Raw genomic sequence first — 55,520 nt, 5'->3', positions numbered from 1 at the left:
TTTACAAATTTACTTTCATTTTATTGTTTAACTGCCCTCAATAGTTTGATTTTTTTTATTTAGGTTCAAGTTTTTTTTTTTTTTTTGGCAAACTGAAACTGATTTTCCCAGTTCTCTCTCAATTTTTTTTAATTGAATTCTTTTTCTCTCTCTCAATTTCTTTTTATTTTATTTCTTATTTTTTTCAATTAGGATTGAGTAGTGTTCTTTTCCATCCAGTTCTCTCTCGCTCTCTCAATTACTCTTATTTATTTATTATGGATGAATCAATTCTTTATCTTAAAGTCATTATTTTTTATTTGGGTTCTACAGTGTTCTTTTTTTTTTTTTTAGCGTGGTAGCTCTAATTGGAGGGGGCTCGAATGGCCTGAATGGCCGGTCGTCTACCCGGACGATTGGGTGAAAGATTGTCTACCGCGGTTGTCACCTTTGTTGACCACGGCTGTCCTCTTTGTCAATCTTCTTTTATTTATTTATTCATTATATTTTTTATTATGATATGTCAATTGTGATTGATCAATTCTCCCTCTCTCGAACTCTTTGTTTATTTGCATTTGGTATGTATAATAACTAAATTTTTTCCCCACTTTTCTCTCAATAAGAAGTTATATTATAAGATAAGGAGATTTCAAAATATTTTAAAATTAACAACAAAAAATAGATAGGATAGTTATAAGATTATGCATGAGTAATAGATAATTTTCAATTTGTTTGTTATATTAGAAAATGTTCAATTTATTTGTTTATTTTTATTTATTTATTGATTAATAATTTATTTGTAGATAACAAGAAGATTCCAAAAAATATTAAAATTGAAAAAAAGAGAAGATAAGACACGTTGAAAAATTATGTATGAATATAGTTTTAAATTTGATTAAGCAAATAAAAAATAAATTTATAAATAATAACGAGGAAACCAAAAGTTATTAAAATTAAAATTAGATATTTAATTTTTTCATGATCTTTTTCCCCAGTTCTCTCTCAATTTCTTTTTATTTTTTTAATTTTTTAATTTCATTTATTATGATATATAATAAGAAGTTATATTATAAGATAAGGAGATTCTAAAATATTTTAAAATTAACAACATAAAAGAGATAAGATAGCTATAAGATTATGTATGAGTAGCAGATAATTTTCAATTTGTTTGTTATATCAGATAAGGTTCAATTTATTTGTTTATTTTTTATATTTATTGATTAACAAGATTCAAAAAAATAAGATACCTTGAAAAATTATATACGAATATAGTTTTAAATTTGATTGAGTAAATAAAAAATAAATTTATAAATAATAAGGAGGACGCCAAAAGTTATTAAAATTAAAAATAGATATTTAACATTTTTTTATGATCTATTTGGATTGTTCTTAAAATAAATAAAAAAAATAAATTAAAATAGACTTCAAGAAAAATTATTATTTTAATATTATAATTCTTCTTTTGGGAGTTACTACCCACCGCTAGTACTATTATTCAGTGAAGGCTAGACTTAGTGTCCAAACCTTCTCCTCATATCACGTGGTAACTTTTATCTTAAAATAAAAAATTATTTTACAAAGACAAAAATAAGGTTTGAACTCAAGATCTTAGGTTGTGTTTGCTATGCAGTTCTAACAGCAGTGCTGCATACCCTCAGTAGGGGTCGCACCCCCAGTGAGGTGTCGCGCCCCCACTGGTTGAAACTTAAAAAAAAAAGAAAAAAAGAAAACAGTTTTTTTTTTTGCCAAAATGGAGTGCCACCTCACTGGGGGTCGACCCCCAGTGGGTGTATGAGGCATTTTTGGCAGTTCTAATCATGATTCTCCACTCATATTTGAGTGTAATGTTTGGATATTACTTTGAAAAATTAATTCCACACCCACTTTTACAAACCCATTTTAGGTGGAGTTTTGAATTTTGAAATTTGGCCTACTCAGTCCTCCTAGTTGTCCGGCCGGTTGATCGGAACAGTATTTTTTTTTTCTCTCAAAAATTGGCGCTTGTTATTTTTTATATTTTAAATAAAAGATATTTTCAGAATTTTTAAAATTTTTTTATGAGCTTTGAATAGAATTTTGGGTTGTGTGCTAGGTTATGAGTTGTAAGTTTTTGAATCAAATATCATATGTCACGTCAAAAATTTCAAACTCAATTCAAAACTCTTTTCAAAACTCATAACCAAACAAATTTTTCACGCTCAAATCATAATGCAATACTCACAAACTCAACATATAACTCTATTCTCAAATCATAATTTTAAAATTCTATCAAATGCTATCTTCGGTGTTTTTTAAGAGCATTCTTACCACTTAATATATATATATATATATATTATGATATTATTTTTTTATTATTTATTATTATTTTTATTTATTTAAATTGCAGGCATAGTGGGTTTCGGCAGACATAATTGGCCATCAGCCCATGTCAACGAAAAACTATGCGTGATCTTGGGGGCATTACCACGTAGTGCCCAACTTGATATAATTGATTGAAATTGTTAAAATTTATGTTTTGTTGCCATCGGTCCATGTCAAAAAAAAAAAAAAAAAAAAAAACAAAAAAAATTATGCAGTGATTTTGGAGCATTGCCACATAGTGCCTAACTTGCTATAATTGATTGAAATTGTTAAATTATATATTTTTTATTAGGGTAAATTATAAACACATCTCTTAAAACTTATTTAAATTATAAAATATTTTCTATGATTCTAGAAATTATATTATCCCCTATAAAGTTTCTAATTTCATAACAAATAGGTTATTTTATTAATAAATCATCAAGTTAATTAATAATTTTTAATAATGTTAAAATTTTATTTTAATTAATAATTCAAATAATTTTATTACTGTATAGGTGAACAGCTAAAAATTTTACTTTTTCAATTAATTCTGTTAAATAAAAAATTATGACAAAGAGGCATTTGTAATTTTCTAAACTATATAGACAATTCGTATTTGAAACAAACTTCAGGAGATATATTTATAATTTATCATTTTTATTAAGTTGTTAAAGAGACAACTTAACAAGTGTCAAGTGTTTAATAGTGCCGTGCAATATTCCTAAATTACCAAATAAACTTTCCGTAAGATTTTATTTGAGAAGAGGGTTGGGTTAAAATAGTTTAATAAAAGATAAAATAAATTAAAATAATCAATAAAATAAAATGTCACATCTAAATCATAATCATGTCACTTTTTTTTTTCCACAACTATCAAATCAACTAGAAAAAGAAAACCAATCAACTTGTCCAACATAACTTTTTTTATTAAGCTAAAATAATTAAAAAATTAAATAGTCAATTAAAATAATCAACTTATCAAACAATGCCAATGTAAAGTGGTCTTGTGCACATCACCACACCCAATCATTGCCTCCAAAAGTTTTAACCCTAAACCATCTCCCCCTTCATATTCTCCCATCTATTATCCTCGATCTCTCTCACTCACATTGTCTTCGTCGGTGGCTCCCCTACGCCTCAGGCAACGATCCATCTTAAGGCAAGTCTGATCTCTCTTCTCTCCCATACTGCAAACCCCCTCACTTGCCATAAACCCCACTACTTATTTATAACTTGGACTGGTTGTTTATACACAGATACACACAGAAACAGCACAAAGAGAGACAGTGAGAGATATATTAGATCTTCATTTTGAAGGGCTTTGCAGGGAGACATGGCCCCTCAGTCATCAGGTAAATTCAAGGGCACATGACATACCTTCTTTCTTCTGTTCCTCTTTGTCTAGCATGATGTTTGATTACCATTTTTAAATGCTAGTTGGTTTTTATTTTCCAATTAGTTTCTAAATCTTGTAATGTGGTTTAATATTTTCATTTTTTAAAAATGCTTGTGCGATTTGTTATTAAATAGGTTCTACGGACTGGAATTTTTATGGCATGAGTTGAGTCGGAAAAAATAAATAAAGGTATGCTTTGCTCCTCCTTGTGCTGTGTTAATGTTTATTTTACATATTCAATTAAGGGTTGATTATGCCTTCCATCTCACTTTGATAGGCATACAACAAATAAGAGTTGTAGATACCAAATGTTTTGGTCTCTAAAAATGAAAATTTTATTCTAAAAGACACTTAAGGACCAATTTCTATCGTCATGAGGATAGTGGTTGAAAGGTCGTCCAAAAAAGTCCAAAATAAGGCTTTTAGCGTCAAAATTTTGAAAATGTCATTAATAAATAGACTTTTATGGACAAAATAATTTGGTCTCAAAACAGTTTATTTTTTGAGACAAAAAAATTAGTCCCAAAAGGATAATAATTTATCACTAATGTCTAATTTTTGTTACTAAAAATATAATAACGATACTTTTCGCAACAAAAATATTTGATCCCTAAAAAATAATTTTGTCCTTAAATTTTAGTTTCTAAAACCTTAATTTTTTGTAGTAGAAGTGTATCGGGCTACTCGTCTTGGAATTGAGCAACATCAGTTAACACAAGACAATAATCAACTGAATCTAGAATTGAGTTGGAAGTTAATACAAATTTATCAGAATAAGTTTCAGCCAATTGTTTACAATGGTGATGATGATGATGTGGACCCCGTAATGACTCAAACGATTTGATTCAAATTTCACTTTAGTCACAATAATTTCAATTTGAACAATTTGATTTATACACTTTTAAGTGTATTTTAATTTGGTCATTCTGTCCAAATTGGAGGTTGAAGTTAACACTAGTCAATTTTTTTTTTTTTGAAATTTGCATGTAGACAATAGAGATTAAAGTGAATTTTGGTCAAATTATAGGGGTGAAAAGTGTAATCAACCCTTCAATTAAGGGATTGTTTGGGATGATCTAAATAAGTGCACTTTTTGACTTTTTATGAAATATGGGTTGGGTTTGGGTTGGGTTTGAAGTGATGTGTTAGAGGTGATGTGACTTAAATAAGATGATGTGACTTAAATAGGATAGTGACTTTTTGATTTTTTGTCTTTTTCAAGGCATGCCAAACTTGGCCTAAGGGTTGGTTTGGCATAAACTAAATAATACAAAAAGTTAAAAAGTCACTATCCTATTTAAGTCACATCATCTTATTTAAATCACATCACCTTTCTAACACATCACATCAAACCCAACTCAAACCCAACCCATGTAAGCCAATAAGTCAAAAAGTGCACTTTTTTAGAACATTCCAAACCAACCCTAAATACTTACTTTTCAAAGTTGTGAAACTTAGGACATGTTTGGTTACTTTTATGTTTGTAGTTTTCTATTTATATTTATAAAAAATTTGAAAACTATAAATAAAGCTAGTTTGGTATTTATTTTTGATTTTAAAAACTTGTAAACACTTCATAAAATCTACTAAATTTTTCTAACCATAAAAAAAATTGGTTTCACTTACTACCAAATCAACACTTGTTAATTTTTTAAGGTGTACACGTAGACAAAATTGAAATTTGCATGTAGATAATAGAGGCTAAAGTGAAATTTTGGTCAAATTATAGCGGTGAAAAGTGTAATCAAACCCTTCAATTAAATACTACTTTTCAAAGTTGTGAAACTTAGGACATGTTTGGTAACTTTTATGTTTGCAGTTTTCTGTTTATATTAATAAAAAATTTGATTTGGTATTTATTTTTGATTTCAAAAACTTGTAAACACTTCATAAAATCTACTAAAATTTTCTAGCCATAAAAAAAATTGGTTTAAGTTATTTAGAAAAAAAAGGTTTTATTTTATTCAATTCCCCCCTCCCCGATTTAGCTTGCATTTATGACTTAAATTTAATTAATTCACTTACTACCAAATCAATATTATTTGGTGTGCCAATTGGGGATCATGACTCTAAATGCGCCTCAAGAATTGGTGTCGAGGTTTGAAAGCACCTGCAAGACCTTAGCATTTGAAGGTGGAAATATGTCGCAGAAAATGTTAAGGCACCTATGTTTTTAATTTAAAAAATACAATTAATCTTTCCTTACAATATTATCTTTTGTAGGATCATTTTGACATGCAAGGTGAATCCACAGATGTTAGAAAGGCAGTGGCAACAAAGTTTGGACGGAGCCTGAGCTGCCCACAGGCTACGAATTTTTTTTTTGAAGCTTAAGAGTGCTCAGGGAGAGTCTAGACTCACTCCCAGACCCCAAGAAGGTTTTTAGGAGAAAGGAAGATCAGAAGGAAAAAAGTGGAAGGTTTTTAGGAGAAAGGAAGATCAGAAGGAAAAAAGTGGAAGGTTTTTAGGAGAAAGGAAGATCAGAAGGAAAAAAGTGAGAGTTAAGAATGTGAATCAGAAGGAAACAGGGAGTGAATCGAAGATTGGGAACAAGAAAAAGAGTCGAAACAACATAGCTAAGAAAATCCAACAACCCGTGTGTGTTTCGGAGAATTCGAGTCTTGCTTCGGTTCATCATCACAGTTTGAGTTCTCATCATGAGTCTACGTCAGGTTTGTTTTTGGAATGACCATATACTTTTTTTTATACTCTATTTGGTAATTTCTGTGTTTTAATTTGTTTGGTTTTTGTTTTTCATGTTTCGAAAACAGAAACTGTTGCATTCCAATATTTACCAAAAAATATTGTCCTCTTATAGCCAAGTACGACTACCTACTTTATTTAATCTATAAAATACAATTAATCTTTGCTTACAATATTATCTTTTGTAGGATCAATTTGACATGCAAGGTGAATCTACAAATGTTAGAAAGGTAGTGGCAACAAAGTTCGGACGGAGCCTGAGCGGCCTACAAGCTACGGAATTTCTTTTTGAAGCTTAAGAGTGCTAAGGGGAGTCTAGACTCACTTCCAGACCCAGGAAGGCTTTTAGGAGAAAGGAAGATCAGAAGGAAAAAAGTGGAGTTAAGAATGTGAATCAGAAGGAAACAGGGAGTGAATCGAAGATTGGGAACAAGAAAAACAGTCAAAACAATATAGCTAAGAAAGTCCAACAACCCATGTGTGTTTCGGAGAATTCAAGTCCTATTTCGGTTCTTGATCTTCATCATCATAGTTTGAGTCCTCATCATGAGTCTACGTCAGGTTTGTTTTTGGAATGACCATGTATTTTTTTTATACTCCGTTTGGTAGTGTTTGTGTTTTAATTTGTTTGGTTTTTGTTTTTCACGTTTTCGAAAATAGAAATTGTTGCGTTCCAATTTTTACCAGAAAATATTGTCCTGTTATAGCCAAGTCCGACTAACTTCATGCAATTGTCTGTGTTATGTTAAGCATTTGAACTTTCAAACCTCTTCTTTTCAGTTTGTTGATTGCAGCTTCCACCTTTTGCATTATTCTTGGGTCTGATTCACTTCCATGATATCCCTCTTTCAAGATTGGCTCAGTTTCATTGTAGCATTTTCACCCTTATTCTTGCCCCATTCTTCACCCCTGCAATATTCAATTCATTAACCAAATTTTATTTTTTTTAAAAAAAAAATCATACTATGATCCTACTTTTAAATTAAACTCGTTATACCATACCTTTCGTGAATAGCCGACATGCTAACAAAATAAATTTTCGTCTTGGAACAATTGACATTGATCTCTAACCAATTTGACCATGTCTTTAGAGTCATCTCCAAAGTATGTACCATTTCGACTTCTTTGTAGGTTTTGCTTGGGCTTTCAAATGATCCCCATCTAAGCATATTCAAATAATTATTATCAATGTGATTGTTTCAAACAAAAAACTTGACTTGTTTGATCAAAATGCTATTAGTTTGTTTACAAAAATGTACTTACAAAACCTTAAATTTTGGCCTTCTCCACCACATGTAAGAATCAAAGATGAGGATATCTGCATCGGTCCAGTGCCTAGCATGCTTTTCGATTGCCTGCACTCTTAAAATTTGCTCCGATGAAAAATGATGGTGCACTGGACGATCTGAGGTTGATTCCACCAGATATGGAGCCCAATAATGGTCAATTGATGCTTTGCATTCCTTCAATATTGTATTAAACCAACAATTTAGGACACTTTTGAAATCAAACAGTAATTCCTTGATTTTTAGAAATTAATGATAGGTGAGAATTGATATTGTATTGAAGTTTAATATTTATTAAGGGCCCCTTTGGGGTCACGGATTTTAGAGTCGGAGCGATTGATGATTCTAGCAAGCAGACCATTGAAGTCCATTGGTTTCTAGTTAATGAGTCCCCAACAAACATAAGCCTCTTATTCCTTAGTCTCTCCAGCATTGCCATGGCAGTAAACCTTGTTAACATGTAAAATTTCAGAGAACTCAAAACACAATGTGTGTGTGTGTGTGTGAGAGAGAGAGAGAGAGAGAGAGAGAGAGAGAGAGAGATCTTGGAAGGTCGCATTCATGAGGTTGCCACCTCCAATGCTGGTGCTTTAAGTCCATTCGGCCAGACCTCTCGCAACCCACCCCATTGGACAAGGACATGAATGAGCAATGCTGCTCCTTGTATAAAGGGTAGTTCTTCTCATCATATACCCATTTTGCTGAAAACAAATCGTAGCACGATAATGAGTACTTGTCAGTGTTTCTCTGAGTCTTTTGATCAAACAACCACCTGCTTTCTTTGGTTGTAGCAAAAATGCCAAGGACAAACACCACGGCGAGAAGAACAATTAGAGAACTAATGCTGCATCTGATATTCCATGTTTTGGGAACTACTAATTGGCTTGTGCTTGCCATTTAACATAGCTCTGCCTTGAAGTTTGATATTTTGGCCTTGTTTGGGAACCATCTTTTTTAGCCAAAAAGTCAAAAAGTTACTAAATTAGCCAAAAAGCCAACAACCCATACCAAAAAGTCGAAGATTCTCTTTTCTCTCTACTTTTTGCATATCTTTTTGTAAAAAGTCAAAAAGTCATCCCAAACATACTATTTTTTTTAGCTCATATTTTAGCCAAATAGCCAAAAAGTTACTAAATTAACCTGTTCCCAAATGAGGCCTTTGTGTAGCATTCCATCAAACATAAATTGTCAGATGACTAAAATACCCTTAAGCTAGATCCTACTTATCAAAATTTTCTTATGCTGGAAGCCACCCACTGCGTGAATACAACTTCGAGGAGTGGACAAACCTGATTAACAATAAGTGGAATGATGGGGCATGGCTGGTAACGTCTTCTTCTTTCCCTTGTTCCCATTTGCATGCTCTCGTATACCTGTTTATTGTTAATTTGTATCTTCTTCTTCTTCTCTCTCTTTTTTTTTTTCCTTACCTAGTCAGCTTTTGCTGGCAGGATTGCCTATAGAAAATTTATATGCTGCGCATAGGCATCTTTTGTAATGCATCAACAATGGGAAAATGAAATCAAGTAAAGGTTAAAATAAGCTTTAAAGCATAATCAAGGAGCACAAAAGAAATAAGGCTTGCGCTAAAAACAAGAGAAGAAAAATTAAAAAAGCTGAAAGGTAATGGATATGGATTTAGGAAACACTACAAGAAATTAAGTCTTTTAGAGACTAATATTTAAGGACTAATTAAATTTGGTCGTTAAAAATAATTTTTTAGGGACAAATTTAAGCATATGATAATTTACTTATAAGATTGTGAAAATGACTATTAATATTCTCATTTAATATTTACATAATTCTTTTAGACCAATAAATTTGGTTACTAATGTATTATTAACATCTTTAGAGACCAAATATTTTTATCATTATCGATTAAAAACAATTTGAGACCAATTATTTTCATTGAAAAGTCGGGACCTCTCTTCACATCAGCCCTAACTTGCTCATTCTCTCTTTCAACTGGTTTGCTCAATCTTCAGCCCTAAAGTCAGGAGCTCCAAGGCAGATTAGGAGCTCAATCTTCTTCAAATTTTGGTGCATCTCTCTCTCTCTCTCCATAATCAACCTGTAAGAGCTCCAATTCGAACTTTCAATTTCTTATCGTAATCGATCTCCGCAATCGACTTGTAAGAGCTCCAATTCTTTACATAGATTGAACTTGTTTGTGTTTCAATCTGTGTTTTGCATCCACAAAGCAAACTTATGCATTACATATTGAAACTTGTTTGTGTTTCAATCTGTGTTTTGCATCCACAAAGCAAACAAAAAAACAAAGCAAACTAATGCGTGTTTCAATTTGTGTTTTACATAGATTGAACTTGTTTCTTATCTTAATGCGTGTTGGAATTGAAGAATTCTTTACATAGATTGAACTTGTGTGTGTGTATATATGTATGTCTAATCTAATGCGTGTTGGAGATGAAGAATTGGGGATGCGGTGCACATTCTAGGGGGTGTATTTCTAATTCACCCTATTATTAGGCAATACTGATTGGTTCTTAGTTGGAAGAATATTAGACATGTATATAATGAATAATATATATGACATTTATTTTATTTACCTACTCTTCTAGTCTCCACTGCAAAATTGTATTGTCAAAACTGTTTAGCAACAAAATGGAAGATGATTTTATTGAAAAATTTAGGATAATTGATAATAAACCTGAATATGCACATTGATGTCTATGGAAATTGTCAATCCTAAACCTTCTAACATGATTGATAATTGCCTCTCCTTGTGCGAATTTTACAGGTTGCATCCCTTTGGTAATAGGATCACACAGGACCTTTACAATATTTTGTTACCTAGTTAATTTTCCATGTTAATTTGTAGTGGCTTCTTGGCTAAAAACCTTAATATGAGAACCTTAAACTATCATGTTTCCTTTCTTTGTTATTGCCCTGATGTATAGAAAGAATGATTGCCTCAGACATTATTGAAGTAATATAGAAAATACTCTTTTTGTGGTCTTGATGGTATATATAATATATGGAACTTGTCATTTTGTCTAGGTAGATATTCTTGATATTTTTGTGAGAGTGATTTGGTTGTGTTACAGGGTCAAAGAGAGTAGTTCATTGCATTTTTTAAGGGAAAATTATTTAGAGCTCTTAGGGCAAGGCTATGGGCATGTGGCACTCTAACTTGGGATTTTTATTGGTTTAAAATAAGTAGTTGAACCCTATCACTTTTATTTTTGTTAGTTTTTTGAACCCAACAATGTGGTAAGACCACCAAATAACCCCCTCTATTGCTTTTTGTAAGTGGTGTGGTGTGGTGGGATTGCAAATCTATCAAAAAAAAAAAAAAAAAGGTTCAAGTAAAGAACTTGCTCTAATTGCACTAGAGCACAGATCCACTTGCATCTTTATATTTTTATATTATTTTTACTTGTTTTCACTTATTTATAATCTTTCCAAAAAAAAAAAAATTTTTGGAGCACATGAAAGTAAGAATGACTTTCACAAAGTTGCAAGAAGGATGTAAGAATGAATGTTTGTCATTTTAAAATGGTGAAAAAGCTGAGGAAGGGGTTTTGGCCCTTTTTACAAATTGCCATGTGGTTATTTGTCTTTTTTCCTTGTCCAGAATGACGCTTCTTTGTTTTCTTTCCAAATTTTATTCTTTTTGAGGAAGTAGTTCTAGTCTAGTCTCTATGTGTTTATTTGTGTGCCTCTCTGTTTTCTCAAGATTCACAGTGACAATTGCATAACATTCACTGAAGGTCTAAAATTACAACAATTTTAGACCATCTTCAAAGGCCTTGTCAGTGTGGACTATCTTGAAATTAATGCATCTACTTAGAATAACATGCATGCTCATGAAAGAGGGCTTTTTTTTTTTTTTTTTTTTTTTTTTTTTTTTTTTTGTGAAAGTGTCGCTTTTGCTTTCCAGCCAAGTGAAATATTATTTTCTTTTTTCTTTTGGGTATATCTGAGTTATGACAAAAGTTAAACCCTTTCTAGGGAGGTTTAGGGTTTTGGACAACTGGGTTAGCCCTACTTTCAAAATACTTGTGAAAAGAAATAAATAAAAAAATCAAAATTATTGAGTGTATTTGTTTTGTTTTGTCAATGCCAACTCATATTTGCTATACATGTGCTACTTGTTAGGATTGTGGTGTTGGCTATACAATCTCAGTCAGGCATGGCATTGATTTTCCAAACTGTTATGGATCTCATCTTTGTCAGTTTCTATGCATTAATATCATCCTCATAGGCCTGACTTCATCATTTTATGTTGATCAAGGTTGTTAAAATCGGGATCCTAAGTAGGATCGGTGAGAGGGTCTGGTGGATCGGATTGTAGGATCAGATCGAGGATCGTAAGATCCTACTTTCTATTAAAAAAAAAGATAAAAATAAAAATTAAAATGATACATATTAAAAATAAGGTGAAAAATCATAAAATCTACGATCCTACCTGCGATCCTACCTACGATCCTATACGATTCCATACGATCCTACACGATCCCATGCGATCCTACACGATCCTACTTGCGATCCTGTTATAACATCGATCCTACAACGATCTGGATCGTTTTGGTAAAGTAGGATCGTACGATCCTACGATCCGGATCGCGATTTTAACAACCATGATGCTGATTATATGTAAAGGGGTGTGTGCATTATTGCATTAGTAGAGTGATAAGAAAAGTTTGAAGTGTTGTGGTCATCATTTTGTGTTAATTTGTTCTTCTGTGTTATTAGAATGTCTTTCCCCTTGAAATGGACCCTCATTGTGGCATTAATTGCTTGCTAATTTGGTCAATAGGGGCATGTCTGTCATGGAGAATCTGATTTCTTCATTGTATCCTCATAGCTGGAACCTGAATGTGGCATGATGTTACTTGAATATATATTTAAACTAGAAAGGGGCAGCAATATTTTATACAAACGTAGCTCTTATTAATAAAAACTTTATATTATCTGAGGAGAAACATTTGTATACATTGATTGCTAAGCATAGTGCTATCTCCGAGTTGAATTGACATAATGTTCCTAAGTTGGAGGTGAGTTTAAATTTATCTTTGCAGTATTTTCAGTCCAACATTCAAACCAGCTCTGTTAAACTATTATAACAGATATTTCCCTCAAAATATTGATTGTTACACATGATTTTCTGTATCTTTGAAATGATCACCAGATTCTCCACACGGTTGTCCTCTGGGAATCACCATGATTGGGGGAAATTTCTGGATTGAAATGAACAGGGGAAAGCAATGAAATTTTTAACAGGAAGGGAATATCAAGAATTTCTAGAATTGTTACAAATTCAGTAGTTCACAAATAATCTGAGTTTTCTATTCTATTTAATACCGATGTCACATGTGAATGATTCATGACTCTTTTAATTCTATATGCAATTGAAAACTCCCTTTTTCTCCTGATTTAACTGTGTTTTGTTAGCCAGTACATGTCTTACATCTGAAGGAGTTTTCTTGCATTCGAGTCTCATGCTAATGTATTATTTATAGCCTAGGGAATTTATAATGTAAACCTTTGAAGAATTGCAAGTTACTTTCTGGCTGATTTTTTTGTTTTTTTTTTTCTTCCTCTTGTGGTTGGAGCAGCAACTGATATAGCAGGAGAAGTAGTGGAGGTTGGATCTGGAGTCACAAAATTTAAAGCCGGTGACAAAGTTGTAGCCGTGCTTATTCATTTTGTAAGTGTCATTTATTTCATGTTTTGTTCACCTTTCTATTTAGTATTTATTATGTGTCTCTTCACTGTTAGACAATGCCGCATAGTCAAACTTGTAGTTAAAAAGCTTTGCATGATCACAACTTGTTTGTTTCACAAGGAGATTATAACATCATTAAATAAAATACTTTTTAGGCGTACAAGTCCTTTTTTAGGCTCTCTACAGGTGAGGCGGTTTACCTTGAAGCTTCGAACTTTAACATCATAAGTTAGGATATACTCTCTGTAATCTCAATACGAGTATATTTAACTAAAATGAGGCGCTTTACCTTGAAGCTTTGAACTTTGGCATCATGAGTATATTGGGGCGGTTTACCTTGAAGCTTTGAACTTTAAAATTTAACGAAAATGATGTAGCAATAAAATTTGTATACATTGTGAACCATATAATGTTTTTTATTTTTATTTTTTTTATTTTTTAAGTTAGCCAAGTGTTCAATAAGTGACTAGGATAAGAACAGGCACTTGAGGCACAGTTCACAGCAACATTTTCCCAGTGGCGGCCAACTTCAAAGGTTTCCCCAATACAAGTGATATGAATTCATGCTGATTTTTTGATTTGGTTTAGATTATGAGAAATATTTGATGCTTGATTTTATTTGGAGCATGGCTTTTGACATGTCTTGATAACTGGAATTTTTGTTATTCTGCTTCTTGTCCCTCAGTATATTGTGGTTATGAATGCATGCTGACTAATTTTGTATTGCTACTGCTACTGCTGCTGTTTCTTTTTCTTTTAGAATATTGTGGTTAGAATGTTGCTGCTGTTTTTTGGAATTTCTGTTATTGTGCTTCTTGCCCCTCAGTATATTGTGTGTTTTTTTTAGGGACAATCTGGTACAAAAATAACTTATTAAATTTGGTCGCTAAAAATAATCTTTTAGGGATAAATTTAAACATATGATAACGTTTTGGGTGTTTTTTGTTTTCAGATCGGTTGAATATCGACGATTTTGAAGCTAACGATGAGGTACGACCAGATTTCCCATGTTCATACTGTTATGAGGATTTCGATATCGCGTCTGTGTTCCATCTTGCAGATGACCACTCGTGCGAGTCCAAAGTCTCCGTGAATTTTCTATGTTTTAATTCATCATTTCAGTCTTTAAAACTGTTTTCCATTTTTGGGTTATGTATTGATTTCCTTCTTTTGTTGGAAAGTTCTGATTTTTGTTGTTTTTGTTAAATCCAATCTGATCAAATTTTGAAAATTGCTTCTTTTGTTTTTGTTTTCGTTTTTTTTATGTGCGAATTAAATCCTTTATTGTTGTTGAATCATTCTATATCAACAGTTAATCCGATAATAGAACCAGAAATGTAAAAGGGTTGTTTCTAATTTTGTGATCAGATTTTGTGGACTAGCAATTTTTCTTCTATCAATTGTTATATTTTCCTTTTGTGAAAAAAAGGAAAGAAAGAAATTGTTACTTTGTTGGGTATGTTGAGAGGTCACAATCTAGGCAGATAGGCTATCATTTATGCTTGCAATCAAACTTTGATGAATTTGATTAGCCTATGGTAACTTGTCTTGGGAGAGGATAAGGTCAGGTTTTGTGGTTGGATGATGTTGCCTTTAACTTTAAAGAAAGAAACTATCGTACACTTCATAATTTATATGTGGGAGAAAATGTAGGCATATGCATACAACATTAACCCAATCTTTTGCTTTTGTTTTTTGTTGTGGGGAGGGTGGTTACTCCTGCTATGTTTGGAATTACACTTCATATTCTGTACTCAACCTCACGTTGAGGTATCCTTTCAACTACTCTTTTTGTTAATGGAAGAATAATGAAACCTTCTCTAAGAACACTGAAGGAAGTAGATTTAGAGGGTGTGAATTTGTGATATTATTTGGTCTGTTTTAACTGAAGCTAATGGTTAATTGAATATTAATAACATGTTCACTCAAGGATCTGCGGAGATTTGGAATTAGAACATATGCTTTATGAAATTATAATGTTTGGCTCACCTATTGTGTGCATAAATCACTGGGTGAGAGTTTATATTTTCCTATTGTAATATGGAAGACCACTTGAATGGAAAAAACAATATGAGAGTTGTGACTGGCTTCCTGTTATAGATGGAATAAATAGTCTACTATTTGTGGATATAAATATAAATGTTTTGAAATATAGATATATTGTTTCATATCGGAGAGTTGAATTGGCAAAAAAGATTTATATAAGAAAATCGAAGCTGTAAGGATGGACATGTGAACTACAAATAAAGCCAAATTTTTTAGATATTTTAGATAGATGTTTGTAGAATTAGTTAGGAGGTAGCTGTAGTGTTTGTTAGATTGTTAGATTCATTGTATATAAGTATGAGTGATGTATACTTGAACAACTATTGAGAATGAAATAGTATGTGATTACACCTTTCTTTATGGTATGAGAGCATTGAAGCTCTATCGAGCAACTGATCCATAGTGACATCACTTTCATCTTCACCACTTTCTTCTTCTCTTCCTTCTAATCTGACTGTACTAATCTCTAACCTATCGTCCTTTGTAACAATCAAGCTTGATGGAACAAATTTCATTATCTGGCAGACTCAGATCTCGAATATTCTTCGAACAACCAATCTTCTTGGTTATCAAGGTTTTAAAAAGCAGCCGCAACCGTTACGTAACGCCGTTACGTAACGGTTTTGGCGGTTACCGCCACCCGTTACGGCCGCTTTGGCAGTGTGATTGAGATTCACAGGTGTGTCGGCCGTAGTGGCTGCCGTAGCGGTCGTAACGGCGCCGTAACAGCCGTAACGGCTTGTTATGCACTGTTACATAACGGTTCCAAACTGTTTCTTTCGAAAAAACACATAAAAAAAAGCTGAAAATGGGGGAAGAGGGATAGAGAGAAGAGGGCAGATAAAGAGAGAAAATGGAGGAGCAAGAGATAGAGAGAGAAAAGAGGGAAGATGAAGAACATGTTATTGATTTGTTGAAGCTGTAAGGCCTATGCTATTCTATTCAACTGCTATCACTCAACCATTTTGTTTGTGTGTGTCTATTTATATATTATTTGAAAATAATAATAATAATAAGTGTGGTCATTATCTATTTGGCTTGGTTAAAATATGTATATATATATATATATTTAGGCTCTTATTTATTCTCTTACTTTTATCATTGTTTAGCTTATATATATAATAGTTAGTGATTGATTTTTTGTATAATATAAAGTTATTAATTATTAAAATAAAATGTAAAAAACTCAGTTTATAGTGATTTAAAAATATGAAATATATTGGATCATACTTAAAAAATTGATCAATATTTATTTTTAACCCAATAAATATGATCATGGAAAAAAAATATGCGTATCAGTAAGTTTTTTTCAAATTGTGCGAAAAATAAAAAAATTCACGGTTCCGGTTACCGCAACCGTTACACTACGGCCTTTACACCCCGCAACCGCAACCGCGCCACCGCCACCGTTACGGCGACTGCAACCGCTTTTCAAAACCTTGTTGGTTATGTTAATGGCTCGATCACATGTCCTTCATCTACAATCATTGATTCAACAGGCAGTTCAGTTCCTAATCAAGAATTTCTTCAATGGACCATGATTGATATACATTTGCTAAGTTGCATCACTGCGACTCATACACCAGTGATCTACACATCTGTTCTTCAATTTCATCACTGTTATGAGGTATGGACATCTCTGCAAAAGCGTTTTACAACTCTATCTCATTCGCTTTACATGTGTATTATCCTGAAGTTGAATGAATTTTTTTGTTTGATAAGTTAAAGCCGAAGTATGATGAATTGAAAAGTTTTACGCTAATTATAATTGGGCGGCATACCAGTTAAAATATTAAATTTTTCTTATGAACTTTCTTTTCTGAAGTACTTTTTTAAAGAGGAATGCTGCTTCTTTATTATCCACAATTAAGATGAGCCATTGAGTATGAGTACCAGATAGCCCATCTTGCTATTGTTAGTTATAGTCAATGATATCCATCTAAGGATAGTAGTTTTAGCCAACGTGTTCCCCATCTTGTTGGTTGTTGGGCAATTCTTGTAAAATTCTATAAGAAATTCACAAGAGCCTCTTAGCATCTCCTATGTAGGTAGAACTAATTGTTGTTTTCAGATTTGACATTATGACTTGGGCACAAGTTTTCAGTAAAAACTGCTTTTGATACCTAAGAACTGTTGGCAATACCAAAGTTTTAGAAGGCTTAACTTGGGCACAAAACTCTTTTATTGAGAGTGTCTACCCTTCTGAAATTTTCAGTAGAAAGCTTCTTTATTACAGTCTAAAACAGAGTAAATAAAAAATGAGTTTTTTAATTAGGTGAATGATCCTTATATATTTGAAAAGTTTAGAATGTGACAATGTGAACTGGTGTAATCTTCTAATTATCTTGTTTTGCAGGTCCTTGAAAAATATGTGAAGAATTGGATATCAATTGCTGCACCATTCCAGGATAAGTGATGACATACCAGTTGACAAGGATATTAGTTTTGGAAAAATGTTTGGGAGCTCTAAATTGGAAGCACTAAAGGAGCTCTAGAGAGTGGGTCCCACTGACTGATGTGATGTTTTGGCCTAAAGTTTTTTTTTTTTTTTTTTTTTTGAATTTCCACCTCATTAGTGGTCCATTAGTGCTCCCAAATTAGTGGGATGTATCATTCTTGTTAGTTTTGAGATTGCAACTTGATATGTCAATTTTTGGAAACTTTGAATTTGGAAACTTTTTAAAAGCATTTTGGAAACTTAGTTTGGAAACTTTGAATATGCTCAGAGCTATATACTCATTATGATTTGAGAATGAAGTGTCTTTGATGTGTGGATGTTAATTTTTTTCTTTTTTTCTTTTTATGATTGGATAACATTTAATTTGTGTGTATTTATAGCTATCCCAACTTCGAATTTTTAATGACAAAAATGTGTTGTAGAGAAAGTTATTTGTCTTTTAGTGACCAAATATCATTGTTGTTAAAAATGTCATTATTTTGTTTTTCATGACTAAATTGGGACATTTTGTGATGAAATATTAGTGACCAAATGTTTTAGTTTTGTAAAATCAAACATTTTGTGACAATATAAAATTGGTCGCTAATTGTCATTTTTAGCGACATTTTTAAAAATTCATCGCTAAAGACTTTTCTAGATGCACTTTTAGCGACTTTTTAGTGACGAAATTAATTGTCACAAAAACTATTTAGAGACTAAAATAATAGTTTTAAGGACCAAAATAATTAGTTGCCAAAAGTATTATATGTTGCAGTGAAAAATCAAAAAATCTTTGGCAATCTATAAAGAAATTTCCTTTTTCTATCACCGTAAAATGGTTATTACTAGTAAATGCTAATCTTATAAAACTAATTTCTTACTGAAAATGTCATGGTATATAGGGATGTTCTTAAAGATGTGTGATGACTGCTTTTAAATCTTCTATTCTTAATCAGGTTTCTTGGAGGGCATATCGAGTTTCCACTTACTTTCTCAACATACTTATGGTTTGTTTTTGTGTGTGTGTGTGTGTTAAATTACCAGATATACTTGTAACAGTAATTGAGATATTTTATGTCACTAATATAACATTTTTAAAAATTTTTTTGATTTGTTTTTGCCCCTTGTAGAAACAATCAAAAGCTAACATTGATAACATATCAAAATTGAAGACCAAACACAAATGTGGATCGAAGTCACTCCTAGTCAGGGTACACGAGGTGGTGCGTCTTCGTTGGTTTCTTCTTTAGTTTTATTATATTACCATCATTACCAATTAACTTACAAGTTAATGAATTAGCAAACAGACAATTGCAAACGCGGGGGGGGGGGGGGGGGGAGGGGGGGTGTTGGGCAATTGCTAGAGTTGACAAAAATTTACAAATTGACACACTTTAATGAAGACACACAACATTGGATCTATCTGGAGTGCGGGATGAAATATGTATGTGTAACAAGTTATTTTTTGTATTTGTTAAATTGCAGTTTGTTGCATCTTTAATGATTGTTCTATTTATTTCAAAATGGTAGACGAATATGATACAGACCCAGGCTAAACACTGCGCGCAACCTGGTGTGGTCCCGTTGACTCCAAAGGAGCTATCTGTCAAGGTGTTGAAGCCAAGGTCTGGCTATGTGAAAAGACTCAACTTGAGGCCTTCCTTCTCCATTAGGGGCACCACTGCTTCTATTGACGCTGGCAATTATGTAAAGGGCCTCAAAATGGAGATACAAGAGTAGAAAGAGGAAATTTAGTTACAAAAAGAGGAAATTCGGTTGCAGAAAGAGGAAATTTAGGCAAAAAATAGTGTGATAGCAGAGGTTTGTGATTCGAACAAGGAGCACATGGAGACGACGTCAAGTATTGTTGAGTTTCTTAGGAAACAAGGTTTCAACAGGCCATTTTGAAGGGGGGGAGAGAGGGCACATCCACTCATTGATTGCCTTCTTGGTACGTATATATGTATAAATATTTGCCCTCATGTCGGTTAATATATTTTGTTTAATCTACCAATTATGTGAAAGCTTACCTTTTTTTAAAAATATAATGTAATGTAAGTTTTGAAAATTTACTGAACATACATGGGACACTCGGTTGGAAAACAAGGCCTAAAAGAGTGTTTTTCCTACACTTAAGCTAAACAATAGACCATTGGAGGGTGAAATCCAAAAGCAACCATGGAAAGGCTTGGGAAAAATCATGAACACCTCGAAGGGGACCAACCGGAACATGCATGGGACATTCGGTTTGAAAACTACGCCCAAATTTGTGTTTTTTCTACACTTAGGCTAAAAAATAGGGCATCATGTGGAGGGGCCGAAATCCTAAAATAGCCAAAACAAGGCTCAAGAAACGTCATGACCACGTCGGGAGGGACCAATAAAAGTTTTGAAAACTAATGGAATACGCATGGGAAACCTAGTTTGAAAACTAATGCCCTAACTTGCATTTTTCCTACACTGTAGACATCCTATTTTTGACCGTCCTCAAGACTTGGACATTATTGTTTGAACACTCGATGATCATCCATGTTCATGTTCGTTTCGAGCGCCTGAAGTTCTTGGCGGAGTGCCTTGCCTTTGGACCTTTCGACTTGTCTGTTTTGTGCTTGGTTGTGCACCAAGACTTGCATCTTTGCTTCTGGGGAAAGAAGGTGGCCTATCAGCTAGCCCTACAACCCATCAGCTAGGCCTTGCTTTTGTCGGTCATCAGTGGTGGCCGGTCGGCCACTAACTTTGGTCGAGGCCCTTTTTTCTGCTTTTGCAGATATTTTTGGTGCCAGCTGTTCCAGCTGCTGAACACTGAGCTCATCCTCCCTACACGTGTAGGGAGGGATTCAAGCAAGCTCTTGCTTGCATTTCTATAAAAGGGGAGGTGTCTCCTCTTTCTAAGGGGTTCAGATTTTTTAGACCAAAAAATATACTCTCTCTCTAGAATTCTCTCTCTCTCTTTCTCTATATATATTTTTGTGCTTGAAAGTGGGAATTCTTGGTGCATTTGCAAAGGGACTCTTGATCAAACACCTCTACCTTGAAGCCAAGGTGCTTGGGGGTTTCATTTGAACTCTTAAAGACTGGTTTTGGCTCAGAAGTTGCTGATTTTAAAGTTGTGCTTCAAGGGTGAATGTCTTCCCTCTTTAAGCTTTATCTTGATCAAGTGTTTGGCCACCTTTGCATGCTGTTTTAGGCCTAGCTTTCAACTACAAAAACCTTTTTTTTTTTAAGTGTTAAAAAATGGTTGTTTGAGGCCTTGTTTGAGTTAGGGGTGGTCTACCCTCTTTTGTGGCTTATTTTGCTTTGCTTTGAGCCATGTTTTAAAGCCTTTGAGATCATCTTTTCTTGGCCTTTTAACCACTGAATTCTAGAGGAATTTCAGTGGTAGAAAGTGGGTTTTGGGACCCAAAATAGGTGGGGGTGGTCCCCCCCTTTTATACCTTGTTTGCATGTGTTGATGGCCTCACTCTTTGGCATGTTTTTCTACCCTTTTGGGGTCCATCTTAACATGTTTTTGGTCTTATTTTAGCATGTTATAACTCTGTTTTTGGTTGGTTTGGTCACCTCTTGCATGCTTTATTACACTTGTAGGGTAATCCTACTTGCTAGCCTAACATGCTTCATGTCTTAGTCTATAATTCTAGCATGTATTGGCTCCACTCCAGCATGATTTTGGCCATTATTTAACATGCTTTAGCTCTGATTTTGGTTGGTTGGGCCACCTCTTGTTTGGTTTTTGCATTTGTAATGCAATCATGCTCATCAACCTAGCATACATGGTGATTTGGCTTATCAGCCTAGCTTACTTTGGCTACACTCCAATATGTTTTAGGCATTGTTTTGACATGCTTTAGGACTGCTTTGAGTGGTCTTGGCCTCTTGGGGCGTACTTTGTATAGTTATGGCATAGTTGGCTTCACTAGTTTTGAGGCTTCAAACATGCTTTGTTTGTGACGTTTGCACGATATGGCATCATTTGGCATGTAATTTCAGAGCATGTACTATTGTCACACTCTCACATATTTCACTCTCTAAGTGCTTTTGAGTGTTGAGCCTTATACCTTGCTTGTGTGCCACTTTGCGTGCATGATTGTTTAGTCTTTTGAGCTTCAATCCCAGCATATTTAGGCCATTGTTTTGGCATGATTAAGCTCTGTTCATGGTTGGCTTGATCATTTGAGCATTGTATTGCATGCATCTAGCGTTGTGTCCTTCACTAGTTTCATTGCACTTGGCCCTTAGCATGTTATACACGAATTGTTTGCATGTTATTTGCATTGCTTGTGTTTGGATCGGACGTTAATTTGGATCGGACGTTAATCCAAACACAAGGAATGTGAGACGTTTCATACTCAAAGTGATGGAATGTGTCACATTTCTTAGTTATCGACACCCTTGATCGTGTATGATAGGGTGGAGGCTCATCGAGTCTATTTGTGCATTCATTGACTTGTACACAATTGGCCTCTCAGCCATCGTGCATTGCAATGCTCGGTTGGTGGCCCGAGAGTTGAGTACTACACTCCTTTGAGCTTGAGAAATGATAAGGAGGGTGGTTGTACACACATATCCTGCAAATGCCTTGCTTTGCCCCTGTTGTACTCTGTTTGCAGTAGATTTGGAGTGTGCAGGAGCAAGTGGCCAACCGGCCAGAGAAAGCAGCCGACTGTAGACACCCCATTTTTGACCGTCCTCAAGACTTGGACGTCACTGTTTGAACACTCGGTGATTATCCTTGTTTGTGTTCGTTTGGAGTTCCCGGAGGCCTCGGCTCGCGCGCCTTGTCTCAGGATCTCCGAACTTGACCTTTTAGTGTCTGGTTTTGCACCAAACACTTGCATCCTGCCTTGGAAGGGCAGGGTGGGGCTTGTAGACCATCCCCACCCATCACCGGCAGTGGCTAGATGCCACCGGCTGGTTTTTGCTGCCACCGGCAATATAGTTTGCCGGCCGGCACTCTTTGTTGCCGGTCAGCACTATTTTGTGCCGGTCGGCACTTTGTTTGGCCAAGATGGCATTTTTTGCCGGCCGATTGCTGTTCATCTGCTTTTGCAGATATTTTTAGACAGCTGTATAGCTTTTGCTCCCCTCCATACACGTGTATGGAGGGATCTCCCTCTTGCAAAGCTTGTCTTGTAAGCTTTACAAGAGGCATATAGAGAGAAGCTCTCTCTAAGGCAAAGAGGAGAGCTTTTAGACATTTTTGAGGAGAGAAGACAGAGGAGAGCTCTGGTTTTTCCTAGGGTTAGGGTTAGATACACTCACCTATCTCTCTTTTCCTCTCATTTTGTACACTAGGTGTTTTGTGTCTCACTATTGCACACAAACACCTAGTGTTTCACCTTCCTCTTGGAGCTGAGGTTCTAAAGAGTGTGTTTTGAAGTTTTTGTCTTGGATTCAAGCTCAAGGAGGCCATTGGAGCATCTTTGTTGAAGAAGGCATCAAGGGTGAGATTCTAGTCCTTTTTTTCCCCATTCTTGCATCGATTTTCTACTAGTCTTAGAGCTGTTTTTGTGATTATTGTATAACATAAAAAAGTTCTATTTTTAAGCCCTCTTTATTGTTTATTAAGAGTGTTTTGTTGTTTGAGGGGTGTTGACCACCCTTAGGCCTCAAAAGGCCTCATTTTGAGCCATTTTGTGCTAGCTCCGGGATTTTGGTGTTGAGGTCTCTTCACCACTGAAATCTTGAGGGATTTCAGTGGTGAAGATGATGCTTTGAAGTCCCAAGAAGGAGAGGGCCACCCCCTCTCCTTGTTGTCCTTGAAAAGGACCTATTTTGGCCTCTTAAGGAAGCCTATGCTTGAGTGTGTGTTGAGCATATTTGGTTTGTTTTTCATGCTTATATATCCATGATATAACATGATTTCAAGTTGGTTTTGGAACTCCATGCATGTTTAGCATAGTTGCCATGTAATGCCCTATTTGTGCCTTAACATGTTCTAGGTTGTTAGCCTTTGTTGGAGCATGTTTTAGGCTTGTATTTGTGAAGTTTATGTGCTTATTTTGACATGTTTTAGCTCTGTCCATAATCGTTTGGGTTGATCTTTGCATGCATTATATAGCTCCTTTGTATTTGGGCTTGTTGGCCTTGAGTATGTGCATGTGTAGCATGCCATCTTTGCATTTTTTTGGTGATTTGGAATCATCCTACATGCTATTTCAGTCCTATTTCCATGCTTGTTTGATTACCTTGCATGCCTCTTTAATGCTTTGAAAGCATGTGTTGCAATGCTCCATGTTTTGTTCATGGTGTATGCCTTTGTATTTGGGCCACTTAGATGCCATCTAAGGAGTCCTTTGGCCTTGTTTTAACATGCTAAAAATCTATTTTTAGTTGTTTAATGCACGCCATGTTTGGTCATGATAAGTGTAGTTCAATGCCTTATTGATTTGCCTTGAACACTTGGACTTTTTGTTGCATGCTTGACTTGATTTATAACTTGATTTGGCATCATTTTATAACATGATTTTAGGGCTCATGTTGCATGCTAATTTGTCCATGTTTCCTTCTTTCAAGTGTGCTTGAATGTTGTTTGATTTATGCTTAAGTGTTGGTCCTTATGTGCATGTGTGTGTGCATGCCATTTAGCCCTCACTTTCTAGCACAATGGCTACTGTTTTAGGCCTATTTTAGAGCTGCCTAATTCATGTATAAGTCCATCTTGCCATCCATTTGCATTGCCCTATGTATGCTTGCATGATTGCATAAGTGCCTTGCCATGTCATGTCGCATTCCTAGCTTGTATGCCTAGGTTGCATTGCATCTTGCATGCATGCCTTGTCCCTTGACTTGGGTGATAGGGATTGGGAGTTTTGTTTGATTGGTTTGCATTGCATTTGAAACCAAAGTTGCATACTTGGTTCTTTGGGCCATCATGCATGGAAATGCGTGATTGGTGGTCCAAGAACCGAGGCACATGTCCCTTTGAGTCATTACAATGATAAGAGACATGGTTGGTGCATACATGCCTTGAAATATGCTGCCATGCCTTGTTTTGCCCTCTGTTGCTGTGAGTTGCAGGTTCTGCAGGAATACTCTGCCGACCGGCAGTGTAATGTGCCGACCGGCACTATTTTCTCTGCCGACAGCTTCAACTTTGTGCCGATGGCCATACAACACTGCCGGTGGAAATTTCATCTAGCCGGTGATGATCCCCTCTGTCCGAGGATGTAGTCCTGAGGTTTTGACAACCTCCAGAGGAGGAAAGGGAGGAAAACAGAGGCAGCTTGCGCATGGCGGCGCGCTTCTCGAGACGTTTTACTATTTTCCTAAATTAGTTAATTTGTTAATTAATTAATTTGTAATATTTAATTAGCTTGCGTAGTTAATTAATTTGTAATATTTATTCGGTCCCTCCGAGCGAGGGCAAATCTGTAATAAGTGTGTGTGGGTGGTGTGTATGTCTTCCAACCTCACTTCTTTCTTCCCTTTTACTTACCCGCTTTAATGGTTAGTATTAGGGCACGTTTAATTTAGCATACCTTATGCTATGCATGTGTGCATCCATGCATTTGTATTACATGCATTAGGCTCGGTACATCACGCTAACTGCATCAGTACTTCAATTCCGAACTGAATATGTGTTAATTGTGCATTTTCACATGACATGTCTAGGATTAGCCGAGCCTATCTTAGCGACATTTTGTATGCGATGCATTAGGCACTTCACATGGACTTGGATCATGCATGTTTGCTAACAAGTTCTTTGTTTTGGCACGGAGTACTATGTAAGTATTTCCGCTTTAGCATATCGCATGAGTGTGAATGTTACCATGACAGCATGCTTAACATGTGGCTAGATGCTTATGTGTTAAACTGTTTTGAATGCCTGTGGGTGAAGGCCGGATTGTTTGAGTTGGAAAAACTCGTTGAAATCCGTATTTTAGCCTACTTGCGAGTAGCAAATTCCAAAGCATTTTCAAACCAAACGGATATGCAATGTTTATTTCCAAATTAGGCAATCTAGTCTATACTTGTTTGCTGTGCGCATAACATAGTAATTCTAGGCTAATAAATGGAATAAGAACACGTAAAGTTTTCAAAAACGGATATCACGGTTAGTAGAGGCCGGTCTTCGGACCGGGCGAAAGGGGGTGCTCATAGCTGACCTTCCCCGATCGTACCCAAGCTCCCGAGCCGAGACAACTCCGGTGATGACGGACACGTGGCCTTCGGCACCGAGTCAGGGTTTCCTAAATTCTCCCATTTAAAAATATTTAGGTGGCGACTCTGTATCTGGCAAAGCAGTCCATGTTTGGCACTACTTTTTCAAAAATCTGTTTCTCAAAACGATTTGCCAGATTTGGACTCTTTGGTTCAGATTAAGAACCGTGATACAAATCGAGTCCGAACTGTAGCATGAGGCCCGCGGGCGCGTCTACACCGACCGGCCACAAAAGTAGCCGACCAGCCATTGTTACTGGCTGATTACCACCAATCATGGCCGATCATCCCTCAGCATGTTCCTGAGATGGGTCAGAAGCAATCTGGAGGTTGGCACAATTTTCAGAGGTCCAAAGATGTGCAAACAGAGGCATCTTGAGGCAATGTGGTGGATTTTCGGGAGGATCCAAACGAGTATGCATCTCTCTCTCGCCCGCGAGGCCATTTCATTGCTTATGTTTAGTTCGTGTAACTAGTCATTTGATTTGTTTTGTAATATTCTAATTAGCTTAGCATAGCTATTTGTTTCAATTTGGATTGTAATATTTAATTAGCTAGAGTTAGTTAATTAGTTGGTTTGTAATAATTAGCTTAGCTTAGTGTAGCTTAGCTTAATTATTCGGACCTTCCGTCGAGAGGGCATAATGTTGTAATAAGGGTGCGTGCGTGTGTGCATGTCTTCTAACCCTCACTTCTTTCTCCCTTTTACTTATCAGCTTTCGATGGTTAGTTTAGGGCATATTTCGATTAGCATACCTTATGCTATGCATGTTTGCATCATTTATTTGTCTTGCATGCACCGGGCTCGGTGCATCATTCAAACTGCATTGTATTTCAATACACTTACTTGAATATGTGTTTCAAAGCATGTTATCAAGTGCTGCATTTCACATGCCATCTTAGATAGCCGAGCCTATTTAGTCGCATTTTTGCATGTGTTGCATTAGGCATTGTTAACATAGTTAGGATCATGCATGATTACTAAATAGTTCTCTGTTTTGGCTTGGAGTACACTGTAAGTGTTTACACTTTAGCATACTTGCATGTGCGTGAGTGTTGCCATGATAGCATGTTTGCCATGAGGCTATTTGCTTAACTGCTATAAATTGTATGAATGCTTGTGGATGAAGGCTTTATTACTTGAATTGGAACAATTCATCAAAATGAGAGTTTTAAGCCCACTTGAGGGTGGCAAATCCGCGCTTTAGCATACTTGTGAGTAGCACTTTCAAATTATTTTCGAAAACAAACATTGAATTGTTTTGTTCCAATTCTCGTGATTGAGTCTATACTTGTATGCTGTGCGTATCACATAGTAAGATTAGATTAATAACCGGAATAAGAACACATGTGTTTATGAAAACAATATATCATGTTAGTAGAGGTCGATCATTTGATCGGGCGAGCGGGGGTGCTCATTTCAGGACTTTCCCCTCTCGTACCTAAGTTCCCAAGCCAAGGCAACTTTGGTGATGACGGACACGTGGCCTTAGGCACGTGTCAGGGTTTCCTAAATTTTTCAAAAACAAAATATTTAGGTGGCGACTCTGTAATCTGGAAAAGCAGTCCATGTTTGGCATTTCTTGATTAAAATCGATTTTCCAAAACGATTTGGCGGATTTGGACTCTTTGGTGATTTATCAGTCTTACATTGCACTTTGTGAGATTAGATACAGAACCGTGACAGGAGTCCGAACTGTAGTAGCTATGAACCCAAATCTGCGCCCTCTCCGAAAGGGGGGCGCGTGGAGGAAGTTCGGGCAGTCTACATAACGTGGGTTAAAAAATAGGTCATCAGGGGGAGAAATCCTAAAAATGCCATGAAAAGGCTCAAGATAGCTCAGGGACCAATGTAAGTTATGGCAACTTATAGAACATGTATGGGCATTTGGTTTGAAAACTAAGTCCAAAATTGCAGTTTTTCTACACTTGGCCTAAAAATATGCCATTAGTGGGCGAAATCCTAAAAGAGCCATGAAAAGGTTTGGGAAACATCTCTAACACCCCCCGGGGGGGGGGGACCAACGTAAATTGTAAAAAACTTATAGAATATGCATAGGACACCAGGTTTCAAAACTACGTTGAAAATTGCATTTTTCCTACATTTAGGCTAAAAAACAGGCCATGGGGCTGTGAAATCCTGAAACAGTTGCAACAAGGTTCGGGGAACATCATTAACACCTCTAGGGGGAGTATAACTTACGAAATATGCACTTTGACGCCCGGTTTGAAAATTAAGCCCTAAATTGTGTTTTTCGTACCCTTAAGCTAAAAAATAGGGCATCTGGGGCCAAAAATCCTAAAATAGCCATGACAAGGCTTGGGAAATGTCACGAACACATTGGAAGGGATCAACATAAGTTGTGGAAACTTATGAAATATGCATGGGGAACTTGGTTTGAAAACTAAGCCCACAAATGCATTTTTTTTTACACTTAAGCTAAAAAAAATGCCATGAGGGGCCAAAATCCTGAAACAGCCACGAAACGGCTCATGAAACATCATTAACATGTCGAGGGGGACCAATGTAAGTTGTTGAAACTTACAGAATATGCATAGGAGACATGGTTTGAAAACTATGCCCAAACTTGCATTTTTTTTACACATGCTAAAAAATAGGTCATCGGGGGGTGAAATCCTAAAAAGTCATGAAAAGGCTTGGGAAAGGTCACATACCCGTCAAAAGAGATCAACTTAAGTTGTGGAAACTTATAGAACATGCATGGGATATTTGGTTTGAAAACTACGTCCAAATTGTAGTTTTCCTACACTCAGCCTAAAAATATGCCATCCGTGGGTGAAATCCTAGAACAACCACGAAATAGTTCGGGCAAATGTAAGTTGTGAAAACTTATAGAATATGCACAGGACACCAGGTTTCAAAACTACGTCAAAAATTGCATTTTCCCTACATTTAGGTTAAAAAATAGGCTATGACGGTGCATAATCCTGAAACAGCCACAACAAGGCTCAGGAAACACCATGAACACCTTTGGGAGGAGCAATGTAAGTTATGGAAACTTACGAAATGTGAACTTGACACCCGATTTGAAAATTACACCAAAAATTTTGTATTTCCTACACAAGCTAAAAGATAGGCCTTTAAGAGGCGAAATCTCGAAATAGCCACATAAAGGCTCAGGGAACGTCAAGAAAATCTCGAGGGGGGGTACCAACATAAGTTATGGGTTGTGGATACTGATGGAACATGCACGGGAATCACGATTTGAAAGCTATGCCTAAAATTGCATTTTTCTTGTAGTTAGGTTAAAAGAAAAGGTCATCAAGGGTCAAAACCATGAAATAACAATAGAAAGGCTTGGAAAATGTCATGAACACCTTTGAGGGGGACTAATGAATGTCGTGGAAACTTATAAAACATACACGAGATTGTCGATTTTAAAATTTGCCCTAAAATTTACAATTTTTTACACTTAGGTTTTAAAATAGGCTATCGGTGAAATAATCGTGAAATAGTCACATAAACTTTTGAGAATGTGAACACCTCTAGGGGGGATTGTAAGTTGTGGACCAAATATTCATTTATGTTAAATTGGTTTATAATGTTAAATTATTTATATATATGATTTTGTTTGTAATTGATAATATATTGATGTTTTTCTTTTTTCTTTTCATCATATTGGCTTTTGATGACATTGGTAGTTGGTAGCATGTTTGCATTGAGTGTTGATTTTGCTGTTTTTTGTGGACTATACTTTGTTGATGTTGGGATTGGTTGTGATATTTTTGGTCTTGTCATCGTATTGGTTTTTGATGACATTGGTAGCATGCTTGCAAAGCATAACGAAGTGTTGCTTTTATTGGATTTTGGGGATGGATACCTTGTTGATGTTGGAATTAGTTGTGATATTTTGTCTTATACTTGATGGATTATGAAATTTGTTTGATGGATATGTTTTGGTTTATAGTATGAGTTGTTTTGTGGATATTTTTATGGAATTTCTTATAATAGTTGGTGGATTGGTAGTAGATTTTTGGGGGAATTATGTCCCAGTCGGGGAATTTTTATTTTATTTTGTTTTTTTTACACAAAACCACAAAACCTTTAACTTGCACCCTATCACAAAACCACTTGCACCATAAATGTTTTTGTAATTTTTTTTGGTTTGTCTCATTGTGTTGAAGTTCTTCCTAGATTTTTCAAGTTTGTATATTCAGCAACGATATCTGTGAAAAATAATTTAAATTGAAATATAAAATATATAGTCCTAGGAAACAGGTTATGTGACAAAATGTATCGTCGCCTATACTTTTTTTTATTGTGACGAAGTATGTATTCCTTGCTAACAAGTAAAGCTTTTGTGACAACTTGTTGTCGCCTATACATTTTAATAGACAATTTCATATTCATACAAGCTATTATAGATGAAAAACTTTGTTGAGTTATACCACGTATTGCTACAAAATTTGTATTTCCTCGCTTATACAAATGTTTTTATCGTCACCTATACTATTTTTTTGCAACGAAATATATTTGTTTCACTATTGACTATCTTATAGACACGAAAAGTGACATCGCGTATGAGGCATATTGTGACAATTTATTTCCTCGCTCATGACCAAAATTTGTGATAATTTTTTTCAACAAAATTCTATATATAATATTGGGCCTTTCTTTAGTGACAAAATAAAAGTTTTTGGCGATAAAAATGCTCTCTAATGGGTGATGAAAAGTTTCGACGCTAAAATTAATTCATAGGTGATGAAATGCATTTTTCTCATAGTGGTTTTTAGCGACAACTCATGCAGTGACGAAATGGGAGACGAAAATATTTTCTTGCAAATGTCTATAGCGACGAAACTAACCTTTTGGGGACACAAATTTTCGTCGTTGAAGACCCAATTTGTTGTAGTGTTGGTAGGAGAACTTGCTCCTATTGTGTTTGGAATCTTTGTGAAATTCCTTGTAAACATGCAACATCAGCAATTCATGAGAATGAACATAGAAGAATTGTACCATGCCTGCTTTACTAAAGAAAGTTATCTACGAGCATATGATATGATTGTTCATCCTATGCATGATGAGTCCATGTGGCCTGTGGCTATGGGTGATCCCCTAGAACCTCCACCATTTCATCTCTACTTGGTCGACTCTCAAAAAATAGGGAGGGGCAAGTGAAGGTGAAGGTGAAGGTGGGAGTAGTTGGAGAAAGTTGCAAACCATTTCATGATCTAACCACAACCAATTTGGGCATAACAAAAAAACTTGCCAAAGAACTCCAATTGTTGCTTCAATTAAAGGGAGAGAGACTGTTAGAGGAAGAGGAAATGGTAGTAGAGGAGGAACTAATGTCAGAGGGATGAGAAGAGCAACAACGATTAGGGGAAGGGGATGTGGAAATCCAACTATTATAAAAATGTTACACATTATAATTTTATATTTAGCTTTCAATTATATTGCTTAATTTTTATTTAATTGTAAATGGGAATCTAATTATTATCTTTATTTATTTATTTATTGTCTTTCATGAGGTTTCAACTCAAGTGGGAAGTTCAACTCATGAGGAATTTGAAGTTGGAAGTGGGAGGTCTGTTGGAATTGGGAAGGGAAGGTTTGCTGGAATTGGAAGATCTACACTTGGAAGGTTTGCACCTGGAGGGTTTGAAAGGGGAAGGTTTGCTGGAATTGGAAGATCTAGACTTTGGAAGGTTTGCCTCTGGAGGGTCTGCAATTGGTGCTTCTACACTTGAAGTTTTGACACAATCTAGTGTGATTGGAAGGCCCTCACATGGGGAAGACAAATCAACTAGGAGTTTTGTACCTATAGAATGGTCACTATTCTAATGGTATTGATGTTTGAAGTTCTTAGTCACTATTCTACCATGTTTGAGTTAGTGCTATACAATGTCCACAACATTACAAAAATATTATCTGAGCATGATATATCCTTCATGTATATCTTCACAAAAAAATCAGGATACATGAATGATATATCAAGCTTAGATAATAATTTTAGAATGTTGTGGCCATTGTATAGCACTAACTTAAACATGTTAGAACATGTTAACATGTTTGTCAACTTTTTTATTTTTTATTTTTGTTTAAGTGGGTGATTTGCACAACAATACTTGGGTAAATTACACTTTACACCATTGCATTTTGCACAAAATCCGACTTTAGTCTCTACACATGTAATGGTGACAGTCAATCCATTACACTCCTAGTCAAGTGTCAATGTCTCTCTTTTCTTACTCCATTGTTCAAGTCTTCAATAAAATTCAATCATGTGACAAGTATGTGACTACGAAATGATGGCAAGAAAGGGAAAATCATTCCCATTTTCCACCAATGCACACTTTGTCCCATGTGATAAGCATGTGAGCATTATATAATAAAATATATATATATTATATATATATGTTCATATGTTGAAAATAGGGATAAAGATGCAAGAAAACAAAACTATTGAAATCAAGAAAGGCAGCAGAGAAATCAAAGAGAAATGAAAATGAATGAAAGAAAGATTGTGTTACTGTAGAAAGCAAAGTTTCGCGATTCCAATTTCTGCAAAAGCTCTAGTTCATCTCCTTAATCATTTACAATCTTGGTTTTGTTTTTAGTCGAATATAGTCATAATTTGATGTAAATTTTGCAACAAAATGTGTATTTACCCTCATTTTGTAGTAATATATGTTTGTCACATTGTTGATTTCTATTAAAAATTATACAGTGGAATAACAAAAGGGGAGGCATTGACACTTGACTAGAAGAGTAGGAGGTTGACTGTCACAATTTCATGAGATTTGGTGCAAAGTGTAGCGGTGCAAAGTGTAATTTATCCTTAAAAATATTTAAATATTAATTTTTTTTTATTTAGTGTAGTTTATTCATTACACTGGTAATCCCTATAATTTATTTTCAACTTCACTTTAATCTCTCTAATTTCATTTGTGGTCTTTTTCTAGTCAAAATTCTAACCATATTTCTTATTTATGGTGAGTTAGAGTGATTGAGAATTCATCTAATAATTTCGAATTCCAAGAGTATAAGTCCTTTTACCTAGTCTTCTGTGATTAGTGTATTGTTTAATTCCACGATGAATGGTTCTTTAACTGCAACCATTACAAAAATATATGAGTCTTTTGTTTTCAAAAGTAAAAATTTTGTTGTAAAAAAATTTTGGAGATCAATTTCTGTCGTTACGAGGATAATCACTAAAAAATTGTCTTGAAAAGTAAAAACAAAGACTTTTAGCAACAAAATTGTAAAAATGTCGCTAATATATGCACTTAGTAGGGATGTAAATTCGGCTCGTTAGGCCTTGTGCTCGGTCCAGGCCATATCGGGCTCCTACCAAAATCGGGTCAGGTCAAGCTGACCTAATTCCCAAAAATCTAGGCCCAGGGCCAGGGGTATTCAGGCTTTGAACTTGGCTCTAGGCTTGATTTTTTTTTTTTTTTTTCACCATTTTTTTTGTTTTTTTTATTTTATTTTGTTGTTGCATGTGATCATTGGGCCCTGGGCCAGGTTACAAAATGTATGGCCCAGGCCTAGGGGTCTTGGGCTGGGCCTTGGGCCTAGTTGGGCTGAGCTCAAACTTGGTTGGGCTCGGGCGGCCTGAGGGTTATTTTTACACCCCTAACTTTTAGAGATAAACTAATTTGATCCCTTCATCACGAAATATCCAATTTTATCACTAAAAATATAATAATGACAATTTTGACAACAAAAATATTTCGTCCGTAAAAAGTATTTTTTGTTCCTAAATTTTAAAACTTTAATTTGTTATAGTGCATGCACTTATTATTAGGTAAATTTAGGAGTGAGAATTTGACAAGCGATCAGTTAGGGGTGGCCAGGGTGGGCCCTTCCCAAACTTTTGAAAAATTACACTTTCACAATATGATTTTGAATATTTATAAAAGAAGTTTGCATTTTGACCCCTTCAAAATATATATAATTTTACTCTAACCATTCCAAAATCTAAATAATTTTACTTTTGCTATCCTAAATTTTGAAAATTTTCATTTATTTTCATGCAATTTTTAGTAATTATAAAATAAATTAGTATTTTAGTCAACCCAAACCTTCGAAAAATCTCATTACTTTCATGTCATTTTGAGTTTTTGTAAAATAAATATAATATTTTGATTTTCAAAATCTATATAATCTTATTTTAATGCCTTAGCCCCCCTTTGCACAATTTCTGCGTCCGTCACTGAGATCAATTAAAACAAGTCAAACAGTACACGTAATTAAAGTGTTAGGACTAATGAATAGCAAATAAAAAAGTGATAAAAATACTAAAATTTAGGAGAAGAATGGATTACAGTCAAGTAAATTTTTTTTTTCAATTATGTTTTTATCGATGAAAGAAAATTTTATTATAAAAAAATAAAGGGAATGAAGATTAGAGGACTAATAGAAAAAATGAAGGGTGCAAGACAACATCAAATCATGGCTGCAAAAACATATCCCAAAGAGATATTTTTATTTTTCTTTCATTAAGTATTAAATAATATATATTTGTTTTATTTCTTTTCTTTTTTGGAACATTGGAAGGGGAACCAAATCCACAAGCTCTTTTTTGTGTGTGTGTGTGTGTGTTGTTGTTGTTGTTGTTGATAATTGGGTATAGTGGCCTGGGTCAAGACCCAACCCTTTATACTTTTTTAATCAGAGATCCAGTGCTTTGTATAGTTGTTTATACTTTTTATTGTCTGGTTGTCATTTGGGTTTGATTATTGGTTGTGTTTGAATAGGTTGGGAGTTAGTTTTTCAAAGGAGTTTTTGTCTGTTTCTTTTCAGGTTCGCTCGGGCAGCCTTTCGCTTAAGCGAACCTTGGTTCTTCCTAGTATTTTTGTAGATCTGCAAAACTACTAGGAATAGGGTGATCTTCGCTCGGGTGGTCCTTTATTCACTCGAGCGGTCTTTTGTAGGTTTGTAAAACTTCTAGGAGGGGGTCATTGTGCGCTTAAGCCGTGTTTTGGTCGGTCGAGCAGTGTCAGTTTCTTGTGTCTGATGCTCGAGTGGTGTTTTGGTCGCTCGAGCGATCTGTGTGTATATTAGATCAAGGAAAAGTCATTTTCTATTATTCAGCTATTAACCCCATGGCAGTTAATGCAATTTTGAAGTAGTCATTTACATACTGTTTATCAGCCTCATTTTCCACAGATTCAATTACATTATGAGCTAATACATAAGCAGTCAATCATAGGACATACTAATTTCATATACTTCCAAGTAGTCAGGGTTCACAATCAATCTAGTCTGCTGTCAACAAGTCCCATAGCATCAAATTCTAAGTGCAGTAACACGAAAGCAACCATTTTCTGAATTAAGCAATCTCATGGTAGTAACGGTAATACCGAAGCAACTAATCACATGTCATATATTATTCCATGCTCCAAGAGCATGAGTTACAAAATTTGATAATCCCATTTACGTGTGTTCCCAATTAGTTAAAGGCATATGGTTAAATGCTGTTTTTAATCACATAATCTGCTATTGATAGTTCACATTCTTCATAAGTGTTCAAAATTGATTCAAGTTCTCAGTCGATTAGTTTCCTTAGCAAACATAACCCAGTCATTTGATCATAAGCAATTCATAGTTCCTCATAGACGAAATCAAATCAGACATAAATTCCATTCCATCATTCTCACATAAAGTTTTGTTCCAAAGGTCATAATTAATCCGTTTAGGTAGGCAGTCAACAGTTTTATAATTGCTCTAAATTCATCGATTCTCACGATTACATCAAAGTCATAGCATAATGGTTCATATCGTCTCAAGCCATGTCACAGTCATATCAATATAGCGGTTCCCAAATAAGTCCCACATGTAGGCTTACAGGTTCACAATTATGCATGATATGGAGTTTACTATCCGTGTTGGTCAAACAAGTCACACCAAAATCATATCAATAGGTATCATGTCATTAATCCTTCACTATATTCCAAAGAAATTATAGTTCAAATTGTACACAACAGTTTCATATTACAATCAATCATAGTATGTTCCCATGTCCATTCATTCTAGCATAGTTCAAAAGGTCATGCATAATAGTTCATATGAAATTGTTTAGGTACGGTGTAAAGGACTAACCCAGTAGATTCTCATTGTCCATAAATCCCAACAATTTCCATGGTACGAGTGATTCGTCAAGTTCATAAAGTTTCAAAGCATTACATATATAATTTACATTAGGTAGTAAGTCTTTAGGATAGTCAATAACTAGAGTTCATAATTCTAACAATTCAATTGGTTCAATCCACATGTCCACAATTTATATTAAGTTAAGGAGTGTATGATTCCCACACTAATTTCCATATATACATTTGCACATAATTAAGATAATACCTGCGTCAGTTGTCTCAGTGTTCTGGTTATTTTTTGAAACTAGGGTGTAAACCCTTCCTTGCCTAAGATTGCTCCCCTCGGGAGTAGAAATTGCATCTATCCCTGGTGTCATTGCTGATCTAACCCCACTAGCAGCAGGTCTATTATCGTTTGGGTGGGTTTGTGGACAAGATTTAGCCAAGTGTCCTTTCTTTCCGCATCTGTAACAAGCTCCAAATAGACGGTGACAAATGCCCCGATGTTGTTTTCCACATTCTTTACACGTAGGTACATCATTGTTCCCATTGTTTCCCCATCTTATATTGCCAAAAGTTCTTGGATTTGATTTTTCATTTATAGAGGTGATTGAAGCACTAGTCTTCTAAACTTTCTGTTTCTTTTGTTTCTTATTCTCCCATTTAGTTAATGATGTTGACTTTGATATTTTCAAGGCTGCTACGTTTGCCTCAGACATTATTTTGGGAACGTCCACGTCCTTTGTCAATGTCAAAATATTTACATGGTCACGCACATCAATATCTAATCTGCTCTCATGTAGAGACCCTAATTTTTGTTAATTACATGTGAAACCCAGAGCCTTAAGTTGATAGCATTTTAGCCCTTAGCTTTGTAAAAGTCTGCAAAATGAACCAATAAAGAATAATTTTCATGTACATTATCATAATTAAATCCTAGAACACCACTTTATAATTGGAAATACCCTAAAATTTGGTTTTTATTTATTTTACCTCCTAGTTTCTAAATTAATTCATACATTTTATCTTTTTTGTTCTTTCATTTATTATTTATTTGAACATGAATATTTACATAGGTATTATAAATATTATTTTGGGAAAAATTGGTTGAGAAAATATCTAGATATTTACTACATTCCTTAGTCATTAAGCTAGAGGGTAAAATGGTCTTTTTAACCCAAAATCATTTCCTATAAATTGAGAGCATTACCTCAATTCCCTACTCACGTTTCAGCAGCCAAGGAGAGGGTGAGAGAAGGAGAGTGTGACTAGGGGGAAGTAGAGAAGAAGAGGAAAAAAAAAAAAAAAGCAAAGGAAGAAAAGGTGATTTCTTGAGTCAAAGTAAGAACACATCTCTCCCTTGTCTTCTCCAATTCTTTCACCCATCTCATTCTATTGTCTAGTATGCCCTCTTGTGTCGCATATTAATGGTAAATAGGGTTTTTGGTGTGTATGGAAGTGTGGGTATGATCTAGTGACTTTGTCTTGCAATTTTGTCAAACTATGCACTACTACAACTTCTCTACGTTAAAAGAAATATCAAATTTATTTATTTATCAAATCTGAATTTAATATAGGATATTTGGTGTCTGTAGAGCTTATGATAATTTTATTAGCCCCTCATTGTGTGTTTTTAGGGCTTGGATATTTTGTTTTAAAAATCTGGTACTGATTCTCTGAAAATAGTCCACTTCTTGCAATTTTATAAAATTCTAGAAAAATCATCTCATGTTGGTTCTTTTGTCAACATTTAGAATTCGGAGTCCTCTTCCCAATGGAATTTATTTGGGTGACAATCATCGAGTAGAGTGAAAGGAAAACTAGTTTTCCTAAAAGGTGACAAATCTAGAAAGGTTTTCGAACATAGCTTGTAGATGAATTTCTGGATGTGCTGTGCAAAGAAAGTTGGAACTGAAAATAGACAGGTTTTTTATTGTTTCTGTGCAATTTTAGCCCCTAATATTATCTGGAAGTATTTTTTCCCAAGCATTCTTTTTAACCCTGCAGTTCTAAACAGTGCTGAAAATTGTGTCTTATTGTGTTATTTGTCTCTAAGCATTTCAAAGCCTGCCCAATGTTGTTTGCTTGCCTTACCATACTTTTGTATGATTATCATGGGCTATATTTTCTTTCTTATGCTTGTCTCATGCTCTTTCATATTACCGAATGTGACTAACTCATCAAAATATCTAATAAACGGGAAATGAAAAGGGGTTGGCAAGGGATGACATTCACGCTAGTGTTTTAGAATAATTTATACATATGAATGACATGAATTGGGATGGAATTAATACTGAATGAGTTAAGTCTTTCACAAGCAGTCTAAGCGAACCCCTAGGATGACACAGATGTATTCAGGCTCTATGTGGTGGTTTTAGGGTGTAAGCGAGCCCTTTGGTATGGTATGGTATGTGCAATGTGTAAATGAGCCTTAGGCACGGTTTGGGTGTAGGCAAGCCCACTTGTTTGGCTTCCCTTTTGAGGTCCATCAGTGTCGTTGTAACGCCCTCAAAATTTTACATAAAACCCATCACTTTAGACATGCAATGATGTACGAGAAATAAATATCTTTCTATTAATCAGAGTAGCTTTTATAGAAATATTACATTACTACTAACAACAAATTGCCCTACGGGCTTACAGCTTTCCAAGTTAACACTTGGTTACAAAAAAGGAAGAGTACTAACTCAATACATCTTAAGCCCTTGGCTTGAATTTACATATAATACATCAAAGAAAGTAAAACAACAAAAGCAGTATGTCTGCCTCTTGCCTCCCAAACTACGCCCTTGGAAGTGGCATGCTTCTTGTACCTGAAAATGGTGTCCCATAAAGGGTGAGCCAACGCCCAATAGAGATATGCTAAACACAATATGAGCAACAACTAAGACTTTAGCAATTGATAAATATTTAACTCAGATCAACCAATTCATACACTACTTTCGTTACATGACCACTGCATTCATGTTTCATTTCATTTTCCATTTCTTATCCAATTCACAATTCAACTACGGCTCAGAACCTAGCCAACAACCTAGATGAGACAGTAACTCATGTTAAACATTTTCCATTTTCCATTAGATATGCATAAGAACTATACCAACAAATCAATAGATAAGCATATGAGCTATATCAATACTTCAACAGATAAGCATATGAGCTATATCAATACTTCAACAGATAAGCATATGAGCTATGTCAACATTTCAATGGATAAGCATATGAGCTGTATCAACAATTCAATGGATAAGCATATGAGCTGTATCAACACTTCAATAGATAAGCATATGAGCTGTATCAATTTACGGTTTAGAGGTCCAGCCCCTTTCTTCCAATAAGCCGTTTGGTTTAGAGGTCCAGCCCCTTTCTTCCAATAAACCGTTTGGTTTAGAGGTCCAGCCCCTTTCTTCCAATAAACCGTGTGGTTTAGAGGTCCCAGCCCCTTTCTTCCAATAAACCATCCACACAAAACAACATATATATATACACATTGGTAGTATACATAATCAGTCAATACATAAAGTTAATGTATTCATTCAACGGTCATACTCTATGACACGTCCATTCGATTAGTTTTCGTTTGCCTAATTCTCAGGCATTGTCTACAACAATCGAAACCACCCTCCACCGGTAGCCCAAGCAATTATTTCTAAATAGATAATAAAAGCTCTAACAGATAAAATTATCAACATTTTCAATAGTGAGCGATAAATAAATCCAACTCCACTAGTCCATCTAATAATTAGCCAATTTCATTATATTCACTTCAATTTCACAAATTCATAACTTTCCCAAACGTAAGTATATCAATTAATTAATACACAGATTAGGGCTTCCTCCCCCAGGTCTCAATATTAACCATAGGTTCAAATATCAACAACCAACACCCAAATCATCATTTTGAGACCCAAAAATACATGTTTAAGAATCAAAATAACAAACCCTCGTTTATACCATTTTGAAACCCTAAGTCCCAAAACCAACCAACTTCAACACTTTATCAAAACTACCAATATTCTATGTCGAAGACCATAATAGCGAGTAGGAATCCCTACCTCAAATTCGGAGCTCAAAGAGAGAGGATGACGGAACTCAACGTGCTCCAAAACTCGAAATTTTCGGATCAAAGGAAAGCCCTCGACGATCAACCCAACTTTTGTAAAGACCAAAGGTGAGGAAAACACCCTAGCTAGATCAACACTAAAAGAGAAGTTATGGTTTTAGAGAGAGGAGCTCTCGAATGGCTTTTTAGAAAGTAAGAGAGAGAGAGAGAGAGAATGCAAAAAGTGATTTTAAAAAGCCCAGCTGCCAACTGATATACGACAATCCCGCTCGAGCGGAGAACACAACGCTCGAGCATCAAGAACAAAAAAACTAGGTACGCTCGAGCGCAATAATGCTCGCTCGAGCGCCAAGACACAAGAATAAAGTACATCCGCTCGAGCGCGAAAATCAGTCTGCTCGAGCGCAGATTTTCATCTCCCAGAACCTTTCATGAAAAGAACTACCCGCTCGAGCGCCAACAATCCCGCTCGAGCTCGACCCGCTCGAGCGCAATAAACCCGCTCGAGCGTAGAAAACACACCTGCAGAAGTTTTGCAGGGCCATGAAATACTAGAAGTATGTAAACCCCGCTCGAGCGCAAAAAGACCCGCTCGAGCGGACAACCAAAAACCAAACTCCGCTCGAGCGCATAATGACCCGCTCGAGCGTACCACCAAAACTCTGGGCAACAAGGAAAGGGACTAAGGCTCAACCAACCTGTTCGAAACATGCCCAACATATCCTAGAACTCAGACATACGGAATTTAAAGGATGATAACAGGACATACAACTACCAACTCCACGGAACCTAAGACCGGAACACTGTACATAAAGGGGACAAACCCGGGATCGCTATAACCTCCCCCCCTTAAAGAATTTCGTCCCCGAAATTAAGAAAGCAACACAATGAAAAGGTCAACCGACCCCAAAGTACTCAACCCCCGAGCATTTAGGGAAGAAACTATTCTCTTAACAAATTTGTAGTTAACTCTCACAAAAGAAATGACTAACTAAGGAAACACGTTCCACAAACAACACCCAGGCACAAAAGATCTCAACAAAACCAAACTCTTCCCGAGATGGATCACCAAAACATCCGACTAGTGTTCCCAGATAAGTCACTACTCAACAATCAAAATTTCAAATTTAAACAACCAATACAAATCTTTTGTACAATTATAAGGGAATTTATTTTCTTGTTCATGGGGTATTTCTCCAAGAAAACTCAAATTTTGAACGTTAGCATTCCAAAACAAACTTTGCATTTTCCATGCGAAACTTAAAAATTTTGTAAACATTTTTCATAATCACGGCGTCATACATAACACATGACCATCCACAATTCACCTGCCAAATACCTCTCATTGAAATGTTTCAAAGTGTTTAAGTTAAATCAATTTCTCAATATTACAATTTAATATTTAACAACCTGACCCATTACTGGTCATCTCGTCCCTATTCAAGGGGCCATTTACAATATATGCTACAACATGCATTCCTTTCAAGTCTAAAAACTTCCAATACACATGATTCACAATTTCATATCATAGTCAAAATTCATGATATGACTCTAGTTCTACAATACGTTCAACACAGGCAATATTACATTAAACTTTCATTTCAAGGCAAGTTTCAACATACTTCCGTAAACCAAAACATATGCAATGTTTTTCAACTTAAGACATGTCCAATGCTCTTAGATTTTAACAACACAACAGAAATATGGTATATGCTCAACATCCATAGATAGTTCCGGATTTTTTTTTTTTTTTTTTTTTTTTTTTTTTTTTTTTTTTTTGCGGATCTAAAATTCACTCACCCAAGCGGTTTCCTCAACCCCCATTACGTTCTCATAATACCTTACGAATGGAAAAGCCCGGCCTAGCCAGACTCGAAAACAATGATAATAGTAAGACACATTCAATCACTATAGTGTTCTGAGACATTCACCACGTCTCGACTACTCACAACACTCAAACCAGTACTTGGTACCCAATATCCCAACAAAGGAAACACGGAAACGTTTGTACAAAAGGCTCCCAGTCAACTCTCACAAAACATGTATGTAAGACGAAGCACAGGTAGGGAACAACATTACGGCACAATACTACCCTACTACTTCAAGGTCTTGCTAAAATCACACAGCATATAACCAGCAACTCAGGCTAGGTCGGGTCTAACTTCCCGTAAAATATTCAGGTTTGTAAGGCTACCACTAAACACGTCATTTACAACTGGTCACAGCCGAACTCAAAGATTTCTCTCAAATTATTTTCCCAAAAAGAGTAGCATAACTCACGTTTCGATTCAAAATCATTTTAGTTTACGAAGAGTACCTAATGACCCCTGAGTGAACCCCAACACAGCCATCCCACAAAACCCTCACAGTGATGACGCAATACCCCAAAAAGAACTTTTAAGAAGGGATTCCTAAACATTGAAGTTCCCAACAACGCAATGACCTAAAAGATAACATTGCACACCCTCATGCCTTTCAACGCATGAACAAGGCCCTAACAAATAAAAATGATTCTAGCAGAGTGCCTCACTCACTCTTCACAACCTTACCACCTCACTTGTGTTACCATTATCTAAACTGGACGACGGACACTTATGTCGAAGTGACCTGACTTAACCAAACATCCAACCTCTCGACCTCAATAAGAAACCACACCATTGCCTTATCAAGGTCTTCATCTGGGATTTTCTAGGACTGATCCCCTTCTACACATCATCTAATAACAACCTACAAACCACACACTAACGCTTACCGTACTAGGCAGAGCCTTCTTATTTTGCAAGCTATCTTACTCCTATATCGAGTCCCTCCATGACCCATAGGGTCCACTCTTTACCCCGCATCTTAGTTGTCACTCATCCCGAGAGTACCATCAAGAGGCCCAACCTCCGTGTCGAACCACTAGCCAATGCTACCGCTAGATAACCACCACGAACCCAACCCCGACATCGTCGCCTGTTGCTGACAGGGCTTTCACAGGTTCACCATTCTAAATTCCTGGAGGAGTAAAAGTCCTCAACCTTCTCATTATCATCCCAAACCTTTCTTCGCAAAGACCAAACCACAGTGACTCTATTCACGGTTCACACTCAAACCATGGGTTATACACCCAACCAATCCTGTCATTAGCATCACTTGACCTACCCGGTATTAAGGTACAAACCTATCACATTCTACCATCAAAAGGGAGTCTGGGGACTTAAGAAACACCCATTACTCCACCACTCAGGATATAGCGCCAGTTGCTCACCACACACCACTCCCGATGCCAATAACCACTATCTTATATAGGGTCTCACACTCTCTCTAATCAAACTACCAGTCGGTACAAATGCAAATTTGGCGACATTACCTATCGTGAAGGGATAGGTCTAGTCCTAACGAAATTATGCACTATGATTCCGCAAAGCATCATGTTAAATATATATATTACACCTTGTATTAATCATGCACTTCACACCCTCTCGAGGAGTTCTCCTGACAAGAGACCAAAACCTCTACCACAAACATAAGGTCAAATGGGTAGCACCCATGAAGTTCTGGATACCCGGTGAGTACAACTATTCAAGCCCCAAAATAGACCCACAATAGTCCTGATTAGGATACACATCCCTCAATTCTTTCCCAAACCAAATCACATGCATACAAATGCATTATTATCAAAAATTTTATGGTCTTACAACAACTTATTGCATTAATAAAACTTTAGAGCCACTACGTGCTCCAATCCACCCAATCCAAGGAAGTTAACAAGCGAAGCATATATATATATATATATATATATATATATATATAAACAAGCAAACAGTTTAGATGTTTCAACATTCCCCAAAACACATTGGTTACACAACAGAATCCAATGACTACAAAATGATAATTCACCGATTACAATATGGATTAGTCAAAACAAAACCATCCCCTCGGTATTACCACCACTACCGTCCCTCGCTGGATCGCTAAAGTTGGTCACCCCTAAACATGAGATAACCTTCAAGTTTACAAGCCACGGACAAGAACTACTGTTGTGCCCCAACTGGCCACACCTGGGACAACTGCAATTTTCCCCAACTGGGACCTGGGAACTCGACTCACCAAAGGCCCTCGAGCTCTGGTATGACTGTTCCCCAAAACGGTATTGCTCCTGTCCAGTCAAATAAGGCTGGACCCGACTAGGTTGCGAGACTCCCCAAGAGGCTCCTGGCTGAGTATAGAAACGCCTGATATGCCCTGGCTGATTACACACCCAACAAGTAAACGACTCCTAAGCATGAGACTGGTTCAAAGTCTGAGTTGATGAAGGCTCCAACAACTGTTTCCCTACTAAACATTCAATCGACTCAAAACCTAACTGGCTAGATGATCCCGGTGGCGCAACTACTGGCAGAACTGCCAACCCTGCTCTCTTCTTCTGGGGACACACCGAAGACTTGTGGCCTAACTGACCACATCTGAAACAGCTAGCAGATCCCCTACTCTGAGGCTGGCCTGAAACCCGAACCTCTCTGGGCCCCCCAACAGAAGAGTCCGAAACCCCATACGAAGAAAAGGACACGGCCTGGGACTGAACACACTTTCGCCTCCACCTCTTACCGGGCCTAGAGTACCTATAAGCCGTAAGAGCTACCGAGATGGCCTCCTCTCTACTCCAACCAACATTCTCAACCATGGCCTCTCCCCTATTCTGGCCCATAGCCAGCATTGCTGCCTCCACATGGGCCGCAGCCCCGACAAGCGCACTATAGCTCCTATGCCAAGACCCAACAACCCTTTCCCGAATGCTATCACACAGCCTACCCTCAAACTCTGAACAATGCAATTCCTCCGTCTCCACCAATTCCGGGGCAAACCTTGACAGATTAGCAAACCATGCCTCAAACTGCACCAAAGGAGTAGTACCTTGGCGTAATTCCACAAACTGTTTCCGCAACTCTTCCCGAGCGGAAGGAGGGAAATCACAACTTCCTCGTCTAGGCATCCTAGTGGAAGTAACAAAGGTATTAGTACAACAACAAAGGTGCCAAAATTATTTCACTAGCGTCCCAACACGATGGACAGCTGTAATTCATTCCACGTAAGCACATAAACACTTAAGCACTTACGAATTTCATTTCCGGATAATGATAGTCCCGAGGCGTTACTAGAGTTCCGATTAGAAACAGCATTGATCAGGTGCCTTTCCAACAAGACTCCCAGAAACCCAAGGATCCAATCAACATCCAAGAAACTACATTCCATACCCACATAGTCACATAAACATGTTATCACATAAGCACATAACATTACATCTAAGACTCTAACAAGCGAGACAAACCCATTGTGATACTAATCACTTTCCACGTACCCAAAGTATTCGAACTCGGTGCGCTCTGATACCAAGTTGTAACGCCCTCAAAATTTTACATAAAACCCATCACTTTAGACATGCAATGATGTACGAGAAATAAATATCTTTCTATTAATCAGAGTAGCTTTTACAGAAATATTACATTACTACTAACAACAAATTGCCCTACGGGCTTACAGCTTTCCAAGTTAACACTTGGTTACAAAAAAGGAAGAGTACTAACTCAATACATCTTAAGCCCTTGGCTTGAATTTACATATAATACATCAAAGAAAGTAAAACAACAAAAGCAGTATGTCTGCCTCTTACCTCCCAAACTACGCCCTTGGAAGTGGCATGCTTCCTGTACCTGAAAATGGTGTCCCATAAAGGGTGAGCCAACGCCCAATAGAGATATGCTAAACACAATATGAGCAACAACTAAGACTTTAGCAATTGATAAATATTTAACTCAGATCAACCAATTCATACACTACTTTCGTTACATGACCACTGCATTCATGTTTCATTTCATTTTCCATTTCTTATCCAATTCACAATTCAACTACGACTCAGAACCTAGCCAACAACCTAGATGAGACAGTAACTCATGTTAAACATTTTCCATTTTCCATTAGATATGCATAAGAACTATACCAACAAATCAACAGATAAGCATATGAGCTATATCAATACTTCAACAGATAAGCATATGAGCTATATCAATACTTCAACAGATAAGCATATGAGCTATGTCAACATTTCAATGGATAAGCATATGAGCTGTATCAACAATTCAATGGATAAGCATATGAGCTCTATCAACACTTCAATAGATAAGCATATGAGCTGTATCAACACTTCAATAGATAAGCATATGAGCTGTATCAATTTCCGGTTTAGAGGTCCAACCCCTTTCTTCCAATAAGCCGTTCGGTTTAGAGGTCCAGCCCCTTTCTTCCAATAAACCGTTTGGTTTAGAGGTCCAGCCCCCTTCTTCCAATAAACCGTTTGGTTTAGAGGTCCAGCCCTTTTCTTCCAATAAACCGTGTGGTTTAGAGGTCCCGGCCCCTTTCTTCCAATAAACCATCCACACAAAACAACATATATATATATACACATTGGTAGTATACATAATCAGTCAATACATAAAGTTAATGTATTCATTCAACGGTCATACTCTATGACACGTCCATTCGATTAGTTTTAGTTTGCCTAATTCTCAGGCATTGTCTACAACAATCGAAACCACCCTCCACCGGTAGCCCAAGCAATTATTTCTAAATAGATAATAAAAGCTCTAACAGATAAAATTATCAACATTTTCAATAGTGAGCGATAAATAAATCCAACTCCACTAGTCCATCTAATAATTAGCCAATTTCATTATATTCACTTCAATTTTACAAATTCATAACTTTCCCAAACGTAAGTATATCAATTAATTAATACACGATTAGGGCTTCCTCCCCCAGGTCTCAATATTAACCATAGGTTTAAATATCAACAACCAACACCCAAATCATCATTTTGAGACCCAAAAATACATGTTTAAGAATCAAAATAACAAACCCTCGTTTATACCATTTTGAAACCCTGAGTCCCAAAACCAACCAACTTCAACACTTTATCAAAACTACCAATATTCTATGTTGAAGACCATAATAGTGAGTAGGAATCTCTACCTCAAATTCGGAGCTCAAAGAGAGAGGATGACGGAACTCAACGTGCTCCAAAACTCAAAATTTTCGGATCAAAGGAAAGCCCTCGACGATCAACCCAACTTTTGTAAAGACCAAAGGTGAGGAAAACACCCTAGCTAGATCAACACTTAGAGAGAAGTTATGGTTTTAGAGAGAGGAGCTCTCGAATGGCTTTTTAGAAAGTAAGAGAGAGAGAGAGAGAGAGAATGCAAAAAGTGATTTTAAAAAGCCCAGCTGCCAACTGATATACGACAATCCCGCTCGAGCGGAGAACACAACGCTCGAGCGTCAAGAACAAAAAAACTAGGTATGCTCGAGCGCAATAATGCCCGCTCGAGCGCCAAGACACAAGAATAAAGTACATCCGCTCGAGCGCGAAAATCAGTCTGCTCGAGCGCAGATTTTCATCTCCCAGAACCTTTCAGGAAAAGAACTACCCGCTCGAGCGCCAACAATCCCGCTCGAGCTCGACCCGCTTGAGCGCAATAAACCTGCTCGAGCGTAGAAAACACACCTGCAGAAGTTTTGCAGGGCCACGAAATATTGGAAGTGTGTAAACCCCGCTCGAGCGCAAAAAGACCCGCTCGAGCGGACAACCAAAAACCAAACTCCGCTCGAGCGCATAATGACCCGCTCGAGCGTACCACCAAAACTCTGGGCAACAAGGAAAGGGACTAAGGCTCAACCAACCTGTTCGAAACACGCCCAACATATCCTAGAACTCAGACATACGGAATTTAAAGGATGATAACAGGACATACAACTACCAACTCCACGGAACCTAAGACAGGAACACTGTACATAAAGGGGACAAACCCGGGATCGCTATAACTGACCGGTAAATAACCGGGAGGTGGGCATAGGTGGTAAGGTTTGCAAAGCAGCAAAAGGGGGAGTTCTGAATAGTCTAGTGTTCAATCTTTATGGTTGGGTAGAAGGATCTCCTTGGGGGATTCTAGATGTCTAGCCTAACTACTAATTCACATAACCTTATTGTAATATTGTATATTATGTTACCCGATTTGTTCTATGTATGGTTGATAGAAGGTATGTGGGTGTGTGTGTTTTTACTGGGCATTCCAAGCTCATGGCTTGTCATGCCAGGTGAGGAAGCAGTTTACGATGGTGAAGGTTATCCTGAAGGCAATCAAGATGAAGTGTTGGAGCCGTGGTTCACTTGAAGACTTAGACTAGGAGTTTCTTTTTTCTTTTTTTCTTTTTTTTCCCCCCTCTTTTGACTTTTGGTTTGATAGTGTTTTGTAACCCTAGCGGAACACAAATGAATTATCTATGCTATTAACTCTGCTTATAAGTGTATATTAAAATATTTTATCCTATTTGAATTGTATTTTGTATATTTGTTTTTACAGTCTCGAATTTTTCAACGTGACAAGTTGGTATCAAAGCCATAGGTTCAACCCTCAACCCACGCGTGCCGACTTGTGATTTTAGATATCCTTGCCTCTTACACTATTATATTCTGTTAACAGTATATTATATCATCTAAAAAGTGGACTACTAAAAAAAATCTTGTTTACCTACCGTAGGATGGATTCTACATCAGAAAGCATTGATGACTGGGGAGTTTTTTTGTCTCCAGAATAGACGGGTAGTAGCTCTTAGTCCACAAAGACTTAATCGACGATGTCAATTAGGAGTGGAGTGTGTGATAAAGAAAGCTATTTGTAAGACGGAGGAGGACTTTTCATACTACACCACGCAGGGAAGACGTGCATTGGTACGCTGGCGCCTCCAGTGCAAATACCGGGAACTTAGGTTCGCTCTACAGATGGAGCGAAATGATTAGACTTTTGCCGAGTTTAGGCAAGAGGTATTGGCTAAGGATCCACATCCTGTGATGCGACGCATGGGACCAAAGAGTCATGGCTCTTATCATCCTGAGTCAGAGATTCCATTTGTCTCAATACTTCTCGAAATTTCCCTTGCATTCGCTATAGAGGTGTCATCAGAGTACTCCCCTGCACCTTCTCAACAGTTTCTAGTCTCCTCGGCATATGCTCTTTTACCACTCGAGGACCCTGAAGAGGATCCCGAAGAAGACCCAGGGAAATTGGTTGACTTAAGACTGTAGTAGTCGTTGGACGAACCTGTTTGTATACCTTGGTAAATATTGTTTTGTGTGGTTGCAACGTGTTTTGATGTATACACGCTAACCTAAATAGTGTAACCTTTTTATAAGAAGTTGTTTATATATAGAATGTCTGGTTAGTTATTCTAGTGTATTTTATTTTATTTTATTTTGCTTGCGTTAATTGCATTGTCCTATTAGAAAAATTATACCTCAGACCACATTAAATTAGCTTACTTATTGAATACCTCGTCGTATTCGCAACAACCTTAAGCTTATATTACCCACACACTTGGCAGATGGCGGACAATGTAGAAGCAAATGATCAAGTAAGATGCGGACGCGGACGTGGACGTCCAGCTCGCAATCAAGGCGTTAATCGCAGTGGACCTTTAATTACCTGTACCTGCTGAGGAGTTACCAAGACTAGTCAAAAACCATATTTTTGAAGAATTAGGAAGGCTTAGAAGAATGCAACCAAACTAGCGGGTATATTTGTTATCTGAGTTTAGAAATTAAAGACCACCGGTGTTCACAGGTGAACCTGACTCGAGAATCGTTGAGGGCTGGATCCATCAAGTAGAAAAGATGTTAGAAACCATAGGTATTACTGTGCATATAGACAAGATCGTCTTGGCAAGTTACCAGCTAGAAGAAGAAGTGGATCATTGGTGGTCCTTGATGAAAGATTCTCGGGACACGACAAACATGACTTGGGCTCAGTTCAAAGAGCTATTTCTAAGAAAGTATTTCCCAAATACAGTTAGGCAGGAGCAAATTTGGCAATTTCAAATTTTAGAACAGGGTGAGATGACATTGACTCAGTATGTGGCCAAGTTTGAAGAGCTGGCACGATACGTAACCTGATACGTCATAGACGAGGGAGAGAAAGCATGAAAATTCGAGTGGGGTTTAGACCCTATCATCAGAGGCAAAGTGTTACCCTTGTACCTTTTTGCATTTATCGATGTGGTGGATACGACATTGGATATAGAAAGGGAGTGGGCAAACTCAAAAAGGATCTAGATGACGAAGACAAAGAAAGGGGGTCAGTCCTTTATAGGACCAAGAAGAAATTAGCAAGGATATATGGCATGGACACCATACACCAAGCCATTGCAACAGCCACAACAACAAAGCCAGAAAGGAAGTTTACAAACCAAGCCTATTACACAAATCCAATACTTTCACTCTCATCAAGTAGGGCACAAGAAGTCGAAATGTTCCCAACTTATTGGGATAGGAAATCAAGCAGGGGGTTTTGGCGCAAATGCTCAAGTTCTTGGCGGATGAAGGCCATGGACGAACAAGTCAGGAGGGGCACTAGGAGGAAACCGAAAGGTCTGACCAAAAAATAATAAAAAAGCCACAGACAAGATTTTTGCTCTCCAAGAGGAAGAGGATGAAGACCTATCAGTAATTAGAGGTAACATTGTACTCTATAATTCTTCGGTTCACTTTCTATTCGATTCTAGTGCATCACATTCTTTTATAGCAACATCATGTGTTAAATCATTAGGTCTTGAATGTGAACCTTTAGAAACTACTTTACATGTTACATCACCCTTGGGAGGAAGTATTAGGTTAGGATTAACCTGCCAAGGATGTGAATTAGAAGTGTCAGCGTTACACTTGAGTTGCAACCTTCGGGTCATGAACATGTCCGATTTTGACATAAGCTTGCGTATGGATTGGTTATCTGCCCACCGGGCAGTGATTTATTGCTACCAGAAGAGGGTGACGACTTGCACACCTAGTGGGACACGTTTTCAATTTAAGAGGGATAGAGAGGATTCCCTGAGCACGACAAATTGTAAAACGGGGTGGCATAATCAATAGGTGAATAGCAACTTGCTGGGTGGTTAGCAAGTTTGATCATTAATGAAAAAGCTCGATCGGAATTAAATCTTCCGCATGTAGTTTGTGAATACGCTGATGTTTTTCCTGAGGAATTGCCAGGATTACCGCCACGCACATCATGATGTAGATTTTAGTATCGAGTTACAAGCAGGTACTGCACCCATATCCATGACACCCCACCATATGGCTCCTGCCGAACTTCGGGAATTGAAGGTGCTACTGCAAGAATTGCTAGAAAAAGGATTTATCTGACCAAGTACCTCACTGTGGAGAGCACCAGTTCTCTTTGCAAAGAAAAATGGCAGAACACTGAGATTGTGCATGGATTATCGGCAACTCAATCGGGTGATGATCAAGAACCGATATCCACTTCCATGGATTGATGACCTATTTGACCAGCTTCGAGGTTCAAAGTGTAATTCAAAGATTGATCTTAGATCTGGCTATCACCAATTGCGGGTCGCGGATGATGATATACCAAAGACTGCTTTCCAAACCCAATATGGCCACTACGAATTTGTGGTAATTCCCTTTGGATTAACCAATGCACCGGCCGTGTTCATGCGCTTGATGAATAAGATTTTTACTCCGTACTTGGACTAGTTCACGGTGGTGTTTATTGATGACATTCTAGTCTATTCACCGTTTGAAGAAGAACACGAGCAACACTTTAGAGTGGTTCTCCAGGTTTTAAGAGACAATCATCTATACGCAAAAGCAAGTAAATGCGAGTTCTGGTTGAAGGAAGTCAAATTTTTGGGACACGTTGTGTTGGAGCACGGGATTGCAGTAGACTCGGCCAAGGTAGAAACAGTATTAGATTGGAAGCAGCCAACCTCAGTATTCGAAGTTCGCAGTTTCTTAGGGTTGGTCGGCTATTACCGACAGTTTATTCAAGACTTTTCCAAACTGGCCAAGCCGATGACTCGTCTAACGCAAAAAGGGTTAAAATATAAGTGGAATGAAGCATGTGCATGATCATTTCAAGAACTCAAGAGGAGATTGACTTGTGCCCCAATACTCATCATTCCAGAATGAGACGTAGGATATATAGTGTATTGTGATGCATCTAAGGATGGGCTAGGCTGTGTGTTAATGCAAAATGGGAAGGTGGTGGCTTACGACTCCAGGCAATTGAAACTGCATGAAAAGAATTATCCGACACACGATCTAGAGTTGGCAGCGATGGTTTTTACACTAAAGCAATGGCATAATTATCTGTATGGTAAACAATTTGAGCTCTTCACAGACCATAAGAGTTTGAAGTATTTGTTCACGCAGAAGGACTTGAACATGTGACAAAGACAATGGCTAGAATATTTTGAAGATTACCATTTTACTCTATCTTATCATCCTAGCAAAGCTGATGTGGTGGTGGATGCCTTAAGTCGCAAGAATCGAGGAATTATTGCAAGCCTGGCACTCAAGGAATGGAACATGGTTGGAACACTTAATGAGTTCGGAGTATAGATGAAAGCTCAGGACTAGAAGGTATACCTTGGTGCTCGAATCACTACGCCCAAATTACTGAACGAGCTAATAGAGTCACAAAAGTATGATCAAGAGGTGGTGTTTATAAAAGCAAGAATAGCATCCGATGATCCTATACCTGATTAGATGATTCACTTAGATGGAAGTTTGAGACATTAAGGTGGAGTGTTTGTGCCACAAGATGAGTCACTTAGAGAAATTTTTTTGAAAGAGTTCCGTCATTCGGTGTTCGTAGTACACCCAGGAGGGACGAAAATGTACCAAGACTTAAAACGCTAATACTGGTGGAATGGAATAAAGAAAGATGTGGCTCAATTTGTAGCCAGATGCCTTACATGTCAGCAAGTAAAGGTAGAACACCAGCGACCTGAAGGGATGCTTCAGCCTTTACCAATATCAGAATGGAAATGAGAGCATGTAACAACGGACTTCGTCACTGGATTACCCAGGTCACCTAGGGGACACAATGCTATATGGGTCATAGTTGATCGTTTAACGAAAATTGCGCACTTTTTGCCATATAAAATCTGAAACACTTTGACATCGCTGAGTCATCTCTACATTAAAGAAATTGCTTAACTACACGGAATTCCTGTATCAATTGTGTTAGACTGAGACCTACGTTTCACCTCCTGATTCTAGGAAAGCTTACAAGAAGCGTTAGAGACCGAATTCTGTTTTAGTACCGTCTTTCATCCTCAAATTGACGGATAGACGGAACGCACCATTCAGACTTTGGAGGACACGTTGAGAGCTTGTGTGATGGATTTCAATGGAGTTGGGAGCGACACCTACCGTTGGTAGAGTTCTAGTACAACAACAGTTTCCAAGCTAGCATTGGCATGGCTCCATTCGAAGCGCTATACGGTCGGCCCTACAGATCACCAGTTTGTTGGGTTGAAGTTGAAGAAGCAAGCCTATTGGGCCCAGAGATCGTGCAAGAAATTACAAAAAATTTGACACTTATTCAACAAAGATTGGTAGCAGCTCAAGATCATTAGAAGAGTTATGCAGATAAAAGGAGAATACCTCTAGCTTTCATTATCGGTGATCATGTTTTCTTTATAATTCAGCCCCGCCAAGGGATCTTTTGTTTTGGAAAGAAAGGAAAATTATCACCTCGATATATCGGACCCTTCAAGATACTTTAGAAAATTGGAGAGGTTGAGTACACATTGGCTCTACCCCCGCAATTGGTTGGAGTACATGATGTTTTCCATGTATCTATTCTGTGAAAGTACATAATGCACCCTTCTCCCATCATCAACTGGGATGAAATCCAACTCAACGAAAATGCTACCTTTGAGGAGGAACCAGTAGCAATTATGGACAAACAAGAAAAGAACTTGCGAGGAAAGGCATTTCAATTTCTTGAGGAGGAACGTGAAGACGCGATGCGGGCAAATTATACAAACTTATTTGAGACGTGAGGTATGATTTAATTTTGAGGACGAAATTTATTTAAGGAGGATAGGTTGTAGAGACCCTAATTTTTGGTAATTACATGTGAAGCCCCGAGCCCTAGGTTAATAGCATTTTAGCCCATAGTTTCGTAAAAGTCTGCAAAATGGCCCAATAAAGAATAATTTCACATATATTACCGAAATTAAATCCTAAAACACCACTTTATAATTGGAAATACCCTAAAACTTGGTTTTATTTATTTTACCTCCTAGTTTCTAAATTAATTCATACATTTTATCTTTTTTGTTCTTTCATTTATTATTTATTTGAACATGAATATTTACATAGGTATTATAAATATTATTTTGGAGAAAATTGGTTGAGAAAATATCTAGATATTTACTACTTTCCTTAGTCATTAAGCAAGAGGGTAAATGGTCTTTTCAACCCAAACTCATTTTCTACAAATTGAGAGCATTGCCTCAATTCCTTATTCATGTTTCAGCAACCAAGGAGAGGATGAGAGAAGGAGAGTGTGACTAGGGGGAAGTAGAGAAGAAGAGGGAAAAAAAAAGAAAAAGAAAAAAAAAAAGTTGCTTTCTTGAGTCAAGGTAAGAACACATCTCTCCCTTATCTTCTCCAATTCTTTTACCCATCTCATCCTATTGTCTAGTATGCCCTCTTGTGTTGCATATTAATGGTAAATAGGGTTTTTGGTGTGTATGGAAGTGTGGGTATGATCTAGTGACTCTGTCTTGCAATTTTGTCAAACTATGCACTGCTGCAACTTTTCTAAGTTAAAAGAAATATCAAATTTATTTATTTCTAAAATTTGAATTTAATATAGGATATTTGGTGTGTTTAGAGCTTATGATAATTTTATTAGCCCTTCATTGTGTGTTTTTAGGGCTTCGATATTTTGTTTTAAAAATCTGGTCTTAGGTCTCTGAAAACAGCCCATTTCTTGAAATTTTATAAAATTCCAGAAAAATCATCTCATGTTGGTTCTTTTGTCAACATTATAATTCGGAGTCCTCTTTCCAACAGAATTTATTTGGGTGAAAATCATCGGGTAGAGTGAGAGGAAAGCTAGTTTTCCCAAAAGGTGATAAATATGGACAGGTTTTCGAACATAGCTTGTAGATGAATTTTTGGATGTGCTGTGCAAATTCTAAAAAGTGGAACTGAAAATAGACAGGTTTTTTATTGTTTTTGTGCAATTTTAGCCCCTAATATGATCTGGAAGTATTTTTTCCAAAACATTCTTTTTAACCTTGCAGTTCTGAACAGTGCTGGAAATTGTGTCTTATTGTGTCATTTGTTTCTAAGCATTTCAAAGCATGCCAATGTATTTTTCTTGCCTTACCATATTTATGTATGATTTATCACGGGCTATATTTCCTTTCTTATGTTTATCTCATGCTCTTTCATATTACCGAATGTGACTAACTCGGTTATCAAAATATCTAATAAACGGGAAATGAAAAGG

The 55,520-nt window shown here is 36.6% G+C and overlaps 1 long non-coding RNA gene across 2 annotated transcripts; it reads left to right on the top strand.

Moving 5' to 3' along the window:
- The first annotated feature begins 3,353 nt into the window (after positions 1-3,353).
- LOC114272884 (uncharacterized) lies at positions 3,354-14,752 on the top strand. 2 transcript variants are annotated; one of them, XR_014344315.1, is made up of 7 exons: positions 3,354-3,481; positions 3,579-3,674; positions 3,853-3,907; positions 5,942-6,390; positions 6,610-6,982; positions 13,287-13,378; positions 14,349-14,752. It is a non-coding gene; the product is annotated as an uncharacterized LOC114272884 (long non-coding RNA). The 2 variants fall into 2 exon arrangements; XR_014344314.1 differs by lacking the exon at positions 3,354-3,481 and having other exon boundaries at positions 3,536-3,674.
- The last annotated feature ends 40,768 nt before the right edge of the window (positions 14,753-55,520 follow it).

The sequence above is a fragment of the Camellia sinensis genome, chromosome 11, assembly GCF_055761805.1.
Source record: "Camellia sinensis isolate YWXY chromosome 11, ASM5576180v1, whole genome shotgun sequence".
Lineage (NCBI taxonomy): Eukaryota > Viridiplantae > Streptophyta > Magnoliopsida > Ericales > Theaceae > Camellia > Camellia sinensis.
The sequence above is the reverse complement of the archived record's forward strand: the minus strand, read 5'-3'. Positions and strand labels throughout refer to the sequence as shown.